The sequence below is a fragment of the Zonotrichia leucophrys genome, chromosome 1 (assembly GCF_028769735.1).
Source record: "Zonotrichia leucophrys gambelii isolate GWCS_2022_RI chromosome 1, RI_Zleu_2.0, whole genome shotgun sequence".
Taxonomy (NCBI): Eukaryota; Metazoa; Chordata; class Aves; order Passeriformes; family Passerellidae; genus Zonotrichia; species Zonotrichia leucophrys.
The window spans coordinates 87,638,591-87,703,022 of record NC_088169.1 but is presented as its reverse complement, the minus strand read 5'-3'; the positions used below and the strand labels follow the sequence as shown (position 1 = coordinate 87,703,022).

The window sequence follows — 64,432 nt, the reverse complement described above, 5'->3', positions numbered from 1 at the left end:
ACTTGGGACAGCCAGCAGCGAGGTGATGGGACTTCACCTGCCTGCAGGTGTCCAGTCAGGATGGGACAAAGCAAAAGCCATCTGGTAACAGCCACAGAAAGCTGAACTAAATCCAGGGAGTACAGTCAGCTCAACCAAACACTCCTGGGCACCTCATCAATGAAACATGATGGGAAAGTTTTAATGCCAGGCAGGAAGGCCCCAAGCTTTGGGGCTCAACCATATGCAGGAACCTCCTCATGACACAGATGTCAACACTGTCAGAGGGGGAAAGACAATTTTTTTTTGGAGGGCAGACTCTCCAGGTGCCTGTGTCACACACTTAACATGCCAGGACACTGAAGTCAAGGGTGGGGAAATGGCACCCTAGGGTGCCAGCCTCCAGCACAGAGCTGGCACTGACCCAGAGGCCAAAGGGCCCCTGCTGGTGACTCCCTGCTGGCTGGGATTGACAAAGAGGACAAAGTGCTCCTCGAGGTGTCTTAGGCTCTGCCTCCAGATCACAGTTATTTGCCTATTTAGCATTTTAAGACTGGGCAGGACAGACTCAGCACACCATCCTGCTCTTCACAGAGCCTCTGAAGTGAAGGATGACTGTCAGATCTCAGTGTTCCTTTTCACTGACCAACAGCCCATGTCAGACATCTCACCACACTGCTGGCCTAGCTTGGGTCCCACCACAGCAAGCTGAGCACAGAAGTTGTGCTAGGAAATACTTCAGACTGGAGGTATCTTGTTCAAAGCTTGCTCAAATCAGGACTACTTTTGGAGCTAAACCAGGGTACCCAGGACAGGTTATCTGCCTACAGTAACCCTGTTTCTGTATGGGATGTATCACTTAAGGCCTTTTCCTGCTTTTCTACCCAGAAAAGAGTGATTTTCAAGCACACTTTGTACATGTACCCATGGCATTGACTTCAGCATTAGGTACTGGTGACAGCAGCCCCTAAGTCTGGGCCAGACATACAGCTGTATCTATACTCTCTTAGCATATATTCTCCAAAGAAAATGCTCTCCTATCCCTTCCCTCTCACTTGAATCCAGCTCCTTGTCTCTGCCAGCTAATCAAAAGGATGGTTTGTGTAGCACTACCAGCATAGCATCTCACACATCTTTGAACAGTTTGCTTAACACCATGAACAGGGACTCATGAACAAGTGCTTAGCCACCCCTTTAAAGTAAGGCCCAAAGGAATGGAACTTCTCCTAGTTTTTTTTAAGACAACCGACATCCATACCTGTGTGCACACTGACCACAAGAGGGGATGCATGCCTGCCCTGGCACATCTCAGCTCCAAGCCCTACATTACCGTGTTTGTGCAGGAGGGCACTGAAGCACAGGGGGCAGCAGAATAGCAGGACACAGCTACATTTGGAAGCACCAGCTCCATTCACTAAACTATCAAACTACAAATCACCAGCTGCGATTTCTTTTCAGAGAGCACCCCACAAGTGCTAGCCAGATCTCAGGTGATGTCTGCTTGCATCCCACCTGCCACCCTCTCGACTGCTGGGCGCCCAGCCAGCCCCTGGAGCGAGAGCCCAGGGATTGCGGGAAAGCCCGCAACAAAGGAATCGGGCAGCAGATGGCAGCACACGGCCACGGCTGAGACTGAACTCGGCGCCTGCTCGCGGCTGGCACCAGCCCAGCCTCGGAGGGCAGGGAGCGCCGCGCCTCTGTGCATGCCGAACGCACAAGGCTCCACACAAAGGCTGCAAGTTACAGGCGGCTCCCTCCTTCAGGGAATGTCTCTCCAAACTGCTTCAAGGCTTGAAAGCTGCCTCTCTCTCTACCTCAACATGCAGGAGCTGCCATCCTACAATGCCTGGGAAAGAAAAGGGACAGCAGGCCATTCGTTGCAAGTTACCTGCCTGGCCTGCCCCAAACACAAGTGATGCAAGAAGTGCACCCCAGGATCCCAGCAGTGACTGGTAATCATAGCTCTGGTCAGGAGTCACTACACAACCCAGCTGTTGCTGGCTGACCTTCCTAGGCTCAGCTTCAAGGAATGTCCATCATAGCTCTGGATGGGGACATACAGCTATAGGAAGTGGCAGGTGGCAAAATTAAGCTGTCATCCTGCAATGTGCTTTCCCTGACTGTTAGCATGGACAGAAGTATTGTCAGTAACAGTCTCCAGAGTGAGAGTCTATTGTTCACATAATGTAATGAGCACTCATCACACTACCTAGACCTGGAGGCATTACAATGTGTGTTAACCACTTGTGTTAAGAGTGCTCTGCTTATTGTATACACTAACAGCCCTGTTATTCTTCCTCCTAGAACCTTGTAGGTTTATGCTGATTTAGCAGGATGAGGTCAGATTCAGATCCTTTTACCTCATTATCAAAGCTCAGGAAGACTTTGGGGTTTTGGTTTCCCGTTTGGTTTTTGTTTGATTTCCTCCAATGTACAGCCCTTCTCCATTTCTTCAGGAGTCCAAACACAGCATCAAGGCTTTGTGAAATCTGGCAGGTTTGTGTCTGCAATCCATATTGTGTGGCTGTGGTAAGAACAGTTGCTGCATGGCTCTGAGACACAAAGTCACAGAACACAGAACATAATTAAAGGGAGAAGGGGCAGGGAAATACACTCATCACACCTCAACTATAGCTCCCTCAGATGCATTGACAACCAAAAACAAGACAAAACTGGGATCTTCCCTTTGACACTTGTTTCCTGATCCTTTCTATGTGCTACACTCTGTCTCCCAACTGGAAGAAAGGGAAAACTTGCAGAGGACTCAGCAAGCTGTGCATTCTAGCAGGTCTTGCTGTGAGGAAAGGCATGGGGCCTGGGAAGATCTCCACACATGACTAAGCTCTCCTCCATGAACTGTTTCCCAGTCTTCCGTGCTTCTTTATGCACAAACAGGAATATATCCCAGCACTTCCCTTAGGTGAATTTCACCTGAAAATTCTCCTGCTCTGGAGAAAGACCCTTTTAGGCTTCTCAACTCTTTCTGCTGCAAGTACCTACTGAAAGGTCTGAGAAGCTCTACCATAGCTTATGGATAAAATGCTACATCTTGTCCCTGCCAGGACCTATACAACATACAAATCCTATTTATGAAAATAAGGTAAAAGTTTTGGTCTTTTTTTTTTTTCCCAGCCACTACAGATACTAGAATGCTTGACAATCAAACAGCTGACTTAATAGGTTAAGATTTCTTATCTTTACCCAGGCCACAAGACTTGTGTTGTACTTCCAACACAGCCATATACACAGCTTTGCTGTCTGGCAGAGGAACATGGAGCAAGCATGCTGTGCAAGATGGCTGCAAGCAGGCTTGACAGAACAATGTCAGGGCCCTGAACATATTCACCTCCTGGGGGATTGGCTGGACTCAGGTCCAGCTTAAGTAATAGAGGTGTTTGGCTTTGAGAAACCTCAGCAACATGGTCCTTATCACAGCTAAGTGGACCCTTGGACCCTGCCTGAGCTAGCACAGCCATGCCTGGCCATGTCCCCTGCTATCTAAATCCTCATTCTGACCTGCTCTGATCTTTGTGCTTAGGTGCTTCAGGACTGCTCCTCTGCTGGTGAGGCCACTGCCCCTGCCTGCCCTGCTTCCCATCTTCCTGCTTCCTCTCTTTCCAGACAGCCTGTCCTTACTGCCCCTAACAAAGGGCCCACCTGGCTCACCTTGACCATCTCTAATAGGCACAGATTGTTTCCCATCTACCAGCACGCAAAGAATAATTTCTGAAAATACGTGCAGGCTGTAGAAGCCTTTAATGTCTGAGATGCTAAATATCAGGGCCACTAAGTCTTCTCAGTTGCTTGATTTACCCACACTCTTACCAAGTTCCACAGGAACCTACACTCAGGCCTGTTTCCACATTGTTGATTTGTGTTTGGTATTGTGTGAGTTTTTTGCCATATGTGGAACAGCTGTACCATTTTTGTGTCCTTTTTCCACACTCCTACCTCTTTGCCCAGACAGAGCCTGAACCCATCACTCCTGAAGTTGCTCTTGTTCAGTCTGCAGGCCACAACAGATATGCAGAAGGATAAGTAGGCTGTGAGGATCTTGCTGGAGACATGAAGACCTTCAACCTAGAGGCTTCCAATGGAAAAACAATTTGACAACTTAGAAGACTCATGACATTTTTCACCCCAGTATTACTTGTTTAATTACCATTTGCACCAGTACATCTTATGCTTTATATACATATATCTTTAATTTTTGCTTCTTCAGCTTTTCAAATACATAATATATTATCTCCAGAATACTAAGACAATACAGAAGAGGCTCCTAGTTAGTTGTTAATTGGTGCCACCAACTTCCTTGGTTGGGGAACTGATACATAGTTGAAATGACAGGACCTCACAAGGGTGTGAGTGAACAAAAAGACAAAGGAAACAAAATGCCAACCCAGGAGTCTGTGATGTTGCTTGTAGACTACAGCCATCCACAAGTTCAGGAGGCAAGGAGCTGAAGTACAGTGAGACTGCAGGAGTGACTATGAAGGCAGGGGAGGGCTGGCAGGGGGAAACACCAAGAGAACCAGGGAATCAGGGTTAAATGACTACTTAAAATACATCCAAGAGCAGTCTGGTCCCCACTTCCACAAGTGGAACTGCAGCAGCTTTAGAGCTATTTCAAGAATGTTGCTTCCCAGAGGGATGGTCTAAGTGGAACTGTCTCCAAAATGCCCTCACTGTAGCCAGACAAAAATGACAAAAGACCTTTGCCAATACAAGGTGCAAAACTACTTTTTTAAAAGCCTCACCAGAAATTTTTTGCCCAAAGGGAAACATTTCCTTGTGAAGGTGTGCTAGAGACACAAAAGTGTTGCTGTGTTGAGTGTTCAAATCAGGAAGAAGCCTTCCAGCAAAGCACCAATGCCCTAGTGTTCCAGGAACTGGGTACAGCCAAGAGTTACTGAGACCAACTTCCCAGATAGTGTTCTGGCTTTTGTGCCAGCATGAAGGGTAGCAATTCAGCAGTGTGAGGTTTCCAGCCTGCCCTGTGAGTCTGCCCATAGTAATCTGGCCTTACAGCCCAGATCACATCCACAGCTGCTGAAGACAAAGTAGTGTCCACACTGCCACAGGAAACTCTCCCAAAGAAAAAAGTAGGAAGTCGTGGCTTTTTACCTCTTTCTAACTCCCTTAACCACACAGGAAATAGAGGGGGCTTGGACACGTTAAAAATAAAAATATAAGTTGCAATAATGAGCTCACATCCCTTTTCTTCTGGATTCAGAAGTAAAATCATAATAAGGAACAGAGGTGGGAGAATTTTGCTCCCACAGATCTCAGGACCATTGAGTGAGTTAAAAAGGGGAAGGGGACTGTCCCTTCATCAGAGAACAATCTATTGTCCCACCATAATTCTTATTGTAGATATGCAATACTTGAAACACAGTGCCAAGTCACAACACAAGGCCAGGGCTCAGGATAGTGATGCAGGAACATGAAATGCTGACTGGTGGGAATCACCTGGTTGTCATCTAGTGCAAGTAACTACCAAATTGTAAAAACAAGCTTTTTTTTTTTTTCCTTAAAGCTACTTCCAGTTAAAACATCTCAGTGACAGTGAGGCCTTTGCCAGGGGAGAAAAGAGTTAAAACAAGAGAAGTTCCTCCAGTGAACCTTCAATCCAAAGCAGGAGCCTCAAGGGGACAGGGTGCCCACCTGGAACTACAGTGCAACAGCAGCAGCCTACTCAAGGACTTGCATGGCTCCTCCCACAGGAGCAAAGGGACATGCAGCACTACCAAGAATTGCACCAAAGATGGAAGAGCAGTGTGTGCATGGGGAGAGTCACTCCTCACCACAGATGTCATTCATCCAAGAGGGTTTTGTGTTGAGAAAAGACCTATCTCCTCAGAGGTTCTATTTAGCAAGTGTAGCCAAATGCAGCTGTCCTCAGCACCGCACGCTGCAGTCACTACTGAAAGCAGCCACAAAAAGCAACAGCCTGGCCAGAGAAAATGTGAAGGAACAAGGAACCCAGAGGCATCTGCCCAGCCTCCCCCTGTAACCACTTTCTTCAAGATTCTTCCTTTCCCTGTATGGAAAGACAGGGAAAAAGATCTAGGATGTACCATGTAATGGCCAAGTAGATGGAGGCAATAAGGCTACCTCTCTTCTCCTTGCCCATCTTGGGAGGAGTCTCTATGTTCTCTTTAGGTTCAGTGGGATCAAAAATACTAAGTTTAAGTGAAGGTCTGATCTAAAAAATGAAGGATTGTCCCAATTTGATTGAAGACTAGAGAGGTTTGTGCCCCCTCTGATCCCATTTGGTGCCTCTAGGTCATCAATTTGTCCCATTCCACTGCTTTGATCATTCAGAACTGGACCCAGTTGGACTGCTGAGGAGCCTGATTGGGAACAGCACTGAAACAAAAAAAGGAAAATCAAATGAGCAGATGCAGTAAGACTTCTTAATTCTGGTTCTTCCCACACCCATCAGGACACTACCCTTCTTGTGTTCCATTCATCACAGTTTACCTGGATGCAGTGCTGAAGTCTCCCCAGAGGTCTGTGGTAGCTGATACTGGTGCCTTGGATGCAGCTGCAGGAGCATCTAAATCTAAAAGAATATCTAAGGCAAAAGAGAGAGAGAGAGAGAGAAATTACATCAGCTTATCCAGAAAATCCTACAGGTATTTCAACTGTCACCTCAAACAAACTTTGGATGCAGGGCAGAAAATCTTTGAAGGGACTCCAGCTTTCCCTGCAAAAGTCAGACTTTTTGAGGGGCTTGTTATAACAGCATCTCCTTTTGCTGAATGTGCACAGCTCCAGCTGACACTGTACCTCCAGCAAGGGTACATTGTCTTCAGGAACTATGCAGTCTCCACTCTGCACACCACCTGACACATTTGTCACTTTTACCTCTCCCAGCAGACATAAGGCTCACTCAACCCAAGCTCAGCAATCAACAGCTGCCAAACAGACACCACCTTAACAGCACAAACCACACACTGGGACCACATGAGTCCCACTCAGAAGTTAATGTTTATTCTCACTCAAACCCATGGACAGCACTGCTGAAGTCTCTGCCTTCACAAAGGGATCATCAGCTCTCCAGACACCTCTGCATGGTCACACTTTAAACACAGCCTCCGGAAGACTGCAGCAACGTCTTTGCTACAGTAACACAGGACGATTTAAAGTGGAAGGGACCTCCAAAGATCATCTCATCTAGTCCCACTGCCATGCCATGAGCAGGGACATCTTCCACTAAATCAGGTTACTCAAAGTTCTGTTCAATCTGGTCTTGAACACTTCAAATGAAGGAGTATCCATTCCTTCTCTGGGCAACCTGTTCCAGGGCTTCACCACTCTCATGGTAAAAATTTCTTCTTTATATCCAATCTAAATCTACCCTCTTTCAGTTTAAGCCTCTACCCTTTGCCCTGTCACTCCAAGCCATGGTAAGAAGTCTTTCTCCATCTTTCTTACAAGCTCTCTTTACACAGTGAAACATCTCCCCAGAGCCATGTCCTCTCCAGGCTAAACAACCCCAACCCTCTCAGTCTTTCTTCACAGGAGAGTTGGTCCAGCCTTCTGACCATTCCCATGGCCTTCCTCTGGACCCAGTACAGGTCCACATCCTTCTTGCACTGGGGACACTGTAGCTGCCAAGGAGACCAAAATCCTTGGGACACATTATGTCTCAGAGGGCACAGCTGGCACTAGGCTGAACACAGTTTACTGAAGCAGCACCTGCTGGTGTGTTACACCAGCAGGCTCAGTGCTAAGGTTTACCTGCACTGCTTGCATTACTGGATTTCTGCACAGGTGGTGGTGTGACATGGTTGGCAATGGCTGTGGAGGAAGGGGGAGGTATAGGAGGGACTGCAATTTTGCCTCCTGGTGGGGGTGGCAGCAGGCTTAGGCCCCCTGATCCAGACACACGGGGCTTGGCTGCTCCTCCTTTCTTTGATGTCATGTTCTGCATTAAAAAAAAAAAAGAAAGTGTAAGGAAGAGTCTCCACTGTCACATCCAGACAAAGAAGCAGGGGTAACTGGTCTGCTTACCCCAATGTTTAGTTTGATGGTCTGCCCTTCCTTAAACCCTAAGTCTAATTTGGGACGTGTGTCAGCTTCCTGGGACTCCTTGGAGATTTCAGTCTCTTGCTTCACCCACCTAAAAAGAAGAGGTTAAAACATGAGACCCTGTGGCAAAAAGGTTTTAGAAAAATATGTGGTTTCTCTCTCCATCCCACCTAACTACTTTGCCTTGTCAAACCACCTACCTCCCTACTCCTGGTGTCACACAGCACAAAGCTGGGACCAGCACAAACCCATGAAGCTGTTTAACACTGCACCTGGAGCATCACAGGACCTAAGCTTAAGACTTACAGATCTGACCTGCAGGGGCTGTCAGCTTGCATGACCGCCTGCAGCACACACAAGTGTCCCTTGCCAGAGCAGGGCTTCAGGGCCACCCCAAGGAAACCTGTGCTCAATGAACATGCACCACCACCCACCATGTTCTACAGGCCAGAGGAAAAATAGCATTCCAGAAAAGCAAAACTCACTTGAAGTGATCCTGCAAAGAGACGTTGAAGTCAAAAGCATCACCCCGATCTGTGAAGCCAATGCCTATAAATGCACTTCGTCCTAGCAAGGAGACAGGAGGAGTCACTGGAGGTGCCCTGCAACTGGGCCACAAATCCCTCTGCTTGTCCTAAACCCCTCTGTGCTAACTCTCTCTGACACACCTGCAGATAGATGGAAGCCAGCAGCTCACAGCAGTTCATTGTCCCCAGCCTTCAGGATGCTCCCTTCTTCCTACAGGCCATGCTTGGAAACCAAATGTTCCTTCCCAGCCCAGCCCCTGGGCTCTGTGCAATGTAGAGAACCTCCTCTGCTTACCCTGTCCTCAGACCCCTCCAGGAACACCACCTGGCCTTTCCAGCATTCCCAACACCATTTTCATCCTCCTGGCACACTCCCAGCTCCACCTGGGTCTCCTCCACCCCTAGCACTTGGCATTTACATTGGCCCCAACTCACCAGTCCCATCCTGAATTCGAATGACAAAGTAGCGGCTGGAATCTGCCACAGTCTCCACTGCAATGCCAGGGTATTGATCTATAGGAGCCTGGGCAAAAAGTTCTCCTGCAGACAAAGAATCAGGTGTTAAGAAAAGCAACCCCTTCCTAAAGTGTGGCCAGGGCTGCCATGCACAGCTCTGGGCAGGCTTGGGGGCAACAATCCCAGTCACAGCCTTGGGGGGCACAGCTTTTCCCTTACCTGAAACCTTATCCTCCAGTTTTATGTAAGCGGTTTTGCCTTTGGAGGTGACACGAAGCCGCCCTGTCCAGTCTGGATGGTCCAGTTTCCAGTCAGACGCCCTGAAAGGAAGAGCAGCTGAGCACTGACCACAGTCACCCTCCCCAGTTCTGCCCAGCCACCTCAGCAGAAGTCTCTGCCCCCATCCCTCAAGCCCTGCAGCTGCCTCACGCCATTTCCCTCCCCAAAAAACACATGGGGTCTCGGCTCCTCTCTTGCTGCTGCCAGCTGACACACGGCTCTGACTGGCATCTCTGGGCAAAGGGAAAGAGACACAGTCCAGAGAGCATCAACTCCTCACCCTTTTAAGTTTGCAAAAAAGGGGAGACAGAAGCACAGAAACTCACTTGAACAGGAAATCCACAAAAGTGACTTGTGAGCATTGGGAAGACCCCAAAAATTAATTCATAACATGCTGAAAAGACACTCCATTATTCTACCCTGTGGTTGTAAAATAACACTGAGTACTTCATAGCCTAGAGGCAGCTGACTTACACCAGGCAAAACACACACACAGACATTTTGACTGACCCATCATACTCTGCCACAGGCTCTTGTGAAGGAAAAAAAAAAAAAAAAAAAAAAAGGAAAGTGAGAAAAAACCCAACCTACAGCATCACAGAATATTGTGAGTTGGAAGGGACCCATGAGGATCACTGAATCCAGCTCCTGGCTCTGCACAGGACACCCGAAAAATGACACCATGTGCCTGAGAGCATTGTCCAAACGCTTCCTGAACTCCGGCAGCCTTGGTGCTGCAAAATCTACCGGATTTTATAACTGGAAACAAACATCCTTGGCCAGGCACAACATCCGCCTACAGTCTGTCAGGTTCAGGGAGTTCACAAACCCGCTCCTCCAGCAGGCCTATGGGCACATCTTACAAACTCACACTCTGCTGCTTCTGCCTGACCAGAGAAGGCATTTCTAACTGCTGGTTCTGCAGCCTCTTCTTAAAAATCACCCCGAATTCCTCCTGCTTTCCTCCCAGCCACTGCTAGAGCCACCAGGCCAAATCCGACGTGCCGTTACAGCACATCAGTCCCATCCCAGGGATCCCGGGAGCAAACCGGGAGCAGCAGGCTGCCCCTCGCCTCCTGCCGCGGATGAACAGAGCAGCCCCTGCTCCCGCACAGCGCGGTGCGGAGGCTCCCCTGCCTTCAGGCGCTCACCACCTGCCACAAGCGGCAATTCCAGCCGGCGGCTCCTCCGGAGCTCGGCAGGAGGGGGCTCAGGGCATGGCCAGACCCGCTCGCGGCCACAGGACACGGCTTTCCCTAGGGACGAGGCCGGGCCACGGGCACAGTCCAGCCCCCGGCCGCCCTGCGGGCAGGGCCCGAGGCAAGCCGGGCCGCGCCGGGGCAATCGCGGGTGCCGCACGCTCCCTCACCTGTAGCCGCGGTTGGAGGTGCGCGGCGGGATGCGGTAGACGTTGACATCGGGCTTCACGCAGAGAACGGACTCGTACTCCAGCTCGGACGCCGCCATGTCGGCCGCGGAGCCCGGCGAGGAGCGAGCGGCGGGAGCCTAGTGACCAGCGGCGCTGCCCACCGCCATCTTTGATGAGGGCAGACACCGCCTGGGGGCGCCGGCGCGGCCGCGCCAGACGCGGGCCACGTCGGTGAAGCGGATGGAGCCATATTGGGTGCTGGCAGGGGGGCGAGAGGGCGCCATCTTGGAGCCGCCCCTGACACAGCAGCGGCGGCCGGCGCCATCTTGGGGCCTGGCAGGTGCCGCGGCGGGGCTGGCGCGGCCATGTTTGTTAGGGGCGCCGTGCCCTGGAGTGCCGGGCAGCGGGAAGGAAGGGCCGGGCGGGATGGCGGGGGCAGCGCGGCTGGTTGTGCCGCCGCACGGTATCGACCTGCTCGTTTGCATCCCCCGGGGCTGCTCCTTGCCGCTCTGAGGGATTCAGTGCCAATGTTGTTTCTGTGCTGCGGGGATTAGGTGGCTTTTTGGTAAAAGAGCAAGCCAAAATGGAAATGCGGCGCAAAGCACGACAGGGTTTGCTGCTGGAAGTGATGGAAATGGCAGCTGCGCAAAGCTTAGTTTCAGGAGAGGGTCTTCCCCCAAAAAGGGTGTAGATACTAATTTATTTGTCAATAATGATGAGGCTGGCAGCATTTAAACCATTCTTTTAATGGTGGCTTCTCAGAGGAGACTGGTATTGAAATTTAGCGCTGTGCAGCGTCCTGTGACTGAGTCTCAAAAAGTACCAGTGTTTACTCTGAAAAGTGGAAGAAAAGGCATAAGAGAAGTTTAAAAATTACATAAAGCCATGTCTGAGCATTCCATGTCAAGCACTGGAACGGGCTGCCTAGGGGGATGGTGGAGTCATCGAGGCAAAAATAACCACTGAAACATCACTAGGTTTGAGGTTTTGGTTTGATTTTTTGTTTGTTTTGGTTCGCTTTTTTGGGTTTTGTTTGGGTTTTTGTGCTTTTGGGGGCTTTTTGTTGGTTTTGTTGGTTTTTTCTTTTTGTTTTGGGTTTTTTGTTTGGGGTTTTGGGGTTTTTTGTTTGGTTTTGGGGGTGTGTGTTTGGTGTTTTTTTTTTGGAGGGTTGTTTTGTTTGTTTATTTGCTTATTTTCCCAGTAGGGAAATAGCATTAGTTAATGCAGACAGAGCCATTCCCAGTCATGGCTGTCTAGTCACCCTTCTTTATGTTTTTTCTTGTTCTAGAACTTCTTAAGATCAAGGACCAGTACAGCATTCAGAATTCAAGAAGAAACTTACATTTACCTTTTGGATAGAGTTGCTCATTGACTTAATTTTTCATTAGAACTTCCTGCAGTGACTGCTAAATTTTTTCATTGAGCACTAATAACTTACTGGGAGTACACATCTCCGTGTGCATAGTTAGGGCTGCTTTTCCAAGTTCAGTGATTCACAATTAGCAGCATTAAGTTTCACCTCCCTCTTCACAGTGCTGTCATTCAGCGTGCCACAGCCCTCCTACGGTCCCTCCAGGAGGAGAGCGTCTCGGATGAGGGAGTGGCAAAGGGCCAACTATTATAAGGCATGTGAGCAAAGACTCACAAGCAGCACCAGAATGCCAGGAATACATCTCCCATTCAATTCCATTGAGCAGAGAACATAACATTCTTCAGCTTGGTTCAAACAAGCATCTCTGGACCAAAAAATATACAAAGCATTGCAAATAACCACCAAAGTTTAATTTTTTATTTATTTATTACTTTTTTTTTAAGGATTCATCAGAGAGGTTGAAATCTTGAAACAGAACATTTAACCTGGAGGACAGAACTGGTTAAGGACCTTCCAGCAAGGCAGGGCTTGACTGGCAGGTCCCGTGGTGGTGACCCTGCTCTGTGTCCCTCAGCCAAGAGGAGCCCATAGCAGTAAGCTCCCATCAGCACTGCCTGTCTGCGCCCGAGGAGTCCCCCTGGCAGGATGGCAGCTGAGAATGAGATGAAGCTACAGGAATTTTCCTGGCAGGCTGCTGACAGCCTGTCTGTCTATCTTTGTGGGTACAGCTCAGCCTTGGCCTGTCTTCCTTTCTCTGATTTTGTGTTGGAGGCAGCATCTGTGTCTTTCACAGACACGCTCAGGAGCAGAAGTCTGCTCTGTCACAGTTCATTTTCCAGACCAAAACGAAAATACTGAGGCTGATTCTTGTATGTCTGGGCTTTTTCATTTCTGTTAAGCAGTCTTGATTTCCCAAATTGTGAAGGGCGAGGGGAAACCCCCTTGTTAAACATTTAGAAATGCCTTGCCCTGGAAGTCTTCCATTTTTATTGTCTTGCCACATTTTGTGCAAATCACCATTTAAGTTAACCATTTCTAACTTTTTGTCAGTCAAGTTCCTTTTAAAAAAATAGACTTTTAATACCCTAAAAAGTAAAAGGCAGGATAAAATCCTTTTGTCATGACTAGTCATGGTTTGATGAGTACAGTGCTCTGTATTTGATGAAGCGAACTGTCTCAAGCTGGGACAGAGGCTGATCTGGATTGGGAAGAATCCTAGAAATGAGATTAGCTAGGTGAACGTGCTGACCTGTAAGATATAGAAGTGGCTACAAGACAATAACAGATCAGACATTTCACAGCAACATGGCAGGGTTTGGACTTAGAATTACTTCCAGCAAAGGTCACACTGTGTCAACAGGCAAGATGTCATTCAGTTGTCTTTACTATATTACTGAATATAGTAAAGTATATGTTTGTGATTATAAATCTATTAATATTTATTTTGAGCACTATTTGTTTTGACAGTTTTGAGAAACTTCCTGTGGTTTGACTGTTTATTTTATGAGCAGATGATATCCAGATCTCGAAATTACATTCAAATGAGTCATTTTATCAGGGTGAAAGAACACACTTGGCACATACAGGATGCATGCAGGAAAAAAAATGCAGTTCCTAAAATGTCATGTGAGAGTTTCTTCAGTCACTTCAGAGACAGGACTGATGGTACTTGCTCCAACACACTGAAATAACTGCTTCACTCAGGTAGGTATCATAAACTGGAGAATTTTGCTTTCCTTATCTACTTGCCATTTATTATTCTTTACTCCTGAAAACCGCTCTCCCTCCTCCAGTTCCCTTTCCATTTTCAAACCACATTGCAGCCCTTTTAGCACTCTGCAAAATATAGTGTGGGCAGTATCTTCTAATTGATTCATCAGTTTACTTTGGAGTAGGATTTGCATTACTATTTTCAGCATTCCTTGTTTCCCTGTCTTCTGCATACCATTTTCTGTAGCTGTCTGGGGAGGCAGCAGGGTTCAACTCTTGCAGCACTGTTCGCCAGTTGTCCCTCTAAAAGTTGCTTCTACATGGACCAGCGAGACCACAGGAAATGAAACAAACTTGGGAGAATTTTAAATTAAGCCTCCAGCTTTAAGTTAAGCCTTCCAGTAATGTTTTTCATAGCTTTCCTTGCAGATCACCCTCACTTACAAGTCTCTTAGCAGATATTACCAAAATCTGATAAATGACGATGTTTGTTACAATTGTTTATCTCATTTTCTTCTTAGTGAAGCAGTTTGAACACTGATGCATCACTCCACTTTCAGACTGCATGTTGTGCAAGAGTGAGATTGATGATTTGAATTTTTTAAAAATAATATTCATATTTAGTCCTGCATACAACAATCTCTGGCTGGTATTTAAGTACTGGCATAATAGGTTAAAAAAGTGCCAGTTGTCTTATTTATGTCTTCTCAGTTGCTTCTCCAGGCTGTATTTACCTCTTCCCTATTCAGTTTCCTTGCATTTTGGTAACACTTTTTGGGATCTTTCAGTAATACAACTGCCTTAATCAATTCAGCAAGGGTTTAGTTAACAGGAATTTTATAGACAATTCTGTTAATGCCTAAAGGATGAAGATCGGGGTGTTTTTTTTTTCCTCGATTCTATCTTAGCTTTGCTGGTTTTCTTCTCTTCTCTAAATTTACTAAGTCCAGGATAACTGAGCAATTAACATTTTTCCTCTACTATGGTCATAGTTTAAAATGTCACTTAAGTATGCTGTAGGTCAGCCTCATTGTCTTGCAGTAAGACAGCTCATATCTAAAATGGCTGAAGAACAGTACTCTGTATTTTTATTTGTACAAGTAAATATCTGTCCTTCTTAAAGATTCATTTCTTGTCTTTCATAGAATCTTAAACCATTAATGTCTTGCCTTTCTCCTGGTCAAGATAAGCTTTCCAAGGAACCAGCAGACAGGTCAGAACACATGTGTAAGAAAAGGAAGTGGTCACTGGCACTTCCCTAAAATACCACTTAGCCAACAGAATTTCTGTCATGTCTGTTCTATTTGTAATGTTCAGAAAGTGAAGCAGGGTTATTTCAGAAACATAGACATTGTTTTCTTAACTGAAATGTACTTCACCAGTTATGCCAGAAGAAATTGCTCATTTTAAAGGAAAGAGGAACTAAAAATGCTGATTTGCCTTTCTGAAGCAGGAAGTCAACCAGGAAACATACCTGGGGACAGCATGGCCATCTGAATAGAGAGCTCCGCTTTGGAGACTAAGGAGAACCAGATGGAAATCAAAAGGATGATAGAGACAGGACAACATAACTGTATAGAGCCCCCTGTTTAAATAGCAAGCTTACTTACAGGTTTAGCCACTATGAAAATGATGACAGTGTACAACAGGTACACTAGTAACAAGTTTGTGTAGGCCAATGCCTTTGTATCCTGACAGCTCTCTACTGTCACCTGACTCAGGGATGCTTCAGTAAAGGTTAGGAGAAGAATCTGGGGAGGAGGATCACAGAATCACTAGGTTGGAAGAGATCTTCAAGATCAAGTCCAACCCATGCCCTAACACCTCAACTCAACCATGGCATCAAGTGCCATATACAGTCTTTTTTAAACACATCCAGGGATGGTGACTCCACCACCTCCCTGGGCAGACCATTCCAGAACTTTATCACTCTTTCCATAAAAAAAACTTTTCCTAATATCCAACCTATATTTCCCTTGACACTGCTTAAGCCTGTGTCCTCTCGTTCTGTCAGTCGCTGCCTGGTGAAAGAAACCAACCCCACCTGACTACAGCCACCTTTCAGAAGTTGTAGGGAGTGATAAGGTCACCTCTGAGCCTCCTTTTCTCCGGGCTAAACACCCCCAGCTCCCTCAGTTGTTCCTCACAGGACTTGTATTCCAAGCCCCTCACCAGCCTTGTTGCCCTCCTCTGGACACACTCAAGCGTCTCAACGTCCTTCCCAAACTGAGAGGCCCAGAACTGGACACAGCACTCAAGGTGTGGCCTCACCAGTGCCAAGTACAGGGGAAGAATGACCTTCCTTTTTATTCCTAACTTCCTTTAAAACCTCATTGCCCATCCAGGCTGGACATTTGCCTTGTTGACTCATCTTTTACCACACAGGGGCAAAAAGATGTGTGTTGCTGTGCCCTCAAGATCTCTGTTTTGAAGCAGGCCCACCTTTCCAGAACTCTTTTGTTTTTAAGGGCTGCTTCCCAAGGAACTCTTAATAAATCTCCTAAATAGGCCAAAGTCTGCCCTCTGGAAGTCCAATGTAAGAGTCTTATAGATGTTCCTCCTCATTTCACCAAATATGGAGAGCTCTATAATTTCATGATCACTATCCCCCAAGCAGCCTCCAACCACCACGTCTCCCACCAGCCCATCTCTATTTGCAAACAACAGGTCTAACATAGCCCCTCTCCTGGTGGGCTCACTCAGCAGCTGCCACACAAAGTTTTCCTCCACACACTCTAAGAATTTCCTGAACTGCCTCTTTTCTGCTGTGTTAAGTTCCCAGCAGATGTCTGGTAGGTTAAAGTCACCTACAAGAACAAGGGCCAGTGATCCTGAAACATTCTCCAGCCGCTTATAGAATAAGTTGTCCACTTCTTCTTCCTGGCTGGATGGACAATAACAGACTCCCAGCAGGATGCCAGCCTTGTTGGTCTTCCCCCTAATTCTCACCCATAGGGACTCAACTTCATTGTCACTAGTTTCAATACCCATGGCATCAAAAGCCTCCCTAAGATAAAGGGCTGGCCCTCCACCTCTTCTCCCTTTCCCATCTCTCCTGAAGAGCTTGTAGCCATCCAGTGCAGTGCCCTAGACATGTGAGTCATCCCACCATGTTTCTATGATGGCAACTACATCACAGCTTTGCTGCTGCACCATAGCCTCCAGCTCTTTTTGTTTGTTACCCCTGTTGTGTGCACCTCAGCTGGGCTGCTGATTTTGCTCCTAACTCAGGCTTACCACCCTTGGGCCTGCTTCCAGAGAGCCCAGCTGCATCCCCTTCCCCCTTCAAACCTAGTTTAAAGCCCTTGCAATGAGTTCCACCAGTTCATGAGCTAAAATCCTTCTGCCCAAAACAGAGAGATGGAGCCCATCCAGTTCCAGCAGGCCAGGTGCCATAAAAGTTGCCCCATGATCAAAGAACCCAAAATTCTGCTGATGACACCAACCCTTGAACCACTTGTTGATAGTGTGAGCTCTCCTACTCATTCCTTTCATCGTTTTTCTCTGCCACCAAAAGGACCTGTGCTCCTGCCCTATCAACCCAGTGCCCTAAAGTCTCTTTTAATTGCTCTGACATTTGTCTTTTCAATCTCATCACTGTCAGCTTGGAGTATCAGCAGTGGGTAATAATGAGAGGGCCAAATCAGCCCAGGAAGTCTCTCAGTAATGTGCCGTACCCATGCTCTAGGAAGGCAGCAGATCTCCCTGAGGGATGGGTCTGGCCAGCACAGGGGGCTCTCTGTTCCCCTCAGAAGGGAGTCACCCACTACAACTACCCTTCTTTGCTTTTTGATGTTAGAGGTGGTGATCACTCACAGATGACGTACAATGGGAAGGCTCACTGGGCAGATCATTTTCTTCTACATCCTCTGGCTGACCCTCTAGATACAGGGCCTCATATCGATTCTGAAGTGGCACCTGACTAAGGGATAGGGGTTGAGAGGAATTTTTATTATTACCTCTCCGAGTAGGAACCCATTTCCACTCCCCTTCATCCACCAGGTGTCCTCCTATCACCTGACAGTGGGAGGCATGGGAGTCCTCTGACTCCTGGTGGGCCTCCCTCAAGGATGGAACGCCGTAACTCCTCCAATCCATTTCCCTTTCATTTTCCCTAATACTCCTTATCCTTTCTACTTCCTCCCTAAGCTCGGCCACCAGCGAAAGGAGGTCGTTCACCTATTCACACTGCAGGCAGGCTTCTTTTGCAGCGGCCTCTGGAGCCACTGATAGGCTCAAACACTCCACAAAAAACAAAACAAAACCTAACCAACCAACCAACAAAAACACAACAAGCAACAAACTAAAAACCGCACTAGCAGGAGGAAGCCTGCGACCCTGCCTGCACGAACGGCCGTGCCATGCCCCCGTTGGCCCGCTCCCGTTCTCCACGCTCCCCAGAACCCTCTTTTAATCTCCCCGCCGCTGGCCGGAGCAAAGCCCCGCCCTGCGCTGGCGTGGCTAACGAGAACCGAGGATGTGAATTGCTACTAATTTCCCTTCTGTTTTACAGCTGCAGAATGCCTCAAGCCCTGGGCAATAGCAGTTCACAGGAACAGGCTGCTGTGTATTATGCATCAGAATCAATTGTCTCCATTGCTGTCTTCACCATCGTTTTCATCATAGGTATCCCAGGCAATGGGTTGGTGATCTGGGTAGCTGGTCTGAAAATGAAAAGGTCTGTGAACACTGTCTGGTTCCTAAACCTTGCTGTGGCTGACATCATGTGCTGCTTGTCCTTGCCATTTTTCATTGTTCACCTGGCCCTTCATGAACACTGGCCCTATGGCTGGTTCCTCTGCAAAGTCATTCCATCAGTCATAATCTTCACCATGTTTGCTAGTGTCTTCCTACTCGTGGCCATCAGCATTGATCGGTGCCTCCTGGTGATGAAACCTGTCTGGTGTCAGAACCACCGAACAGTGAAATTTATATCGCTCATATGCAGTGGCATTTGGATGCTGGCCTTCATTTTCTGCTGCCCTGTCTTCTACTACCGTGAGACAAGCACTTACGAAGGCAAAACAGAGTGTGGGTACAATTCTGGAGTTGATGATTACATAGATGATCCTGTAAATGTATCTGTAAATGTGTCTGTAAATGAATTATGGGACTACTCAACCTACAATGGTAGTGACTTGTGGGGAGACATCAATGAAGGTAATGATTCTGTACCCCTTGCCTCAGCAGTAATAAACATCACTAGGGCTGTCTTTGGCTTTTTGCTGCCCTTTGGCATAATGGCAGTTTGCTACGCCCTCATTGTTTTCAGAACACACACAAACCAGTTTCACAAGTCACGCAACAGGACACTGCGAACAATTGTGTGTGTGGTAGCGGCATTCTTCATCTGCTGGGCTCCATACCATGTAGTTGGGATGCTCTCCGTTGTCCCTGGCCTTCGAACAAGGCTGATGGAGTCACTGATCCTGTGGGACCATCTCTCTACAGCACTTGCATATGCCAACAGCTGCATCAACCCCCTGCTTTATGTTTTTGTGGGACAGGACTTCAGGGCAAAGGTGCGGCAATCAGTGCAAAGAATCTTGGAAAGTGCCTTTAGTGATGAACTCACATCTTCAACCCTTCACAGAAGCCAGACTTCAGCAGACAAGAACCTGAGCAGCACCTTGTAATGCAGGACTTCCTATCACCACTGGAGAAGGAACAAGCTATAGCGCTGCACATCAATCACTCTCCGCTTAGCAGGTGGTTTTGCTCCAATACGTTTGATTAATCTGCAGCTCCAACCCAGGACACTGCAAGCATTCAGCTCATGACAGATAAACAACCCCCTTTATATCCTACACTAGAGAGACGGGAAGTTGGAAGCACCAAAAGCAATAATCTGAGGGATGACTGGTGAAGCAGAAGACACAGTATTTTAACCTACACAGACTATTTTAAGAAAGCAGGGCTGGCTACAGATTTGTGGTGGGAATCATGTAGTTGAACCTCTCAGTTGAGATAAGAATGTTATTTTATTTGCATATATTTGTCTGTGTTCTACATCTCCTGTGTCTGATAAAAGTGCAGATAAAACTACCTGGGATATTGGTCCTGAGAAGGTCATCACATCACTCCTCTGAGTCTACTAGGGGTCTGAGGTGTGTAGGAATATCTGGAGATTACCTAGAGTACTACTACATTTCCTTACAGCCAGGCACTAGAACAGCACTTGCCCCAGTCAGCTGCATTGAACTGACTTTTGTGCCCTGGCAGATACCCGATCTATTTGTTTGTCCTGGCACATACATCACTGTATGGTAGTAACTGGTCAATGCACATGCTGTACCTATGTTCAGTAGCATGTGCACACTTGCTGTCTCCCCAACACTCCCTGCACAACCAGAGTCCCAAATATTCCTTTTAGGAAGCAGTTTGAGATTATCCAAGTGTACCTACTGTATTCTGAGATGGCACATGAGCAGAATTTGAGCAGCTGCAGTCACTGATGACCCAGATTAGGTGACTGCTGGACTACTATCAGCCATTTGGCAAAACCCTGAAACTGAGAAGTGATAACCTCCAATCTGACCCCAAGAAGATAGAGAATGACCATGTTGTGGCTCAGTCATTTCAAGTTCTCCTTATAAGAGAAATGTGTTTCTTATGTCCTTCCAGTGGAGAAAAAGTTTCATCCAGTCAGGCTATTTGGGGTGTTCCCAAGGTTCAATGTTTCCTGCTCCTAAAAAGCAGAAATACATTTACTAGGTACTCTACAGAAGCAGTTTAAAAATCTGCTTTTCTGTGTTAGGTCTTCCTTAAAAGAGAAAGGCCAACAAACAGTAAGACAAATAGACACTAAGCATTGGTAGAGTTTTCACTCTGCATTTCTGGTGAGCATGAATGGAAAGATTTCCAGATCTCACCGCCCTGAGAACAGCCAGCTGAGAGAACCTTCAGCTCTTAAAATCCTAAAAAGTCTCCATCTCAAGAACATCCATTTAGCCACGTCCACACCCAAATTCTAAGGTGGGAACCAAGCCATCCTGACAGGCGCCGCTGAAAGAAAAAAATCAATACTGGCACCAAAACAGTTAAACCATAAACATTCACTTTTTCTTTTTATTAAGAAAGCATGCACAAAAATAAACTCGTGAGACCACGCCCCTCTCTCCCTGACCACTGACACAAAGCACTGGGGGCCACATTGGGCTGGAGGGGCCTGCACGACCCCTCTGTGGGCCAGGCTGGCCCCCCTGCCCTGCCTGCAGGCCGCTGCCAGCGCACCCACAGAGCTCCACACCCACCCATCGATGTCTTACCACGCACTAACGACACACATTGATTTCAGGGGCAGAGGAACGAGGCTAATTTGCACACTGACCGGCATGTATTTACATATGCAAATGAGGCACAACTTAATACGCAAATGAGGCAAATATGCAAATGAGGAGCACTTGGATACGCAGAAGGAGCCATCTTGGTTTGGTTTGCTTCCGGTGGTGTTTTCAGACTTCCACAGGGCCGGCTCTCAGTAATGTCCACTGCAAAACACTAACTGGCACCTGCCATAAGTTCTCTCATTGTCGCCGGTGCCACTTTCCACAGAAACCTATCACACATGCTTCCAAAGCTGTATCATTCCCATCCTGAGGCAGCAGAGATAACAGCTGACTCCATGTTGAAGCTGTCTGGGATTCCTCATTTCTCTTGGAAATGCTCAATGACGAACTCCCCCCCCAAACTCACACTTAAACAAAACAAAAAAAATCCAAAACAAAAAAAAAACCAACAAAAAATCCCAAAAAAAGGAAAAAAAAAAAAAAAAAGAAAAGTGCTGTTCCCCCCTTCCAATGTAATGAGACCCTGCTTCCCTGACAACAATCCAATTTCCAATTGGTTTATCCCTACAGCAAATTTAAAAAGCAGTGCTAGTTCCCCACCTTCCTGCAGTCAGAAGAGAGGTTTACTTTACTCCTGTGCTCCAGGTCTGTCGAGAAGCCATGATAGTCTATTTCCACATTTGTTCCCTTCACTGGTAAACAGGGAATAAGGGCTGGGGGGAGGCTTTATAAAATATTAAGAAGAAACAAGAGGTTTGACAGAACGGAGCCACACGAGAAAAGAAGGGGAACACAGGCCACAACTTTGGGGAGAAAGCACCTAAATGCTCACTCCCATTCCTGCATCTTTCCCACCTTCCTGATTTGCACATGCTGACAAAGCTCATCCTTCAGGATTTACACTAGGTTACATCATCTCCCCAGCTGAACTGCAAGGGGTCCAAGACACCTTCCTCCCTTTCATACTACACTCTTTGGTTGGTCAGTTCAAAACCCTGCCCTGCTTCACCCTCTCTCCCCTAATGCCCCTCTTACAAAAACTGCTTGCAGGGCCCTCTCAGTCCCTGACCAGAGGGTTCAGCCCTTGGCAGCAGCCCCCCAGTTCAGCCCCACTCTGCCCACCACAAGCCCATTCACCAAGTGGGAACCACTGACGGAGGATGTGCACCTACACAGCCAGACTCCTGTTGCTGGCACTCTCAGCCACAGGCAAGGACAGCCTCTAAAGAAATATGAGGGGTGGAGGATCAAATAACAATTGGACAAATACTGATGAGAGAAAACTTCCAAATTTGCATATAAAAGGGAGAGCCTCACTACATATTTTGAAAAAGGGCTTGAAAGGGTGTGGGGTGAAATGAAAAGCTCTGGGGAACAGAATTTACTGAATCACATGTGACACCCCTGACTGCTTCTTTTACCTGATGGGTATGTAGGCTTCACCTAGAGACTGCAAAAGGCAGTGTAGGAAATGGGTCAGGATTCCCTCAAAACCTCTCAGTCTTCACAGATGGGACCACATTCTGAAACCCAACTTCTCTGCTGAAACACCGTATCTGCTACATTCTCCTTTCTCCAAACTCAGGTCTGCCCTCCCAGCTCAGCTCAGCTCTCCCTACCTCAGGGATTACCCTCTCTTTGTACTTGGGAACACCACTTATTTTCTTTCTGTTCCTGCTGGTGCAACAAAGTTCACAGAGCTAAGATCACCCCTCCAGTGTCCCTTCAGCCCCCTGACCTTTACAACATTTACGAAACAACATAACTACAGGCTCCCAGGGTCCACTAGGCTCTCTCACTCCAGTAGCCAATACGACAGATTCACCGGCCACCTTGAAGGGAAAGAGGGATTGTTAAACGCAAAATAACGGAGGCAGAGAAAGATGCACTCGAGGATTCAGCCTTCCAAGGTCTTTTCATGGCACCAAGGACCCATCTTCCCGCCCTCCACAGGGCACTGCGCAACACGAAAGAGCCGATCCGATGCGTCTGAGGCCACCGGAGGAGGGGGAGGGCTGTGCTCAATTATTGGTAATAATAATAATAACAATAATAATAATAAACAAAAGAAGAAAAGAAGATAAAACAGGACGCAAGGAAGGATTATCTTCGGCAGCATCTTGCGGTGGCTTCTCTGGCGGAGATAGAGAATATATATCTATATACAGGCAAGGCAGGGAGGCTGGGGAGGGTGGTGCTGACACCATTGACCCCATGTCCCCCTCCCCTCCCACGTCCTTCAAAAAGGACGGGCTATCAAGTCTGTAACTCGCTAGGTGATTAAGTCCCAGTCGAAATCATCGGGGATTTCCTCATTGGCGCCTGGAGGAGGCCCTGGAGGCCGAGGGACCAGATGATGAGCTGAGCCAAAAACAAGAAAAAAGAAGAAAAAGGAAAGAGGAGAGTTAGATTCTAAAACTACATGTTTCTTCACAGTGGGTCCTTGGGCAAAAGAAATCAAAAGTGATTTGGGCCTTCTCCTTTCCAACAGTCTAACAAGCAAGAACACTACAGGCATTAATCTCTGTCAGCATCTACCAGTGTCTGGGAATGTTCTGCTGTGAAATTCTCCACAGCATTTTCTACAGAAGTTACCTTTCATCCTCCTTTACTTACCTCATAGCTGACTGCTGATAGAGCACAAACTACTTCATCAACAGAGCTTCTCATGAACAGCTGTCTTTGAACAACTAACTGAGGGTAAGGCTAAGCTAGAAGACTGCTTATGTGAAGTGAAAGAAATCAGGCCTTTGAAATCCTAAACCTTCCCAGAGCTATAACACAGCCCTGAATGGAGAGTCCCTTGCAGTCCATGCTCCCTCTCCACCCACAGTGCTCCATTGGATTACTAAGTGCTTTGGGAGAAATGCACCAAGGGGTTGGGAATCAGTTCTTTAATATTCATTGATGTAATTTGCCTTAACATCACCCCTTACCTGGGCGATTATATCCTGGAGAGTCCTGGGTAGAAATCTGGTACATAGGAGATGGCCCGGAGAAGAGATGGGGAGGCTGGGGCTGACCATAGGAGTTCACTGTGAAAGGAAATTAATTAACAAAACAAAAAAAAGTGTTAATGTTCAGGTCAGAAGTCTTGGCCCTGACTGGAGGGCAGCTCAGCCACAGAGCAACTCACTCAGACCCACAGGATACTGAGGAGATGTTCAGCTGTTGAGTCCTAACTCCAAGCTATAGCTTGGTCAGGGATCTTGTTCTTGAAACCAGCAGGAGTTTCTATATTATTGTAAGAGAAGAAAATTTTCATCCAGAAACACCACAAGCTGGCTCAATATCATCCACTTAGTTCAGTACTAGATTACACACACCATTACAGTTCTATCAGGACCACCATATCCCCTCCTCAGAATGTATCCCCTTCTCCTCTCTACGGTATTTCTCCAACAAGGGTGCAAGAGCTTTTTCTTTTACTGTTCCTGCCATCTGGAATAGCAAACTCTCTATCTTGCCATTCCTCTCTGTTTGTCACCTAAAAAAACACCTCTTCTCCTCTTCCAGGTTTGCCTTTTAAATATATTCCTGCCTGGAGGTTGCCTGTCAATAGCATGCATCACATAACAACAGTCTGTCCAGACCACGGGTATCAGACATCCCAGTTCTTTAAAGCCAGAGAAGGCTGAGTTCCTATGAACAGCTCTGAGCTGCTCAGTGCTGCATTGCCTGGTAAGGCTGCAAGTAATTCAGGATACTCACAGAATTGGGCCTTCATTTGCATGTCATTTTAGTCTCCTCCTAATTACCTTGGTTCATGGATTGCTCCTGTTTGCCACTGTTCAGGGCACAAGAATCAGAGATTCGAGGGGGCTGCTGTGGGCCAACCAGATGAGGGAGCTGACCAGTCTGGGTAAGGAAGTGATTAAGGGAGTCACAGAGGTTGGCAATATGGTGTTGATCCAGCGTCCAGTTCTTCCGCTCAGCCTGGCGCAAACTCTCCATGAGCTCTGCAGGGGACAGAGGAGAGTGTCAAAGACAGCAGTCACACCGTGATCTTCCCCGCAAAGAATTTCTGTCTTCTGTCCCTAAATCCTACCTCCTCCTCACAAACCAAACTTTATTGTTTCAAATCTGTCGCCACACTCCTGAAAAGCTCCACATCTAAGATACTGTCACACTGACTCAGGTAGGGCAAGGAAGAGTTGGAAGGAAAAAGCTCAGTTAGCTTTCTGACATACCTTCATGACTTAATTCTCCCTGCTCCAAATCCTGCAGTGTTCATTCAACCACTTCAGGATCTTTAACAGAACCCATGAAGTAGGACACCTCTTTTTAAAAATGAGGTGAATCACTGAGAAATCCAGGCACTTGCCACAGTTACACTGAAAAACAGATCCCTGCACAGCACTTGCATGTTCTAGACTACAGCCCTAGTCACTGAGTCACTAGCCTTAGTCACTAGGCCAACACTGACCTGAGAATTGGGAGTGCTCAATGCTAGACCAGTTCAGCCGGTTTACCATCTTGAAGCTTTCCTTCAGGGAATCAATGTTGGAGCACCAATCAGGGGGAAACGCTGGAATGAAACAGAGACAAGATTAATACAACACAGATGACCCTTCCTCTCCACTTCTATAAAGATTGGCCTCTCTTCACCAAAGAGCCTGATGCTACAGCAGCTAGAAATCCTTTCTCCCTTGAAAACCAGGGGCGGTATCTCCTTTTTCACTAAGGCCCTGATTTTATGCTGCATCCCTTAACAGAACCCCAAACCCAGAGTGATATATCCTCCATTCTCCAGGTAAGAAAGCAATTTCCTTCTCAGATTTCAAGCCTATCTGACTTTCCCCCATTTTCTACACACAAGTAGGTACTACTTAGGGAAAGCTCACTTCTGGGGTTTCTGTCTGGGGGCTCCTCACTGCTCCCTTTTCCCCATCTGTGCTTTCCATCACCCCTGACTCACCAAAGCCAGCGTTGTTGATTGAAGCCTGTGACTGCTGCTGCTGCTGGTGTGGCTGCTGCTGTGGGTGGGAGTGTGGGTGATGCTGTTGATGCTGGTGGTAACCTCCATGCTGCATCGGGGGCGGGTGCATGGACATCACTGGCGGAGGGCCATAACCTTCACCACCCTGCTGCTTCCCTCCTTGGGATGGGCAACCCTCTGGGGTTGGAGTGTGGAGTGGGGGAGCAGCACCCACTGAGGAGGGGCCTTGCTGCTGCTGCTGCTGGTACATGTAGTAATTGTGGTTGGAGGGCTGCATGTCACCAAGGAGTGAAGAGAAACCTGCCGAGTAAATGAAAGAGGAAGGAGCTTTAAGAGAGCCTGGATCAGACCTCTGCTTACATTATCCAGCTCTAATCTCACACTGCTCATCCCGCTATTCATGAAGCTTTAGGAGTGCCCTCTACAGGCTGCCAGCAACCAACTGTCACCTGTGCAGTTACGCCCTTGCCATGCTCCAGACACAAAACAAAACCCTCTATAACAAAGACCCACAAGGATTTTAGTACAGCGTTAGGCACTTAAGTTCCTCCCTGGATTTTTCCTAGACTTACCAAAGTAACCCAACCTCTCCTGAAATGTCAAGTACATGCTGTTTTCCTATAAATGACCATTAAGCATACTTAAACAGTACAACATTTAGGAAATTGGTAATTTAATGCATCTGACTTGCTTGTTTCCAAAGACTCCCTTCAGTTCCCTTCTTACAAGCAGCTTGGTCAGGAATCTTCACAATTTTTCTCACATTGATCATAAGAGGTCATAAAAGACTCTGCTTTTGTACAAAGAGCACACTGCACACACCAGGGCTCCTTTATTACTTTCATTCCTCCTGACTCACTGGGTGTGTCATTTCTATCCTGTATTTCAGACAACCTCTACACGTGAGAGCATCAGGTATTTTCCATCCTTCCCCAACACCAGGAGCTCAGCATATCTCTTACATCTGCTTCCCCTGTCCATTCTCCCCATACACTGGGAAACCTCTGTGGAAAACCAGTCAGGGGCACAGCATGCCATTAACCTGAGCTATTCACTTCTTCCTTTGAGTACCTTTACTTGACCATCTGCAAGCAAGCCTCACATTTTCACTAGACTGAACATCAACCCTTCGAGTATCCTACTACTGTCCTAGGGCAAAAGGATGAATACTGCCATCCTGACTCAAAAGTTGCCAACAAATTTTTTTCAAAAACTGCAAGTTTTCCTACACTGTCATGCAGCCTACAACTTGGAGGGGAAAAGCCAGCAGCTGCTAAGTTTGTAAAATCAGAGGAACACACCAAGCCAAGGTTCTTCTCTACATTTTTCTAGCTTGCTCATACTACAACACCTCACACAAAAGTCTCCTACTAGGAGTGCCAGCATCATGAAAGCAGTGAAAATATATACATTTTTATTTCACTGAAGCTTCAAGTTCAGGAGGCCCTTTCTGGAGTGACAAACTTTGCCTGCACTGTGTGATGGCTGATAGCACAGGCGAAAAGCTCATGTAACAACATAATCCTTTTTACACCAGATTAATATTTAGAATAGTGTTTAAAGGCAGAAAGAGCTTTAAGTTTTTCTGAAGTATTTTCCATGGACATCTCATCCCTGAAGTGATTCTGCCCTCTTCTGGCTGCTTATTCACTCCCAGAAATGCAAGATATAAATGGAGTTGGAGGCCCTCTCTTCTCTGCTCTAAATCCACAAAGCTCAATTCTCCAAGGCCTTGTACAATCTTACTTTTAACAGATCTCAGCAATGATGATTTTCCACTCTCCTTCTGAGAAACTCCAGATGCAACAATCCCCTCCCTCTTACAGTTTCTAGCCTGACAGACTGTGAATGTTTCTCTGACATGCTTTTCTTCAGGACTTCATTTTTCCCAGCTTCTGCCATTTTAGTATTTGCATTTGTATCAACACAAGGCATTTTTAAATCATTGTGCCTTTTTATTCTGAGAGAACTAGGGGGAGCAATGCATAAAAGGACGTGCAGATTTCTTATCAGCTCCTGGCAGAAGTAATTACAGCATGCCAAAGAAGGAAAGTCTGTTTGCACAGGCTCCTAAACGAGGAAAGATCTGAGAGATGCCAAATGGACAAGACTGTGTGGGCAGATACCTGCCCACCCCACATGACGCATGTAGTTACTCACCGTGCTGAGAGGAAGATGATTTCTCCAGCATGGATTTGTAGAGATTTCGGAAGGACCAGCTAAGGTCCTGGAAGTTGATCTCGGAGTAGGAGAACTTGAAGTCATGGTTGGCACTGTACAGCGGAGGTGGCACATCGGCCCCTTCACGGCCCTGCCCCCCTGCTACAGTAGAGGCAACATCCACAGGCCCTGCACCCTGCTAAGGGAGGCAGAAAAAAGGCCTTCAGTCTGTGCTAGGATTGGCAGCTTGAGACAGAGATCAGACTAGATACACATAGAACATGCACTGATATCCCATATCACTTAGCTCATCTTCCAACAAATCTTCCCAAGCGCCATTTTCTTGAGGAACACCAACCACAGCACAATGGCTCCAGCCTTTTCTTCAGTTAATACCATTATGCCTTTATCCTTATCCCCATCCAACCCTTTGCTAAAATTCACTTCCTCCTTATTTTCTATCTCTGCAATTTCAGCTCCTTCCCTTCTTTTTATTTTTGCCTCCATATCACAATTTTCACAATTCCCTCTCCTCACCACTTCACTTTTCCATTCATGCACTCCTCCCACTCTCCTTTGCCTCCCACTTCTATCCTTTTCCCCACAGCTCACCTGACTGTAGTTAGCAATGGGGGTGGTGCTCTGGATCGACATCTGAGGGGTGGCCTCAGGTGGCAAAGAGGCTTCTGTGCTGACTGGAACAGCCCCTCGGGGGCTTTTACTTGCCTCTTGCTCTGGGGAGTCTTGTGGTATCTGTGGATGGGGAAGAGAGAGAGAAGGAAAGGAGCAGAAATCAAAAACAGATGGAGAAGTGAAACTGCAGATGGGAAGCCAGCTCCCCCGCTGTAGAAGTTCATGGCTTAAAAAAGAGGAGGACTGGGCCTTAGTCACTGAAAAGTCAGGATAAAGGACTTCAGACAAGATTAACTTTGCTACTGAATAGCTGCAACAACAGGCAATCAACAGGACATACATACTAGTTCAGTCCTGGCCTTTGTCTGCCCATCTAAACACCCTGACCCCAAAACATTATCATGGTCTGGTGCTGGAAGGGAATTCCCAGCCCACTCCATGCTGTGTGGAAAGAAAAACACTCACGTCATCATCTGGAGGATGCCGCCTCTTGCGAGATATATCTGGACATGTATCTATTGTCCAGTAAGAGCCCTGGAAAGAAAACCCATGGGTGAATGAATGATGAAATCACAGAGCTTCCTGAAGTAGAGGGCTGCTGACTCAAGAAATGCAGCACCAACTAAACATTAGGACCACAAGGACCATCCTCTAGAACCTCACACAACCGAGACTCGGGTGCTGCCAAGAGATTCCTTTCTTGCACTGGGTTGCTTTGAACTATGAGGAACAACGCTACTGGTGGAAGGCGGAACTCTCTACTTTCCATCACTCTTGAGACAGGACACAAAAGGATGGTTTGATCCAAGCTGAGTGAACTCTTTTAGGCCTGGACACTCCTTTCAGTGGCTTCCTCACAATCTGAATTTATGATTAACTCGTGAGAACCAACTCAACGCTGGTATTTGGCAGAGACAGCCAGAAGGATTGCTCTTTTTTCATGATTGTGAGACTACACTTCAGGCATCCACAGAGGGCCCGTGATGGCTAAGAAATAAATCACTGTTAAGAACTTAATGTACAGAGAGGTCTGTTTAGCTTGGACAAGAAAAAGCTAAGGGTATCAAAGCACTGCCTTCAACTGTGGAAGCATATTATAAAAGACAAAATCAAATTCTTCTCAAAAATGTACAGCACAAGAAGAGACAAAAAATACAAGTTACAGCAAGGGAAAGTACAGTCAGATATAAACAAAACTTTCTTCACAATCATGGTGGTGCAGAACTAGAACAAATGCCCAGTTTTGCTATCTCTATCCCTGGAGATATTAAAAATTTGACAGATCTCATCAGCTTAATGTTATTGTTCGTGTCTGGGAGAGGAGAGGGGTACATGTCAACTCCTAGACCTCCCTTTCAATATAAAACAGCATATAATTATGAGTGTTGTCTTCTGACTAAGTATAAAAAGAACTCTAAAGTGGATTTAGCTTGTTTTAACCTCCCATCAAGATCTGAATAATCTGAATAAGCATCAAGCACAGGTTTTCATTATAAACCCAGCCCAACATGCCAATGAACACCTTGCAGACATATACCCTTAAGTCAGTCAGGATTTCCTGGAATAAGCCACATAATTAATGGTATTTTTGAGCTGTGATCCTCAAAGATCTACTATTTCCACTTATAGGTGCCAACTGAGCACCACACAGTCCTTTAAATATAACCTGAAATAAAGGCCTGAGCAAATGGTCCTTTATTGCAACTTCAGGATGAGGGGGAGGAGACAATCCTTGTGTGTAAATACACAGCTTCTTACCCCTACCATCTCCTCCTGCTTGTTTGGTTGTGGGTTTTTTCAGACAATAATACCTGCATGCCAATATGCCAAGTCTTGGTTTTGCTAGCAATTCCCCTTTACAATCTATGTGTACTATCACAGCTATCCTTAGTTAGCCAACATATTCCTAAATTCTTGAGTTTTACTCATAAATAACTTCTACAGATGATGACATATTTTTCCAACACCAAATACTTTGCAATCTATATAGGTAGCAATTCTGCTCTCATTTTCATGGATCCTGCCTCCATGAAATCCATGATGTCACATCACAGTCCTACTGTTCACCAGCAGCCGCTATGCTCTCTCATAGCAGAACAAGTTGGACTATACTCACATTTTACACACAAAGATAAAAAAGAAAAAGAAAAAAAATTAATAAAGTACATTCAATAACACTTTTTGACTTCTCCCAGTATCTTTAAAGTCAACTGAAGACCACAGATAAGAAAAATAATTACTAAAACCCTTAAAGTTCCTTTACAGTTTCCCTTTAAGTAAATGCTTCTGTAGCCGAAGGACTGCAGTAAATCTTACTACTGCTTCCATTTTTGCCTACACTTTAGGTTTCAAATTCCATCCATGAGTTAGAAAGGGCAACCCCAGCTTATTTCCCTGCAGTTTTAAATTGCTTGCCCAGGAGCATGCAGATTTCTTACCTTCCCAGGATCATCTCTTGGTCGAGGCACCTTTCGAAAACATTTATTCAGAGAGAGGTTATGACGAATAGAGTTCTGATGAGAGAGTAAGAGATACAGGTAAGTGCTACAACAAAAACATACAGTCTTCTGAGTATGTGCTGGAGCAGAGAAAATAGGATGGTACATAAAAGCCAAAGCTCACTACATATCGCTGGAATGGGGAAGAACAGAAGCTGTGGAAAGGGACTGATTAAGACAGTTAATATGGGGCTGAACCACCTCTACACCTATAGAAGGTGCAATGAAAATAGCATCAGTGTGATGCAGAGGATGGTAGTGATGTGTGCTTTGTGGGGGATTTTTTTGTTTTCCTTGGTTGGTGGCGGTGGGTTTTGTGTGCACTCCTTTTTAGTGGACCACCACATATGTTCAACAAAATTCTCAGAGAAAATGGGACTGCTGGCTCTGCATTTTCTCCAGTTGGTCAACTTAGTTTTACATCAGTCTTATTTTAATCAGTGAAGCTATTCTGCATAGAATTAAGAAAGTAAGCCTTATAATTAGGCAAAAAAGGGTACTTCAGTGATGCAAGCCCTCACCTTCCAACCAATACCAGCATTTTTGTAGTAGGGAAAGTTGTCGCAGATCCAACGGTAGATCTCACTAAGCGTCATCTTCTTGGCAGGTGATGAGTTGATGGCATACGTGATCAAAGTGGCATAGCTGTAACGTGGCTTCCCATCTTGGTGCACTGCTGCCTCATCCTTACTCAGTGTGGCATTGGGATCTGTTGGTGAGCCTGGGGGACACTTCCGGGCAGACCCTGGAGGTCCTGCTTGTGAGGAACCCCCTAATTTTTCAATAGTAGCCCTTAAAGTAAGCTGTGGGAGCCAGTCTATGGAAGTGAGGCTGCTTTCCAGATCAGAGGCCATGCTGCTGGAAGCAGGAATATCTGTGAGGAGAAAGGAGAGGAAAGGAAACCCTTGAGACACAAACAAGGGGAAGCCTAAGAACAGAAACATCTCCTGCTATCAGAAATACCTGTATGAAGATCATCCTCCTTTATTTATCTTACTCACAGCTAGCCAGCACCATTCCAAAAGGCCCATGACTGTGCCTCAGGGAAGACCATCCGTACTGAGGGCAGCTGGGACAGTGCTTCTCCACACTGACGGTAACACTGCTAGGGCAGGCTTATCCCAGGGCACTGCTCCCAGGTAAAAAGCCAAGCTCTGTTTAAGGGAAGCAGAGCCCTTTCAGCAGGTATATCACATTCACTCCTTTAGTACATAATCCATATAACCTTGGTACTCTTCACCAAGATTACGTGTGATCCAGTAGGTTTATGGTGTCAGGTAAGAGGAAAATCATAGCTAAAAGGGAATATTCATTCATGCCACACACAAACCACAATTTAATTAGATCATCTGCAAAGTCAGGACTATCTTAATTTGAGGGGAAATTAATTTCTCTCTGAGGCCTAGCCTCTCTTTTTGCATTAGGTGACATTATAATGAATCCTATTCCTTAGAGCTAGGATTACATATCTCATTTTAAAACACCAAGATCATGCATAATACTATATATAGATAATTACATCTACCATGTCAAGTTGGAACACACTATATTAAGCTCATAATAGTTAAAGCTTTGCCTGCCATAACCAGTTTTTCCTAAAAAAATATATAGATATATATTTAAATCCTGCTTAATTCACACTATAGCAGGCAAGTATTTTCTCCAATTCTGAGACACAGAAAAAACTTACTTGTCTGAAATCACAGAAGTTTGCTGCAGGAAGAGACTCAGAATGTTTTCTCTCATAAACGTTATATACTTCCCCTCAGAAAAATAAACCACACCTGGCTAGCAGTTGTATACAAATTATTTCATAAGAAGAAAACATTTTGCAGCATGAACTTGTATGAACTTGCACTTAGCACTCTAAGTTTTCTGTAGTCTGCTGCAGTAGACAGGCAGCAGAAAGTCTGTCATTCCTACTCACAACTGGCTGCATTACTATACTGGGAGCAATCCCTTGAAGTCTGAATTGAGGGAGCTAAGTTTCCAAGGCCACAACTTGCACTGCTCTTTGCATAAAGAGAAGAAATGTGTCTTGAAGGCATGCAAATTCTATACCTTTAATTTCTGAAATTAGTCATTCCAGAAGATTAAATGGTACTTTCTTTGAGCATGCTGGAGCATAGACAAGGCAAACACACAAACACACTTATGTCTGTATAGCAAATTAAACACTTGCATACATGTAAGAGAGAAGAGACTGACACGAACACACTCTGCTTAGGGAAGATTCGTCAGCAGACACCTCCCACTGAGTGCATCACTCAGATGAGTGGATCAGATGAGACAGGGAGACACCCATCTGCATGAATACCAATTAGATACTCGTTCTAAAAATAGGCATTTGACAATAACACAGTGTGGATGCACAGATCCAGAGACAGATGCACCCAGCATTTTGACACTGAAGCTACCCGTTCTTCCCCCACACCCATATGCATTCTACCTTTCACTTCTGCACCCCAGTGCCTCACAGCACCAAAGCAATGAAGTCCACACTCCAACGCATTCATATGCGCTAAACCTTTCATTTCCATGCATGTGCTCACCACACCTCTTAGGGCTCAAACACCTACACAATACCCCAGCAAAATCATCCCTCAGCCCCCACAGGCAGTGGCTTCACAGCCCTGGCCTCAGGAAACACGTCCTAATTGCACAGCTAACACCATCACTCCCTCTTAGGCACTCAGACTGAGAAGCACAATTGCAGCACCACAGCGTCTATGGCGAGTGGAAACATCTTTATGTCTGGGGAGGAAAGGAAAAGCCCACCAGCTACCAACTTACCCATCTACTCATCTGCCACACTCTCACTTGGGACAGAGGCATTACTACCTGCTGCACAGCTAACTGACCCAAGCTGCAAAAGGCTTTCCACTATCCAGCCCCTCAAGTTGAGCTTTATTGAATAACTCGTTTTGACTGATTTAATCTAGTATCAAACATTTGAAATTTACACAAATTTAAAAAAAAATAGCAGGACTATTCTTTTGTGAATAATACAAGGGAAAAGCAACAATATATTTTTATCCAGTTGGGATGGACAGACCAATCAAAATACAGCTACATTTACATGGTAACTTCACAGGTAAAGCCATCATTAAAAGTAGTACCCCACCTGGAAGAAAATAAACATGAACTAAATGTTATGTTGAATGCTTCATTTTGTAAGTGTCTCATATAAATTTTAAGTTCTATGGTGCAAGCAGAAAAAAAATTACTGCTTCTTGTTAAACCATTATGAAATATCAGTTGCATTAACAATACAACTCCAAAGTAAAATAAACACAAATTTATCAGTTCCACCCCCTCCCCCCTTTTTGATTTTTAAAGACAAGCAGAGAAATCAAGAAAATTAGGTTATAAAAGCATATGACAGATTAAGATACCAATCTGAAACACCAGAAATTCAAGAAACAGAAGAAAGCACTGTTGCTTTCACAGAGCTTCAGGTTTGCCCAGGTTATGTCAGTAGAGCATCTGGGATGACTGGCTATGCAGTAAAATGTAAGGCTGATATGCAACATCCCCATCATCAAATACACAAGCTTTTGTGCATTTGTATAAAATACACTCATCAGGGAGACAAGCAAAATTAGAATTGGGTCAGATTACACCCACACTAAGAAATTTAGTATTTTCATTCCATGGTTTATAAAAATCTTTGACAAGAAAACAAAATCCAAAAATCTTAAAAAAAAAAAAAAAACCACAAAAAAAACCCCAAAACCACAAAAAATCCCCAAAAACCCCAAACTAACACACTTTTCAGTAAAACATAGCAGCTTTTTAAGAAGATAAGAAGATATACACTAGACAGTAATTTAGGGCAGAAAGCAAAGAGTCAGACCAAACAGCAATCACATGGGAAATTTCAAAGCTGTGGAATAAGACCTTTTTTTCCAAGTTTGCACTTGATCATGTTACTGGATTTGCTGGCAATATGGGATCTGTAATAATTGAGCATAGTCAAACACTACGTAAGGTGGCAATTCCAGAACACTTTCAGGGCAACAATAATTTAGTGTAATTGGCTACTAAATTATTTAAAAGAATATTTGCTATGCAGTAAGTATTACTGTTAATTTATGTTGCATTTCTCATTCACCTGACCCAAGTATTTGGTGCATCAGCTTGACACTACTAAATGGCATGATAAAACAAGACCGCAGCCAAACCAGAGCAGCTGATCATTCTTCCAACTTTCCTTTTCCGGCTTATTGCCTGGCAAATCTTTTGAACTCTTCTCTTATGATCCCACTCAAACAAAGAAAAAACCAGTAATAAGTAATAAGCACATGGAACTGAAATCAAGGGTGCTTTAAAATCCTACCACAATAGCAAGTCAGAATTAATTTTCAAGAAGTAAAAAGAAAGTCGAAGACCAGAATTCACAATGTCCCACTTTACAAGGTAAGTGCTATCTGTTTATATATTTGGCTGAATTTAAAAAGCAAGGTTAGAGTAGCCAAGGTCATAACCACCATCAACAGCTGGAAGGCGACAGCAGTCTTCATTTCTCAAGCACTAAACTGTTACAGTACAATCCCAAGTCAGACAGGTCAGAGAGATGCAAAAAGTCGAGCCAAGCATGGATCCTGAACTACAGTTAAACAGACAAGAAGAATCTGTCCAATGCATAAGAAAATTGTATTAAAGAAAATTCCTGCATTGAATACCTTTTAATAACCACTAATTCACTTCAGACTAGACCTACAGCTTGCTGGGAAAACTGCTGCCTTACTTTGAATCTTTGAATCAAGTGGAAGCTCCTGCTGCAAAAGCAAGCCAGGCTCCTGTTGATGGGACAGTAAGGGCCATCCCTTAGCAGTGCTGAAGAAATCTGTACTTTGCTACTCTGCAAATGCTCACTCTAAGCCAGTCAGATGTTACCCAGGATCACTGCTACTTGCCCATCAGGACAGAAAAACACATGAAATGTGGGGAACAACACACTGAGGATCCCACTGAACACGGAGTTAACATACATTTATAGCCTGAAGCATTCTCTAAGGCTGGATTCAAGGGCTGGTCAGGCAGAATCAGTTGGGACTCAAATGGGGAGCCATACAATGCAGTGCACTGCCTACAGAAGATGCCTATTCTAGAACAAATCTGTACATTTACATTTTGATGTGTTTACTTCACTGTTGCTTTATTTGCTAGTATTTTGATCCAACAAAACACTATGACAAAAAGATTTAAAGGAGACTCAAGTTTCTCAACATGAACTTTGAGAGAAAAAACTCAGACAGACTACCAAGCAATGACAGACATTGCTGCAGAGCACCTATGAATAGGTGACCACTTGAATTTCAGTGCCTGAAACACAGATCCAGTGATCTAACTAACAATATCCATCTAATATACTCAGAGATGCCCCTAGTCTCTAAGGTATTTAGCAGCTTTAAAAACTGTCAAAAAAAAAGACTATTTGACTACAACCTTTCTGAAATAATGTCACATTGTGAGGAGTAAAAGTAAAACGTGCATGAAGAAATGAAGAGCCTCTACTTTGGTGAAGAAAAGGCAGTTCTAATGGACTTGTGTAAATTACACACTCAAAAAACTCTGTGTCCTCATCCAGTACAAGAAGGTGGAAATAATCAATTTAGCTGAGTCTAGAAGGAAGAGAAATTTGCCGTTTTAAGATATGTGCTTTCCCTCATAAAGAAGGTGGTGTGAACTAAGATGGCGGGAATAAAACACTTAAAAATCCGATCTTCTCTAAGCAAACATTCTCACAGAAATACTTGTTTCATGTAAGAAATAAGAAAAGAGGATACTGATTATCAGCCCAGACTGAAATTGCTACCCATCGTTTTGGTAACTCCTTGTGAGAAGCCTTCAGGAAATGTTTGTATTTCTGTAATCAAATGAAGGAAGAGAGGCTGGTAGGTATTGTTCATAAAATGAAACTTAACCTGGAAGGAATGATAGGTGTCATGTTACTGCCAAAAGAAAGGCATTGCAGTTTGATAGCAGCCTTCTGCCTTCAGTGCCATACGAAAGGAGGAAAACCCATCCCTGGGGGCAAGGAGGTAAGAGAAATTCTCATACCCTAGAACCACGATTCCCTTTTAGAGGAGCAGTAGAACAAGCCAAAAACTGTTTTCCCAATTACAGGCTTGCAGATATGGCAACAGGAGGCACATGGCTCTCACTAGTCATGAGGCACAAAGGGAAAAGGGATCCAACCAAAGGAAGCCACTGTCACCCAGGAGCGCACGGCGTGCTATCGCCTGTGAGTCACAACGCGCACCTGTCCACGCGTCGGGCTCTGACGGCACAGCCCTGCTCAGAACTGCTGCGGGTGCGAGGCTGCACAGCTCTGAATGCTCACGGGGCTGCTTCATGCAACACAGGCAGTACTGGGACTGTGCTACCCTGAATGGAAAATCTGCTCCAAGTCACACTAAACACTCAGATGGTACTGAAAATTACCAGTTCGAGGAAGATGAAAACTTTTAGGCCATGTATAGCTTAATATAAATTGCTCGACTGATTGTTTTGTTGTAATTAAACTGTTATAAAGATATGATTTTCCTTTAATGAATAGAAATCTCAACAAAATAAGGTTCATATTAAGTCTCAAAGAAAAATAAAAAGAAAAATTTGTTTTCACTGTCATTCCAGATAAGATAAGTATCATGATAGCACATTTATCATAGGACCTTTCAATTCCCTCCATTTTGTGAAAGGTACTCAAGCAGGCTATAAATTTGTATTTTGAATTTAGTAAATGAAAAGCACTGACTCTGCAGGCATTTTTGGTACTAATGAAACATGAAGTCTTGTGAGAACTATAAAGTCACCCAAACCCTCATGTTGGAAGTGCATCAGGATTCAATTCCAAAGGCAATTATGTCCTAGCTTTGTTTGAAACTGACAAATGGTATAGTTTACAAAACCTGACCTGCTTATTTAAACTTATCAACAGATGGCATTATAGCCAAAGCCTGAAATATGCTCGTGTCAAGAGAAGCAGTATCTTTATGGGCATAACAGGCTAAGATTGAGCACAGCTAGGGCCTTGCCAGATTTTAATAAGACAAACTAATCAAATGCTTTGGTTGTCTGCTATATAAACATACAGGGAAAAAAAGCATTGAGAAATACTACACAAACATTGCAGACACTCCTAAGACAGTCTGAAAATATGTGCTCAAAGTTTGGACCAGTTTGTTTATTTATGATGCTGCGTAAGGTAAAGTGGAGAATATGTAACACCTGTCAAAAGAAACAGTAAATGATACTGAGAATACTGGTATACATAAAATACTTTTGAGCTGGAAATTATTTCCTTTGTAATAAGACTACTAGAAAAGATTTATTCGAATAATAAGCCAAATGTCCCATGACAACCCTCCCAATAACAGATTTGAAGTAAAAAGTAAACCAAGCACTTTGAAGAAGTGCAATGAAAATACATCACCCCAGCAGAAGTGTCTCTGCAGCATCCCTCCACCCTCGGTGCCACTGCACAATATTTCACCGATGGAAGTAGCAGCTGTAATTCCAAGCATATGCCAAGGCAGGAGAGAAATCTCTGACATTTGCTTTAAGAATATTAACGGAACAATTACTCTTACACTGAGAAAGGTAGAGGGAACTGGTTTTGGAATAAGTCAAGTTTATGAGCACATATCTGAAATGAAATTTTCCCTGGGAAACTGGGAAGTCTGTGGTAGAGAAATGGTAGGTAAGAGCAGGTATTTCCCCCAGCCTTCTGAGAGGCCCCAAGCTGAAGGATTTCAATTTTACCTGCCTATCAGAATCACATCCAGTAACAAACCTGCAGCAGAGGATATGTAAACACTGATTTAATACCCAGATTGTTTCTGAAATTACAGACAACATCAGAAGTAGATCAGCATGTGCACTATCTTGCTCAGAAGATCTGCAGAGCATTGCAGACATATACAGAGACACAGGTTAAAAGAATGTAACATGCTTATAAATGAAAATTTATTTACATTAAAAAATGGGTCTCTCAGTGAAAAATTACTCTTAGCCTTGCATTTTAATGACAGCAATAGTGAAAGGCTTCTATGGTAGAGAAAGGAACATCAGCCACACACAGGGAAAATGAAAATCTGACTGCAAGTGGTCAGAACTTGTTCACCAAAGGCTGAACCACTGAAAACAAAATAGTCAATATGAACTCTGCAACAGTTGCTGAAACAAACCACAACCCACTCGTGGAAACGGGTATCAAGCAGTAGCAAGAACTCTGTACTGAATTCATAAGAAAAAAGGAAATCAGTATCAAGTGCAGATTAGTTGAATGCCACGTGCCCAAAATGTACACAGAGCACATGCTCCCAGGGTTGAAATTACCAAAGCACTGCAGAGAGCCTGTTAAAAAGGAGTCTGAGAGCAAAGCACAGCTGAAATTGAGGTTGGAGAATGATCAGAAGAATCAAATAATACTGTGTGAGGCTCATAAATTAAGTCTCAACCACTTTTTTAACATAATTCCTTTTTACTATTCTGTTAGCTGTTATTCTCAAACTGACAGAACTCTCTTCCAGGAGACAAAACACCTGACAATCCCTGCCTGGCTCACAACTCGAAGATTTGTACCACTCTTGAAATTAAAGAGGATTCAGAACCACACTACCACAGAACCATTACAATTAATGGTTTCTTTTTACTTAAAACACTAGTACTGCTGCTTGGCATCCTACTCACTAAATGCTCCATTTTGTGTATCATCTGGAAACTAAATCTTCTGTTCATCTCCTTAAAGACACTGAAAGAAGTCCCTTTCTTCTACACACATGCTTGCCACAGTTGTCACCTTGCAGCTGCAAGTAAATATTATTCTGCTCTAACCTTGAACATTCCAGTCTTCAAGATATTGTGTCTTTGTTTATAACAGTCTTTATTTTTTTGCTCTTTATTCCTTTTGCAATCATGCTTCTTCACAAAAGGAGCCAGGGAGAGTGGGGTACATACAGTAAGACGAGTACATTTGAGTATCAGTTAGACCTTTGAATAATTTTCAAAAATGCAAATAATGGCTATTTGCATATCTGAAAACTGCTAATTGCAAATATGCAATTAACAGTGGGACCCAATGATCTTAGAGGCCTTTTCCAACCTTAATGATTCTAGGGTTCTATGAAATAAGTACTTTCCAGTATGTCTGGCCTCTATTGGCTGGCAATATTCCTGCTTGTATCAAGGTATGAGTCAGCTGAGGAAGAATGCAAAGAGATGTTCATGCAAAAAATGGAAAAGCACAATGTCATGCTTGTGTTGCTGAGACAGCAAAGGACAATGCAGTAAGGGACAGCAACAGATAGGGGAGAAACAGAAATGTGAAGGCCCCTTAGAGTGAGCACAACAAGCTGGAACCTTATGTGGTGGATGATAGCCAAAGCACAGGCTTGTCAAGGAGGAGATGGCAACGTGTTGAGAAAACATGCCAGGAGGACAGCCTCAGCAATTGTGATGCTAACAAGACGAGAAGGTAACACGGTTCTCAGAGGCCAGCAAGAACAGCTCAAACTAACAGAGATGGGAAATGAAGGAGGAAGCACAAGGGTTCCCAAAGAGACTCAAAGAAGCAGCAAAAGATTCAGGCCATGAACGGGAATATGAGTCCTACACTGTATGTTCAAAGCAAGAACATGTTATAGAGGCCCAACTGTGGAAGCTTGCAGCAGAGGAAAGCAGGAAACAAAGGCAAATCTCAAAGGAGCTTTCTCAAGTTCCACACTGGCCTCAGGGGTCTTAAACTTGCAGCAATTAATTAAAAAATATGTTAAGGTAGTATGCAAGGCTGCATCATTTAATATCCCTGGCATGAAGGAGGTAAAGAAAAGCAAAGAGAGGATACTAGAAGTGGGTCATTGTGTCTAAGTTGAGAAAAAAAAATATGGAGGGAAGTAAACAGCTTAGTGCAGAGGCTACTGAATGAATGACTGGAATAGTCAGGAGGGAAACCAGGAAAATACTGTCACAAAAGTCAAGGGAGGACAAGATTTCAAGACTGGGCATGATCAAGTGTCAAAAACAGCAGGGAAGCCAAGAAGGATGAAGATGGAATAGAGACCCTGAGACTTGGCCAAGAAAAGGTCATTAGAGATCTCAGGAGGAGCTTCAAGGGAATGAGAATATCTACACTGAAGTCACCTTATAAAACAGTTCTAGACTGCTCACAATCATACAGAATCTTTCAATTTTGGAGTGACTGGTCCTTCAATGAAACAAAAATGCATTGGGGCTTCTACTGTTTCCCAATGCCAAAAAAAAGGGCATATAGAGGTTTTAAGTTCAATATCACATTGTAATTAAGGCACTCAGCAGCAAGAGCAGAAAGCCATTAGAAAGTGGTTTTCATCCTTATACTTTGGAACCCTTATAAAGGATCAATAACCTATTCCAGGATAAATGGGAAGCCATGCATGGAGAAGCATGCAGCCCAAGGTCAGCCAGCAAAGGAACAGCAGAACTTTGCAGAGAACGTTGCTCTCCCAAAACCCAGACCAGTTCTCTACAGTCAAACCTTGACTACTTTGTTCAGGTAGAGATAAAAAGAATTTCAGATATAACTATTTTACCAGCTTGTTTATTTTTCTCTGCAAGTTCCTGATGGGGAGGGAGAATTTGTCTTGGTTTTACTTCACAATAGTTTTTTCAGGGGAAACTGAGAATTCAGGAACTTTGCTCTTTTAATTTGTGACCACAAAGTGTTCAGATTCTTTCTCAATTATTCAGATTTGAACTTTTAACAGTAATTACAGATTTCTGCTATAATCAGCCACAGTCTTCACAGAGCAGAGAGCATAAACAAAATTTGAATTGCTAATGGTAAAAAACAAAAAAGCAAATATTTTTTTCCTCGAGGTATAAAAGCTCTCACTCATCGTCGCACCCTGTCCCTCATTACTCAGTCTCTCTTATACATAAAAAAGGCCAAAAAAAGAACACACATTCCCCTGGTTCTTGATTTCACATCAAATAAACTGACCAGCTCAGAAAGATGAAGAATGAGGTACTGGGCCTTGCACAAAATGTTCAGCCCAGCTCTGAAAACCAAGATCCTCGACTGCTAGAGGGAACCAGAGAATGTAATAGAAGGGGGTTTTATTCTAAATAACCAAAATGCAGCAATTCCTGAGGAAGGAGAGGGGCCAGAAGAGAAGAGAGGGTGGGAGAATGAAATTGAGTTGGACTATGGAGACCAAGTGCCATTCCCCAGGCAAGCAGAACTGCTTATTTTCAGTGAATAAAAAAAGAAGTTTCTTGAGATAACCTCAGACAAAAAGTCCTACATGTCCACAGGCATATAATCTAACAAAAGGCAACCAGGAACAAGTCAAATGGCAGGTGTAGAAGTAAGACCAGAGCCTGTGAGATGCAGTAAAAGACTCCTGCCAGTGAAGAATCTTAGTGAGAAGATGAGGGATGCTTCCTTGATGAAAAGCAGCATTTAGCCTTCTAGGACCATAGGACAGAATGCCAAAGGGACCAAAAGAGAGAAGAGATGCAAGGAGCAGGAACAACTGAGAGGAGGAGTGGGTGTAGGAGGAAAGGAGAATCAAGAAGCAGGCAGGCTGGAAACATGCTGGGCCTTAAAGGTGCAGGAGAGGAACATGAGTGCCACATGATGCTATGGAGCCCAGGTATTCAGGAAAGGTCAGGCACTACCAAAACGTCTGCTGGCTACCTTTAGATCTGTGCTGCCTACCTAAGGAAGTATCAGGTTCATAGTAGGAAGCCTGGTCAGGTCAAAACAGATGGCTAAAACAACAATCTAGTCCAAATCTTGGCAAAGCATCACAGGGTATAGCATTAAATTGGTCTTAAAGTTGGCTGTGAGATCTCCAAATTTTGAAACATTCACAGTATTTTGCATTTGCACTTCAAACTTAAGATGAAAATTTGCAATTAATTAATTGCGAAAACATACTGCTGCATGCTTGCTCTCTCTCAGTAATACACATACACAGACAGCCTTTAAAAAGTGAAAAACATGAGTTCAGGGCAGAAATATGTTATAGATTTTGATGTTCATCATATATCCCTTAGAAGGAAGAAGGAAACAAAACCAGCAAAACAGATAACAAGTAGCAATACTGCCTCCTACAAAGGCAATAAGCATTTGGAGGTTGAACACATCAACTGGATATTCTTGCTAAAATAACATATGCAACTGCCAACAATACAGCAAATTAAAGGCTTTTCTTTAGGCTTCAGAGTTAACACAACTGGAGAGTTCAAACATGCCAGCTATCACATTAGGCTGCCCATCAATCAAGGGGCCACTCATCTTCTCTAATTCACCTCCCGGACCAAAAACAGTATCCTTCAAAGTTTCAGTTCTGAAGCGTCGCTCAGAAACAGATTCTGCAAATGGAGTGCTACAAAAACATAGAAGGTTCTGCATGAAAATCACCAGTTACTCTTCTACCCAAGACTGGGAGAAGCAAATGGAAAAATGAGTCCAGAAGCATTTTTCATTTTTTGGTTGCTAATAACTGAGATCCAATTCCTGTCTGACAGCTGTGTAAAATGAGATAATCAGCTCAGTCCTGCTCTTGAGGGACAGCTGTCCATATCACAGTTGCCATTAACCACTCCTCCTTTCTGACATTTGAAGTAAAGGGCCAAAGATCCAAACCGGGATGAAGATGGAATCTCCCACTACATGAAGGTCAGCCGAAGTTTAGGGAAAGATGTGATAACCTGTACCTCTGTGGTAAGAATAAATTTCTTCAGAGACACCAACATTCTGCTGTATTTTTAGAGGGGGAAAAAAATTCAGCAAAAAAACCCAAACCAGAAGGACTATAGTAGTCACAACCCTCTCTTGGACTGAAAGCTTAGATACCAACTCCTCAAACTGCTTCCTTCTTTTATTCCAACTTTTTGGACTCCTTATTCTATCCTAGAAACTTGCCTACAAAGCCACACTTCAAGATAAAACCCAAAAAGTTATAGAACACAGACTAAATCAGTATTACAACCTCATGATCTTTCAGTAACATAATCCTTTTCCCATAACTCTTTAGACCGTCTCGTTTCATTTTGCTTAAGGGCTTGACCTGAGAAATGCCACTGTCAGTTCTCAGAGGGGAGCTGAGTGCCCACAGGACACTCGGACTGCTTCAACTTATAAAGTCAACTTTTGGAAGCATGAAAGTCCAGATTTAAATTTACAAACCCATATACACACAACAAAGTGTCTTTTTCCCCAAATGCAGAAGACTTCATTGCTTATGTTGAAGCCAACTCTATGTTCCTAGGCATCTACAAGAATTAGGTTACTTACGAAGGTACATTAATGTGGTTTTTAAAGTCTAATTTTAGGTGGTCAGGTTTAACATTCTTAATGTAAACTCTTATAGACATAACACTTCCATTTAAGCGTGTCTGTAAAGTACCCTGCACTTTCATGAAGATAAATAATACTCTCCCTTTTTCTTGCATAGATACTTTTGTATAAAATAAATGGTGCAGAGCAGCTGCAGTATTCCATCTCAGAGGAAGCTGCATTTTCACCTGTGATAAACATTTGATGTGAATACCATGATCATTTTGAAGAGCTGTGCTCACAAAAAATTATTTCCTAAAATGTATTAGTATGTCTCAGCTTTTGTGTAGCTGTGTTTTAGATTATGAGATCTTTTGAGCAGAGATTATCTTAATTTGGTGTCCAAGTCAGTACTGAATGCCTTGTCAGCAATTAACAAATAAATTACCATTAGTCTATAGCATACCACTTCTAGTCTTTTGTGTCTGTAAAGAACATTTAAAGCTCAGGCAACAAATACAGAATCTTTATCATTAATGGAAGAAAAAAAATGTTTCATGTGCAGAAAGATAATTATTGTGGAAGAGCAGAATTTGTTAAGTCTGGTGTATATATTCTGTAAAGTGCCCTGGCATCCATCAGAGGCAAAAGCACTTGAAAAATGTCAAGTCATGACTGTGAGGAAGGGGGCAGCGTGAGGTAAATTAACCTCACGAGCACGAAAAGTCAGTTTATCCCCTTGAATGTACAAAGGCCAAAATGCCTCAGTTATCTCTTCCCTTGTGCTAGATAACACAGCTCTACTCAAAACAGGCTGATTGCATAACTATAGGGCAACAGGTAGGAGGGCATCTAACAGTACCCCCAGAACATATGTAGGCTTGGTGGTTCAGCCCTTCCTTAGAAAGAGTCACCTTCTGAAGCCATGAATAACTGACAAAATTCTCTGCCAAAATGGGGAATCACTTTGGCATCTTTTGTCTGATCTTGCAAGCACATTACACCAAGGAGTTCCTTCTTCAGGGACTCCCTGTTTAACCATTGCTCTCCAAAAGGGCTCCCTGTCCTGGCCGTTTGATCTTGGATGTCCTCACTGCTATCTCACTAGAAACAGTAATATCTCATGTGAGACATCCAAGATTCTTCTGCTCCTGGAGCCTGCTTTGGCTTTATTTGAGACATCTCCCTCAGACTTGATTCCTCAGGAAATCACTACGCTGGTGTCAGAATACTCATTTGTGGCTGGGAATTAACTGCCTCATTTACAAAAAGCAGCAGCTTGGCTCACGCAGCACCAGCACTAGGATTCACATTCCTAGCCCCTGAATGCAGCATAAAACACAGATGAAGACTGGTGGCAACCAAACGGCTTCTTTTGGCTTTCAGAGCAGGTTCCACCAGCACTGTCACAGCTTTCATTCCCAGGCCCCTGAGCACCACAGGACCCACTCCCAAGGGCACTCTTTCCAGAATTCACCCACAGTCCCTCAGGTACATTAGGACACACATCTCAGGGTATTTGCATGGGGATCTGTAGGTTCAGACCCCAAGCACAGCAAGGTCTGCACCGCACAGTGATTTTATTCCCACAGTTACAAGCATAGTAGGACCCACATGGAGAACTGACACTCCACCCCATGGCTGCATCCTTGGACCCTGGCACTACAAATCACTGCTCCTGTCTCCTCAAAGCTCTTTTTGGCAACTATTATCATTCTCAATGACCCCTAAATGACAGAAATTAATTCACACCAGTGATAATTAAGGCTGAGTCTAGGATGAATAAACCAGGGAAAGAAAGTAGAAGGGAAAGGGCAGAGAGGCTTCTTACAATTATATCAGGCTAAGGTCTCCCATAAGCTAAATAGTGAGGGAAAGAATCAGGTCAATTCATTTAGCTCCACAAGGCAGCTAAATGAATGAGACTGAGAAAGACACACAGAAAAAGAAGGTGGGGAGAGGTCCAGAAACAGAAAGAGCTAAAAGATTAAAAGCATGCAGATACCATGAGAGAAGAAAAGACACAGAAAACAAGGACAGAAGGCGAGAGAAGACAGCTAGGAATAGAGAGGTGATAAAACGTGGTCACTCACTCTGTCTGGAAGATTTCTGGAGGGAGGTGGATTATCTTCAGTGCTGGTTGTTGGGGTGCTGCCCTTCACACTCCTTCTCTGAGACCCATACTCAGACCGTTGCTGTCAGCTATTCCAAGGGCTTCTTCAAAAAATATTTCGAGGACGAAAGGATTGTGGATGAAATCAGGATCTTGAGTATTAAAACAATCTGCTAGGGGATTGTCAGTCCCCTAAAACTGCTGGTTTTATCCCGGGATGGAGATCCTCTCTCCCTTTTGGCAGCTAACTACTAAAGGGGTGTTCCCCGGGAAACAGCCTTTTCACTGATGGTCAGATTATTTCAGAAATCAATTTCCCCAATCTGCCTACCTAGAAATCTCTTTTCTCTAGGTACACCTTGCCCGTACGGGGAAAAAAAAAAATCTCTTTCTCTAAAACAATTCTTGCTATCTCGGTGGATATTATCAGTGAAATCTGCCTTTTCCTCTCCCTGTAACTAGGAGGTGTGTCCTCTCTCCTTGCACGGGGTATTTGAAGAAAACCCTCTTGGGATTAGGGGATGAGGGATCTTCCTTGGGATGAAGGAAGATGAAATCAGTATTGGAAATTACCTTTATCTCCAGTTAACAGCAACTGGAAAAGGAAAGACTAGCTAAATCTCTCTCTGCTTTCTCTCCCTTGTTTTGCCCTATCACCTGCCGAGCAGATGTAAATAATTAAAATTACTAGGTAAGTATCTGGAGCTCCTACTTATTTCTGTCTTGGGAACTGCCTCTCCTGGGCATACAGGATTTCCTCTGTAAAGACACTCACTACTACCTGATCTGGGGAAGGGCTATCTGCTCTGCTTGAGCGAAGACTTTTCTCAGCAGCAGGAGGGAGTCGGCAGTAAAGGTTATTCTCGCAATCCTCAGGAACTGGGGTCTGAGGAACAAGTCTCCCTGTAACAAGTATCGAAGGAGCTCCAGAAAGCTCTGTTCCACAGCGAGAAAGAGCAGACCTGCTTCCAGATAGTTACTAGGGCTGGCTGCCGGGGGCCTGCGCACACCCTTGGCTGGTTAGTGGGGAAGGGGGCAAGTGTTAAGCTCCCTCACCAGCTGCGGGGAAGGGGCCTGGCAGGGGGGGGCGCCGGGGTGTCCCCACACCGGGCGCGGGGCTGCCTAACGGGGCTGCGGACGGGGCGGGGGGCGGCGGGCAGGCTCTCTCCCCCACCCCGGCAGGCTACGGGGGTGTCCCCCCACCCCGGCCGCTGTCCCTGGCTTCCCCCCAGGCCCCAGCTCCTCCTGCCCGGGCTCGGCTACCACGGGAGGCCGCGGCGGCTCACGGGCCTGCGCGGGGCTGCGCGGCGCCTTCGCCGCCTTCCGCCGGGCCGCGGCTTCGTCCCCGGGGTCTCCCCGGGCTCCGGTGCGGGGGACCCGGCCCGGGCGGCGCTGACTCTCTCCAGGCCCCGCCGCTCCCGCGGCTGCTGCTCCGGGCTGCGGCTCCACTGCAGGCCCCGGCTCCTCCCCGGCCGCCGCTCCGCCTCCCCCGGCTCCCCCGGCCGCGGCCGCCCCCGCCTCCCCGGGTTAAGGAGGCGCCGGGCCGGGGGAGCAGGGGCTGCCCGCCCGCTCTGCCAGGCAGAGGGGAGGAGCTGCCCGCCCGCCGGGACCGGCCGAGGCCGTCCCCCGCTCGGGGCTCGATTCACCTCGGAGATGGCCGTGGGGCCCTCGCCCCCAGGCCGCGGCAGGGGCAGGGGCAGCGGCTGCGGGGGCACCCCTGCGACAGCCGGTCACAGCCCCGGCACGGGGGCTCACAAATGGCCACCCCGGGCCGGGGTCTGCCCACCCGCGCTGCTCACAGCGCCCGTGCAGCGGTGGTGCCCTGCTTCAGCCCTGAGTGCTCCGAGTCAACTCCCACCCCGAAACAATGCAGCTCTCCGTCTCTAGTAGTCTTCCCTCAAACATTGTGTGTGCCCACAAGCTATTGCAGAGACACCAGATCTTAAAAGGTGTTTCTACCACAATCCTGTTAAAAGTCTCTTTGCTATCTCTCCTGTGTGTTAATGCCAGCTAGAACCATATAGGAAACCCCATTAATTGACCTCATTAATGTGTATAAATATGTAAAGTGGGGGTCCAAGAAGATGCAAGAAGGCTTTTCTCAGTGGTGCCAACCACTAGGATGAAGAGGCAGAAGCTGATGTACGGGAAGTTCCACCTGAAGATGGGGAAGAACTTCTTCACTGTGCAGGAAAACGGCACTGTACAGACTGTCCACTGGAAAAAACTGCCCAGAGAGGCTGTGGAGTCTCCCTCATAGGAGAGACTCAAGGACCATCAGAACGCAATCACGCACAATGGGCTCTGGGAAGACCCTGTTAAAACGAGGAGGATGGACCAGATGACCCACTGTGGTCACTTCCAACCTAACTCATTCTGTGACTGTGAATTACACTCAGTGCTGTCCCACTCTGACCCAGCAGGCCAAAAACTAGGAGTCTCCTGTTGATGTGTCTCATGGATGCAGACCAAGGCAGTAGTTCATTATAACATTAAAGGGGACTGTGCAGTAAAGCAGTCAAATAAAGCCAATACTCTAAAATGTGTGTCTGAGGAGGAGCAGGTGCTGTTTGGTGTCCCATACACCTGCAGACAGTGTCATAGGCAGATCATTTTGATGTGTCAATCTGAAAAGCATGACTGAAACAGCCCCCCCTGGGGCCCCTATCCCAGTTATCTGAAAGTCACCCCGTATTTCATCATCTCATCTTTTTGTGTGTGGTTTCACATCTGAATCCTTCCAAATGGTAGCACTGCTGTAAGGCTTGAAGTAGAGGACAGCACATATACTGGGAGGAAACGGCACTTTCTGAGAAAATAATTTTTTTCACTTCTGGAAACTGTAATATGGAAATTGAGATAGTAGAAGGGGTGTTTTAAGACTTGCTGCTTTTGCAGAGCTGAATTTACCACTGCACCTGCAATGACTCCTTGCATTCCTTCGACAGGTCAAAACCTGTGCCATAGTTCCACGCTTTCATTTCAGGAAGTCAAGTCATCATCCTCCATCCTCTCAGGATTCTCTGTGTCCTCCTTCTCCCACACTATCCCCTTCTTCTGCGCCTATGCCAGCAGCTCCAGTCACAACTTCCCTCCCTATGCTACTACCTGTCCTGTCAAGAAGGATTTCCTGCCTTTTTCACCATACTATTTGCATTATCTCACTACAGATCCCAATTATGGTGTTCTTGATCATTACCAAGGGCCAACAACCATCTCTTTCCCACAGCAGAGCTCTGTCCTATTGTCATTTCTCCCAGGCTCACTCAAGTCCTGCGAGAACAGCCTAGCTTCAGCTCCCATCTTCTGCCTCTGACTTCTCTTTGGGCTAGGTGGTCTTTGGGTGTGTCTGCTGCTCTTAGTCCATGTTGTCCATGTTCCCCAGTTCCCCTCTAGCTAGGATTTGTGTCCACACAGTGCTCAGACTACTCTTTACTGAGAGACAAGGCAGGAGCATCCTTGTGCTGCGAGGCAGACGGGTGGTATCTGCAAGTTGTTTGATCTGCAGCCAAATGCAGAGGTGTTAAAAAGCTGTGGTTGGACTCGACGTGTGCCAGGCATCCGATGTGTGTTCCCTACTTATTTTTCCTTTTGGTTTTCAGGATCCTCTCCTCGAATGAATATGTGAAGTACTGCCTGCTTTTTATAGACAATTAAAAGGTAGGATGTAACTAACTTGTTCCACTGCTTGTAAGAATGTAAAATGTAAAAATTACCATCCAACACAAAAAGTGCCCTAGGGAGGCAGGGCAAAGGATCAGTGTGGCAGAAATGCACAGAGATAAATGTATTGTCATCCATCATCATATTCAGCATTCAGAGAACAAAGACACATCCCAAAGCCTTTCACAGCTAAATAGAAGGCAGAGGAGAGCAGATGGAGACACAGGGAAAAAGAGTAAACCAGTCACCACGTAGCTTATTTTTACATTACATTCACTGTATTTTATCCTTCTCCCAATTTTTTCAATATGCCACAGGCTTTGCGCATGACTGAATTGTTAATATTTGTCTAAGGAGATCTATAAATTTTGACAGATGGATAGCGGGCAGTTAGGGCTTCTCGCATCCAGGAAGGTGTAGGAGGTGGCTTTGGTTTTTGGCAGTTGGGACACTGAAAGTCTCAGTATTTGGGAAGGAATTCTCTTCCACATCCTGGCTGAAGGACTGTTCCTTCCATTTGCAACTAGTAACAAACAGGCATCTCAGCCATCCTATGTAACGTGTAGGTATCCTAACATGTTTTTCTCCCTGGGCAGGGTTAGGTGTTTGGCTTGGGTTTTTTTAAAAAGCTCTTAGCTGGGAAAACCTTTGTTTATGTACTTGCACACAAGTACAAGAATGACTGAAGGAATGGGGTTGTTTAGCCTGTAGAAGAGGCTCAGAGGTAGCCCTCTCACTCTACAACCACCTGAAAGGAGGGGGCAGCCAGGTGGGGGTCAGCCTCTTCCCCCAGCTATCAAGAGACAGGACAGGAGGACATAGCCACAGGCTGTGTCAGGGGCGGTTTAGGTTGGACTTCACGAGGAATTTCTTCACAGAAAATGGTGATTAGACATTGGAATGGGCTGCCAGGGAGATGGTGCAACCTATGTCCTTGGAAGTCTTTAAGTAAAGACTGGATGTGGCACTCAGTGCCATGGTCTAGTTGCTATGGTGGTGTTCAGTCAAAGGTTCGATTTGATTTTCTCAGAGGTCTTTTGCCACCTCACAGATTCTGTGATTCTGTACATACATATGTAAAAATTTATTGGTTACTCACCTTGTGTATCTCGAATAATTTCTTGGTGTGCTCTATGTAAATTACATACCTATGCGTGTAATGCTGCATCTTGCAAAATCAAGAAGCCAAAACTGGTGGTTTAAAACTAAGCCCTTCAATTACACGTTTAGGATTCTAACTACAAGAAAGCCAGTGTACCTGATATCTCCACCAGAGCCAACCGCACCTGCCGGGAGCTCCACAGTTTCAAAGGTTGGACAGTCGTCGAGGGACGTGTTTGCTGGCCCAGCCTCGGACACACAGGAAGGCACAGACTGTCTCCAGCTGCCGCTCCCCGTCTCTGCAGCGGGAATCCTCATGTGACAGGCCCTTATCTCCCGGTACAAACCTCCACCCGCTTCCCTCACCCTGACGGCCGAGAGGGCATTCCCCAGCAGCCGCCCTCACACCAGGCAGCTCCCGCCTCCGCGCCCTCCTCCGCCCCACGGGGACACCCCCGGCTATCCCAGTCCCGCTCCCACTGGGCTCTCGGGCCACCTTAAGAGCGCGCAGAGCCCCCGCACGCAGCGGCCGGGCGGCTCCTCCCCGCCCCGTGTCGCATCCAGCCAGGGAACGTGTGGCGGGCGGCGGGGCTGCCCGGGGCCGGGGGCGGCCGGAGCCCGTCACGGAGGCGGGGGGAGGGCGTAGCGGCTGCCCCCGGCGCAGGAGGGCGGCCGGCGGCGCCCGCGGCGACTCCGCGGGGCGGGGGCGTCCGGCCGGGCCCTCCCCGGCTGCCCCCGGCCCGCGAGCGCCGCATTGCGCGGCCCCCATTGGCGGGGAGCGGGGGCGGGGCTAGCGATCTCATTGGGTTTCGCACCCATCCATCAGGGAGGAGATGGCGAGGGAGGCGAACTTGCCCTCGCGATTGGCCGTGATACCCCAGGGGAGGCGGGGCCAGGTGGGCAAGGGAGGAGCCGCTGCCATTGGTCAGCGCAGCGCGCGTCAGTCACATGAGTCACAAAGGGCCGCGCGGGCGGCCGCAGCCAGGGGCTGCTGGTCGCGGCGTGCGCGTGGGGCCAACTTCCTGCGCGGGGCTCGGCGGCTTCCGGCTGACCCGCCCCGCGGCCTGGGGCGGTGGCGCCCCCTCCCGCCTCCGCTCGGCGCATGCGCTTTGCGTGACGTCAGGGCGCGGGCGGGGCCGTCCCCCGTGGCCGGGGCACGTGGGGAGCGGCGCGCGCAAAATGGCAGCGGAGGGTCCATGTTGTGCGTGAGGGCCGCGCCCGTGTGCGCTCCTCCGGCTGCGGGTGGAGACACGGAGTCAGTCGTGTTGGGAAAGACCTCCGAGTCCATCCTGTGACTGAACACCACCATGGCAATAGACCATGGCACTGTGTGCTACATCCAGTGTTCTTTAAACACATCCAGGGATGGTGGCTCCACCACCTCCCTATGCAGGCTATTCCAATGTCTAAACACCCTTTTGGTGAAGTAATTCCTCCAACCTAAAGTCTCCCAACCTAAACTTCCTCTGGCACATCTTGAGACTATGTCCTTTCATTCTGGAAGCCTTTAAAGTTAATTCATTTACTCGCACAGCGGGTGGGACGGAATTCTCAGGGTGAAGTATGCCTGCTTCCCACACACAGCACTGGGGCTCCCAGCAGTGTGGGGTGTGTTTTGTCTTTCAGCCATTCCCTGCCTGAGAAATGCCAACCAAACCCAAACCAGTTGTGCTCCAGGGGTTTAGTCACTGGGAAAGGCAGTGGAATATTTTGGGTGGACAGAATTCCCTCTGTCTCTTGCAACCCACAAAAATGGTTTCCACATGGACTGTCCTGTCTCTTCCAGGCCCACCTCTGCTTTCAAATAGGACCTGAAACAGTACAGGCTCTCCCTGAAGTCCTCAGAAGTCCAAGACAGGGCCACTGGCTGTACTTCCAATACAGGGAGGCTTTGTTGAAACGAGGAAAGTCCCTGTGTTCATTCCTTAGGGACTGAAGTTTGGGTCTTTGTTTCCTCCAAGGCTCGGTGCATGCCATCCCACGTAGCCGTGACAGTCACTTTTCAGGCTGCAGCTGCACTTTAATGTGCTTTGAAGCAGGTAGTTCTGTGAATTGCAGTACTAACAAAGCCTGGTTTTGGTCTCGTAATTGGATCCTTTGATGAGTGACAAGGCACAAGTTCTAACTGAAGCTTTTCCCCTAATTGGTGCATTTGTAATGTCTCTTTTCATTCTGGTTCTCTTAAGCCTTTTAAATCTTTAGTTTGTACTGTGACCTTTCCCTCTGCAAGGACAAAAATAAAGTCTGTCTCCTGTATTTGTTCTCTTATTTTCATGAACCCTACATGAGTTCTTGGTTTTTTAGATCTCTGCAAGGGACCTTCATTCTTTTCATGGCTTTTTAGCAGAGGTTTAAACCTGGCTCACCCGTTTTTCCCTTGATCTTTCAGACAGGCACAGTGGCTGTAGGTAGGCACGGGAACAGACTAGGGCTCGTTCCCAAGGATTGTGAGCAGAGGGAGACTGCTCTTTCTGTGTCCCGAGGTCAAATGCTCTGTTTGAAAGAGAGATGTGCCAGCATATCCTAGGCAAATGCTTTTGTTATTCAGCTTTGGATAATTGGAGGTAATTGTTTTTTAATGACTTTTTTTTTCCCCTTGAAGCTTATCCTCTTTGTGTGAATGATTGATTAAATATTCACAGAGACAAAAATAGGTGGATTACAAACCCCACTCATTAGGATATTCAGGCAGTAGTACATGGGAGATACCAGGGAGATACAAAATGACAAATACTTGCTGCACAATGCTTAACTGTGTGTTGAGATTGTGGTATCTCTGACAGAAAACAGTGCAGCGAGACAGGAGTCAGGATACAGATCTAACACAAACTGGGGAAAATATTTTACCCATGATGTTTTTGGTCTGCCCCAGCCCTTCCTATGGGTGTCCTGTGGCTGAGTTGTGTTGTGAATGGGCTCTGGGAACAATGTCATCTGGAAAGGTTGGTGGAGGAAGATCATATGCAGGAGCCATGTTCTGGAGCTTGTGTTCAAACTGAAAAACCTGGAGGGTGAAGTTGAAGCTGTCAGAGTCTGCAGGAGCCTGCACGATTCTAAGCAGGATTGAAATGCAAACTCCTGTGTGATCTCAGTGCTTGTAAGGACAGAGGGTAGGGGAGCCCTGGGCAGGGGACTCCCGGCCATAGTGATCTGGCGGACCGGGGTGTTGAGGTCTTCACAAGTGTTTCTGGTGGCTTAGGGTGTGCTGTCCTCTGTTCTAGAAGACTTGGGTGAGACAAAGGTGCTTTTCTAGGAAGAGAAAGGAGTGTTAGTGAATGAATTTTTTTGCATAAATTTCCAAGTCGTGCTGTTTTTCCCTTCAGTGTAGAACATCTAAAGAGTTTTCCATAAAAAAAAATTATTTCCATTACAATTGCACTTTCCTGACTCAAAAGATTTGCATAATGTTACTATGATAAGGACTGTGAAGTACTCACAAGGGAAATATTTCAGTCATTGGACAGACAGAAAAATTGATATCGAAGGTCAGATTTTAGGGCCCCAAAGCTCACAGAGGTACTGTCACATGTATTACCACAGGCTCAATGAATACAAAGTACAGCAAAGTTATAAAGTGATTCTCCTCTGAAATGACTGCATGAAAGGTACCTTCTTACACAGCAGTTAAGATGCTTAGGTTCATTTTGGCTAATTTCACTTGATAAGCTGAAGTAATTTTTACTGGTTTTTTTGCTTGTTAGCCCTGCAGAATAAAAATAGCTCTGAAAGAGGAAGCTGGATACTGCTCCTCCCTTTGGAACTGACAAAATTGCATTCTAAGTTTTGTGTGCTTGTAGTGCACAAACCAAAAGATCAATTGGTAGCTGTCCTTAAAGGAGAACCTTGTTTTGTGTATCAAAATTTGGGTCTTCCTATTGGGCATTGGCGCCCGGAAAGGAAAGCTGTGGACACATTCCCAGGACTGGCAGCTAGGAAAGCTCTGTCTGCCTGTAAGTGTGGGCAGCAGTTGCTTGAAACAGTAAATGAAGAACCACCTGAAGTCACTTTTCAAAGAGCCAGTACACTTCACAGGCACTGAAGCACGGTGGGTCTGATTAACAGCCTATCTGCCACTTCAAAAGCAGATGGTGAGAAAATGCAGACAGGATATAAAGTTTGATCGCAATAACTCAAACTAATGAGCAGTTCATGCCGTTGCGTCCTGACTGAGAAGCAGACATCAGAGTTAATAGTAAAAGATTAAAATCCTTAGAAGTGCTGGCGGATACCTATGATATCAGCAATAATAATAGTCTTGGATGACAAGCATTCCTGTGGATCAAAAGGAAAATAGGATACCTGTGTGACTTAACTTACAATTTCAGAGTCAAGCAAGAGGTTCTTCAAAATTTACAGTAGGGAGAAGCTTGAATTTGCAGCATTTAATAATTAGGAGGGAAGACAGAACAGGGAGTTGCAGAGCAAACAACGAAATGAATGAAAAGGATAAATTAGACTCTTCCTGGGTGTGAGAACTGGGAAGCCTGTGAAACAATTAGTGGATGTGTTGGATCAAGGGTGGTTAAAGAGAACAATTGAGAAAAACCTTGTTATTCAAAGTTTTTCATACACTTTCAATTTTGAGACTGTTGTATTCCTGTCCTGCATGCACTCTGTTTTTTACAACGAAGCAGCTTTCAAAGACTGAGAGTTGATAATGAGAAATGTTGGACCAAACTGATAATTTTAAAATATAATATGGTATACCTCCAAGAATTCCAGGGAATTTCAAGTGTGTAGTAGTGGGGCTTCTTAGCTTCTTGGGTTAGGAAAATATATGGTCTGCCACAGAAAGCTGCCATGGTACCAGAGCTTCAGGGAACACAGACTTTACCCACAATTTTGAAAAAGGTGCTAGGGATGAATCAGGGAAGTAGAATAGTGAAGCTTTTATCTGTTTCTTGAAAGCTGGTCAGAATGGTAATTAAAAATATGTCAAAACACCTGGAAGAGCCTGATAACTGAGATTAATTCTTTAAGCAAAGAGTATCTCATAAATCCTCTGCTCAGTTTTCGGGATGCATCAACAAAGAACTTAATAAAAGAGAAACATTTAATCTGATATGTTTAGATTTTTAAAAGGCCTTTGAGACTGCTCCACAAAGGCAAAATCTTGATAGGGAAAAGGGATTACTAATGGAGGTCACCGTGGGGCCTTATCTTGTTTCATATTTGAATTCATGGCCTTGGCATGAATAAAAAGAGCATTTGGATGAAATTTGCTGATGGCACAAGGACAGAATGGTCAGGATGTTATAAATGAATACTGAAAGATGGATGAAATGAAATCTTGGATGAGATTTGAGTATGCAAAATTTACTACCATGGATATAGGGACTAATAACTTGTTCCTGGGAACTCACCAACTGGAAATGAGAGAGAAGGAGAAAAAAGGATCTTCGAGTATTAGGTGGTCACACATCATGAACTGCTAAAAGGTAAATGGTATACAGAAAAGTATCAAGAGAATATTTTATGTAAAAAGTCTCATAGAGAATATTGTGAATAATTCTGATCATTAATTCTCAATAAAGATTCACGCAAATGAAAACAGGTGCTTTCATTTAGGATCTTCTGGAGAATGAAGATCCTATCCTGAGAACTTTGGCTTAAAAACTTTGCCTAGTAAAATTAGGGCTGATGGTTTTCCAGAGATACCCTTGATGGTAATCAACAGATAAGGAAAGGAGCTTTCAATTAGGAGGATGCTACAAATTTAAGAACTTATATGTCCCAAAGTGAGGGTGAACAGTAAATAACCAAAATTCCAGAGTTAATTAAGGACTTTCTGTAATGTCTTTCCCTAAAATGACCTGTACAGGGAAGTTCCCGGACAACACAACAGTATTTGAAATTCAGTCTCAACAGTACAATTGCAAGGGCTGATGTTACCCTTGTGGGGTTTAAATTAACTCTGCAATAATTAGAGGCATGGGATTTCATTACCATTGAGGACATGTTGTATGAATGCTCTGGAGACAGCACAGGAGTCTGCCCTCAAATAGGAGACTTCAGGAAATGGTGACATGAGAAACTACAGCATGCAAAAACTCTGAGACATGGGAAAAACTGAGATTGCTATTTTGAAAAGGAGAGATATAAAAGTGGACAGGTAGTTTATAAAATAATTGCTAGAGTAGGAAAAGTAGACTTAGCTTCTGTTCTGCCTGTATCATATACATGAGAACAAAAGGACCATTCAATGAAACTGGGAAGTGAAAATTGGGGATCACTTTTCCATATGATGAGATTGCACTGGAGAATTCATCGCTGAAGGAAGTTGACCCAAATGCTTCACTAGCTTTCAGAAAGGACTGGAAATTTATACAGCTTTCATCAGTGTCTCGTGCTGTCATCAGTGACAATAGAATTGGGGCAGGACTATTTGTTAGGGTTGTGTCCCCACAGACTGTTGAGAGGTTCTGAGGGGGGACATCCTGGCTACAGATGCCAAATTATTTGGTGGGTTACTGATGCCCAGGAGAGATGATAGCAAAGAATGTCCCAAGGGCGTGTGAGTCACACTGAAACATAGCTGAATTTAAAGTGAAGATACAGAGCTCAAGAAGGGGACTGACTAATGTTTCCTTTCATGGACAGTCATCTGCTGTCCTACTCTTTCACTCAGCTTGAGGTGGAAAGAGTTATTTATCTCTAACTTAATTTGGTTTCTTGTCTGAGCTATTCAAGTTTTCTGATCAGTCCACATTTTAAAGCACAACATATTCCTTCAAGTGGAGTTTACCATTGACCAGATGTGATCCTAATTAGTTGCAGGGTTTTTTGACAACATTGCTAATTATGTTCTAAAGTGTTGGTTTATAGGAGTAGCCAGAATCAGATGGCTTTCTGTCTAAGAAATGAGGAGCTGGGACAACTGTGTTCCTGTGCATAATCAGAAGATTTTTGTCTCAAGTATTTGAGGAAACACAGGATTAATAGGAGAGGGGGGGAAGTATCTATAAAGGCTTTTGTAAGGTTTTCAGTGCATTTCTGAATGGCTGCTGTCCCAAAAATACTGTCCCCTTCTTAAGGCGTCTGTGTCAGAAAGAGAGATGGTTTGTTACCTGGTAAGAAATTGGTAAGAAGCATTTGCAGAGTCCCTAAACAGCAGTAGGCTTGGTTCAGTCTGTGAGCTTTGAAATGTTAATGTGAGTCATTCTTAGTCCTTCTTAAAAATTGGTATGAGCCAATAGTTCTGCTCTGGGTTGCTTAAAAGGGCATTGCTGAGGTTGTGGCATACAGTCGGGGATGATGCAAAATAGTCTGCAGCTTCTCAAAAAGTTACTGTTAACAAGATGAGTAGCCATATACCCCAAATGACCAATTCTGGCCCGGAAGACTTGTTTACTATTTGTATCTTATTGGATTTAGAACAACTATGCTTTTCTGACTCCAGCTTTGTAGTGATTTTTGCCATATGCAAGCCAATAGGTCAAGGAAGCAATGCAAGAGGTATTTCCCAGTATTTCCTCTTCAGTTTTTGGTAGGCAGCACAAGATTTAAGGAAGCTGTCCTTTCCAGCTGTGAAAGAACGTGGATATCTGTAGATGAAGCTCTGGGAACAAGGAACCCTATGTTAAGCATTCAGAATAACCTGGCTTTGTTTCAAATCCACATTGGCTTTGGTTCTTTTAGGGAGATTTCATGTCCGGGATCAAATCAATGGGAGTTGTGGGGAAGAGCACAAATGTGGTGGAGCAATACACCTGACCTATTGACCAGTCTTTCCAGTAACTTGGATCCTCAAAACCAGCAACAAGCTCTACTTTTCTAAAGGGAAAAAAAATAATAAACTTGACTCTGTCATCAGAGTGAATCAAACATTACATGTAGAGACACATTAGTGAAAGATGACTTTGAACCTAAACTGCATTAGGCTCTTGACCCAAATTATTTTGGTACCATGCAGAGAGCTTAAAGTAATTGGGCCACATGAAAAGTGAACAAAGTGTTGAGAAATTGATTCAATGCCCACTTAGAGAGTAAGGCTCACTCTGGCAGTAGATTAAACTCCTTTGGTTTTGAGGCTACTGGGCATGGAGTGGCCATAGTGTTAAATTCTTACCCTCTATAACAGACTGGCTGCAGGATACTTCCTTCTGGAACATTCCTTCCAATGCTGACTTTTAAACTGTGTACAGAACTGTAAGGACAATTTCTATTGGGCTACTAACTGTAATCATCAATTTTTAGTGGGGAACACTCCCAGCAACCATTTCATTTACTAGTGCTGTTGTGTAACCAACTAATTGCTTTCACAAAACAGCGTAGAGTGACTGAAGATCTGTTCCTAGTCTAAATTGTAAAAAACCATTCACATTCTCAATAAAATCCTGTGTCTATGGAGTTTGTGGAGGCTCCTGTGTCTTTCAGACCCATGTGATTCACTGCCACCATATGGTGGTGGGATGAGGTTTCCTCGTTTTGGAGCAGGTCAGTCGGGCTGCCTGCATTTGTGGTGTGACTCTCTAGTGCCTCTGTCTGCTCTATGGCCTGAGGTAACAGTTCTGAACGCACTCAACATGAAGATGAAACATGAAGCTGTAGAGAACTGGATGAGAAAATCACCTCAAGTTACAAGCCTTTCAAACACTCAGCCTTCCTCTCTTGAAAGTGGATGTCAGAACAGATGTAGAGAATAAAAAAATAAATTAACAAAAGTGAAGGATGTTTACAGCTGCACCAGGGCTTTTCCAATTGGCTCCTGTTGGAAGTGGGGTGGCTGCATTGCATTACTTCTTTCTGGGACCATGCTGAGGATCACAGTACTGCCAGATATCCACAGAGTCCTTCTGCTTTTGGTTTAATGTTGTGAGTGCTGCTTCTGCCCACTGCTCTCTCCTGGATCTAAACAAAGGATTAAAAGCAATGCCTCACCTTCTGCGGGGGAGGGCTTGTTTGGGCCCTCACTCACATCCTGTGTCGGGCAAGCAAGAGCACACACAGGAGACTGGGCCAAAATCAACCTGTGAGAAAGATGAACAGCACCAAAACAATATCAGTGGCCATTGTAAGTTGTGTGTGGCAAGGGAAGGTTCAGCTCTGAGATGGGGCTAGTGAAGGAGCTACTGCACTTCCTCGGATTATTTCACATGGAGCAGAAGCTGGTGCTGGAGCACCAGCGTGGAGCTGGAGCATGGCTGGCTGCTTCTGGGATTTCATCAGCTGAGTTACTTGGGAGTGACAAAATGTCATGAGTCACCCCTGCCTGTGGGAACAACAGAGTGGGAAACTCTCTGTGGGCTCTCTGCCTGACTGGTAAAGGCGGTTTGTTGGAGTTGAGGCAACATGACCATGAAGGAGGTTGGGTGGTTCCAGTGGGCAGATGTGGCTGGGCTGGAGTGGGAAACGGGCAGGAGCAAGATTGGCATGAGGGAAGGCACAAAGGCAGGGCTAAGCATAAGTGGGAACAAAAACCAAAGGAGGACTACACAATCAAATGCCATTAGGATGCCCTGCTTCTGCATTGTCCATGCACTCCAATGGTTTGGTGCCCTCCTTAAACAGGAAGGGAATTATTCTCTACAAGAGAGCAGTGAATTGACAAGAGGGTCAATCTGTGGCTGCCTTCAGAAATGCTGGTGCTGCAGTGTAAGCCAGGCTCCAGCAGAAACTGCAATAGCGCCCACAAGAGGAACGTGTCAGGGCAGACCATCTGATGAGAGAACTCTGCCCTTCATGAGGCCTCTGCCCTTAAGCCAGAGATAGGATGGGGCCCTGAGCTAGACAGAGAGGGAGTCTGAGGCTGGCTTCTGGTTCATATGTTCCTCAATAAGCAGGGGTGCAATCCTTTAGGGAGATTTCTGCAATAGCCAGATGGGGTTGGTAATTGTACATTCATTAACTGACCAACTGTGGATGATTCATTCAACAATTCTCAGAGGCAGAGGGAAGATTTCTAATTTAGGGTGAGCTAAACTGCAGGGTTTAGGGGATAATAGGAGAGAGTATTGATCACAGCACATGGAGTAGTTAAGAAAATTGCCAGTGTTTAATTAAAAACTGTGGAGAACACTTGCAATGGCAGGTATAATCTGGAATCTAGATATCAAATCAAATCTAATCGTGTTAGCATTCTCCCCTGTTCCCTTTTAAAGTGAGGAAACTTTGATGTGGTGCAAGTAGACTTTTGGAATAAACAGAATCACAGGCTGGAAAGGATCTCCAAAACCATCTGGTCCAACCTTTGACTGATCACCACTTTGTCAACTAGACCATGGCACTAAGTGCCCAGTCCAGCCGTTCCTTGAACACCTTCAGGAATGGTGACTCCCTGGGCACCTCCCTCCAATCCAGTGGCGAGAGCGAGCCCCTCTCAGAGAATAGTGGGGCGTGGAGCTTGGTAATTTGTCTGTACTTCCAAGTACTGTTCAGTAGCCACCAGATGGCAACAGAAATCCGTTTCAGCGCGGCAGCATCCTGCGGAGACTGCTGCTCAGTTCCAGCTGCTTTCCAAAAAAGATGAAAGGTGACGTGGTTTTTGTCGTCACCAGGCGCGTACGCAATGGCTTTCTATGAGGTGGGACCCTTGAGGACATCGAGGGGGTGGTGACTGGCGAGCCGAGGCTCTGCTGGCCGGTGGCGCGCTGGTGGCCTGAGCCCGGCAGCTGTGGGCAGCCCCTGCTCACGGTGCCAGCCCACACTGCAGTCAGCCTCTGGTGGCTGTGCAGATGTGGTCTCGGTGACCCAGAAACAGAAATAGCTGGGGGTGGATTCAGGGCAGGCACTGAGAGAGAGGATCAGGCTTTGAGAGGGCCCCCCAGAAGCATCATAGAGGGGAGCATTGCAGTCCAGTTTGGGGGGAACGGCGGAAAAAGGGGGGTGCGGGGCAGCTTGGGCACCCGGAGCTGGCAGACTGAGTCATGCGGTCACTGATATGGGATTTATCCTCTCATCAAAATTCGTTTTCTCCGGCGGCCTCGGTCATCATTTTGACCTTAGATGACTTGAGCACGGTTGCCATGGGAACTGGATTGCTGCCCCCTCCTGTCATTGTCTCTACGAAGCAGCTAGATGCTCGTCAAACCTGACAGTAAATCAGCCGTGTCCCCCGTGCCCCTGCCGCTGAGCGGGGGTGGTCCTGCCTGTCTCCGCAACAGGTGCGGGAAGCGCTGCCAGATCCCAGCTCTGCCTCCCCCTACCCCCAAGCATGAGCACGCACCGCTTAGCAAACCCTGCCTGCCTGCCTGAGCTGTTTCCTGGGGCAGCAGGCCCATTTTTTTATCCTATAAATAGCTGTCAGGGTACATCACTGCACACCTCAGAGCCTCAGAAGCAAACAGCGTCAGACAGTAAGTGATTGCAGGAAAGAGAATCCCTAAGAACAGCCCTCTCGTGTCCAGGATGGGCAGGGCTGAGCTTGCGAAAGAAAGAGGGGTTTCCCTGTCACACACACCGCTGATGGAGCTAATTTAGCTAATTCTAAGACAAGGGTTGGCTCATCTGCCAAGTCCTGGCAGCGTTACAGTCATTCAGAGAAAGAGAAAAGGAAGATAAAGGGAAGAAGGAACAAGGAGGGGGAAGGAGGGGAGACTGGTGAGAGAAACGGGAAAAGGAGGTGGCTGGAAGAACTGTGGCTAGGAGAGGCAGCAGGACAGATGGACTGCGAGGGCAGCTGGAAAGCTTTGTGATGGGCACCGGCAAGGAGGGTGGGGCACAGCCAGAGGTGGGAGGTTTGGGGAATGAACGTGTTGAAATGAATGCTTATTAAGATATACATACCCCAGAAAAATCATCTGAAACTTGTAGCTAAAAACAAGATAAAGGAAATTTGAAGTTGCAAAAGGATCTAGAGATGGGAACCTTAGAAAAAAATATGACTTAGCTGTAAGCCTGCAGTCTTGCAGCATAGGAAGGAAATCTAGAAACTCTTCAATACACATACAATAGACATGACGTACACTGCAGAACCCCTGCAACAAAGCAGCAAGAGCTCTGCTGTTGCCAGATAGTGCCTCCTATATTGCACTGTCAACAGAAAAGCTTTAGGAAATTTTACAGATCTGTGCACATCTGGGGAGCAGGCCAAGAAGCTCGTGCTGCCTGCTAAACCAAGATCATACATCAGTATTTAAGTACAAAAGGATACAGCAAAACAAATAACTCTTTTCCATGCTGTTGAGTATTATCCACAATACATTATGGATACATGTGTCTATGTGTTGTTTTGTAAATTATCTGGCCTTTTGGGGCTTCCTGTTCAGCATTTCCTTGTAGCTTCTGACTGCCCTCTTTCAACAGCAGTGGGGTAAGAAAATTGAAGCCACTGGAGGAAATGGTTAGGTGCCACAAGGAAGCTGGAGTATTGCAGTAGATTTGTGTGCATTTCAAAACATAAAAGGCCTACGAATTGACCTTAAAGTTGAATGAGAACACAATATAGATACCTAGAATTGATCTGAAGTTCCCCCAATAATTCAGCCATCTTCAGTCTTGGAAGAACGCTGTGGTTCAGCAAACAGAGGTGGTTCAGGTGCTCCCTTGGATCCCACAAATGGCTTGTGTCCCAGGACAAAGTGGGGCAATCCAGAGCCCTCCTTCCCCTGCTCTGGGTGCCCAGCCTGGGGCTCTGCACACCGGCCAGCAGAGGGAAGTGCTGGAGTCAGCTGGATCCTGTGGCACAGTCCGGTTTTTGCCAGCACCTTCCCGTTCACGGGTACCAAAGACACCTGTGGGAAGGTGGATTTGGGCCTCCTCTTTGTTCTTGATATTAGCTCTTACTCAGCCCTATCTGTAACCTTTTGCCTTCATGCTTTCACTTCAGCCTTGTTTTCTAGTATCAGTTTTGTTCTCTCTTTGCCTCCCTTTATGATTAGCCACAGCCTTCCTGGATCATGACCTCGCCTTATCCATATCTAAGATGGAAAAGATGGTCTTTGTTCTTCTTAAAAAAAATTCATTTTTGACTTTGAAGCAGGTGCTTTACACTTGAAATAGGAAGAAAGCACATTAACATAAACACATGTGAAGGGGAAGCAGCTTATATCTTGCTTAGGGTTATGATCAAGTTGTGAAATGCAGCCTTTTCTTCG

The 64,432-nt window shown here is 45.6% G+C and overlaps 3 protein-coding genes across 6 annotated transcripts; 1 reads left to right on the top strand and 2 right to left on the bottom strand.

Annotated features, from left to right (window-relative positions):
* Nucleotides 1–4,105: 4,105 nt before the first annotated feature.
* Nucleotides 4,106–10,848, bottom strand: NECAP1 (NECAP endocytosis associated 1). The gene is made up of 8 exons (XM_064720956.1): nucleotides 10,648–10,848; nucleotides 9,219–9,319; nucleotides 8,979–9,083; nucleotides 8,502–8,583; nucleotides 7,999–8,107; nucleotides 7,726–7,912; nucleotides 6,463–6,556; nucleotides 4,106–6,348 (listed from the first exon to the last, which is right to left on the bottom strand). Exons 1-8 carry the CDS (start codon nucleotides 10,743–10,745, stop codon nucleotides 6,300–6,302), a joined length of 825 nt encoding a protein of 274 aa, XP_064577026.1. The 5' UTR covers nucleotides 10,746–10,848; the 3' UTR covers nucleotides 4,106–6,299.
* Nucleotides 10,849–13,584: 2,736 nt separating this feature from the next.
* On the top strand, nucleotides 13,585–19,718 carry C3AR1 (complement C3a receptor 1). The gene is made up of 2 exons (XM_064702358.1): nucleotides 13,585–13,723; nucleotides 18,243–19,718. Exon 2 carries the CDS (start codon nucleotides 18,250–18,252, stop codon nucleotides 19,363–19,365), a length of 1,116 nt encoding a protein of 371 aa, XP_064558428.1. The 5' UTR covers nucleotides 13,585–13,723; nucleotides 18,243–18,249; the 3' UTR covers nucleotides 19,366–19,718.
* A 1,043-nt stretch (nucleotides 19,719–20,761) lies between these two features.
* FOXJ2 (forkhead box J2) lies at nucleotides 20,762–52,012 on the bottom strand. 4 transcript variants are annotated; one of them, XM_064720924.1, is made up of 13 exons: nucleotides 51,895–52,011; nucleotides 51,556–51,697; nucleotides 46,615–46,738; nucleotides 31,770–32,122; nucleotides 31,189–31,263; nucleotides 29,216–29,284; nucleotides 28,730–28,870; nucleotides 28,118–28,316; nucleotides 25,937–26,257; nucleotides 25,445–25,546; nucleotides 24,777–24,977; nucleotides 23,955–24,053; nucleotides 20,763–23,379 (listed from the first exon to the last, which is right to left on the bottom strand). In XM_064720924.1, the coding sequence occupies exons 4-13, from the start codon at nucleotides 32,100–32,102 to the stop codon at nucleotides 23,291–23,293; spliced, it is 1,629 nt and encodes a 542-aa protein (XP_064576994.1). In that variant the 5' UTR covers nucleotides 32,103–32,122; nucleotides 46,615–46,738; nucleotides 51,556–51,697; nucleotides 51,895–52,011; the 3' UTR covers nucleotides 20,763–23,290. The 4 variants fall into 4 exon arrangements, with proteins under 4 accessions (XP_064577012.1, XP_064576994.1, XP_064577004.1 ...); XM_064720942.1 differs by lacking the exon at nucleotides 46,615–46,738 and having other exon boundaries at nucleotides 20,762–23,379; nucleotides 51,895–52,012; XM_064720934.1 differs by lacking the exon at nucleotides 51,895–52,011 and having other exon boundaries at nucleotides 51,556–51,801.
* Between the last annotated feature and the right edge of the window lie 12,420 nt (nucleotides 52,013–64,432).

Excerpts from the sequence above, each read along its gene's own strand:
- C3AR1 (XM_064702358.1), top strand. The coding sequence starts at position 18,250 with ATGCCTCAAGCCCTGGGCAATAGCAGTTCACAGGAACAGGCTGCTGTG.
- FOXJ2 (XM_064720942.1), bottom strand. The coding sequence starts at position 32,102 with ATGGCCTCTGATCTGGAAAGCAGCCTCACTTCCATAGACTGGCTCCCA. Across the intron at positions 31,264-31,769 it reads ATGCTGGTATTGGTTGGAAG|AACTCTATTCGTCATAACCT; the intron begins GTGAGGGCTTGC and ends CTCTCTCATCAG. Across the intron at positions 24,978-25,444 it reads TGAGCACTCCCAATTCTCAG|AGCTCATGGAGAGTTTGCGC; the intron begins GTCAGTGTTGGC and ends TGTCCCCTGCAG.
- NECAP1 (XM_064720956.1), bottom strand. The coding sequence starts at position 10,745 with ATGGCGGCGTCCGAGCTGGAGTACGAGTCCGTTCTCTGCGTGAAGCCC. Across the intron at positions 8,108-8,501 it reads TCTTTGCAGGATCACTTCAA|GTGGGTGAAGCAAGAGACTG; the intron begins GTGAGTTTTGCT and ends TCTTCTTTTTAG. Across the intron at positions 7,913-7,998 it reads CCATCAAACTAAACATTGGG|AACATGACATCAAAGAAAGG; the intron begins GTAAGCAGACCA and ends TTTTTAATGCAG.